At 45.2% G+C, this 72,089-nt stretch overlaps 1 protein-coding gene and 2 long non-coding RNA genes across 4 annotated transcripts; 1 reads left to right on the top strand and 2 right to left on the bottom strand.

The window, feature by feature from the left end:
* Positions 1-16,034: 16,034 nt before the first annotated feature.
* Positions 16,035-60,997, bottom strand: LOC135383445 (lactosylceramide 4-alpha-galactosyltransferase-like). Of its 2 annotated transcripts, XM_064612891.1 has the most exons (5): positions 60,937-60,997; positions 41,302-41,480; positions 25,743-25,987; positions 22,617-22,820; positions 16,035-16,753 (listed from the first exon to the last, which is right to left on the bottom strand). In XM_064612891.1, the coding sequence occupies exons 2-5, from the start codon at positions 41,372-41,374 to the stop codon at positions 16,316-16,318; spliced, it is 960 nt and encodes a 319-aa protein (XP_064468961.1). In that variant the 5' UTR covers positions 41,375-41,480; positions 60,937-60,997; the 3' UTR covers positions 16,035-16,315. The 2 variants fall into 2 exon arrangements, with proteins under 2 accessions (XP_064468961.1, XP_064468960.1); XM_064612890.1 differs by lacking the exon at positions 60,937-60,997 and having other exon boundaries at positions 41,302-41,641.
* LOC135383444 (uncharacterized) lies at positions 44,909-46,519 on the bottom strand. Its single transcript, XR_010419881.1, has 3 exons — positions 46,385-46,519; positions 45,961-46,076; positions 44,909-45,395 (listed from the first exon to the last, which is right to left on the bottom strand). It is a non-coding gene; the product is annotated as an uncharacterized LOC135383444 (long non-coding RNA).
* On the top strand, positions 46,387-47,967 carry LOC135383443 (uncharacterized). The gene is made up of 3 exons (XR_010419880.1): positions 46,387-46,908; positions 47,383-47,473; positions 47,898-47,967. It is a non-coding gene; the product is annotated as an uncharacterized LOC135383443 (long non-coding RNA).
* Positions 60,998-72,089: the final 11,092 nt, after the last annotated feature.

The raw sequence follows: 72,089 nt of genomic DNA, 5'->3' as shown, positions 1-72,089 counted from the left end.
AAATAGTCATGAAAATTCATAACGACAAAAAGCAAACATAAGACACTGCAAAAGCCAGAGGTTGACAGATCAGGTGTTAAACTCAGGATACATTGGCAAAATCACCAAAGTCTCAGTCATGTTTCTTTCCATGAAGGAATATATTTACACACGTTGCTTGGATTAAATTGGGTAGCGCTTGGATTAAAATGAGCGGGAAAACCTGTAGAGGAGCAAAAATATAAAAAAGAAATTCCACATATATCCCTATCGAGATTGGATAAAAATATTGAGTAATTATCGAGATTCGATAAAAATATTGACGGAGACAATATTACATCGATATTGGAAATTGTTAGTATATCGATATGTAGGTGGACATTCAACGAAAAATATCGATACCAGATCTACAGCTTTTGAGATACTTGTGCGACGTCATCAGCCTTCAAATAAATTGCACTTGTACGTTGCGCTTAGTTGAGCATAACCATGCCTTTTCGACCTTCTACCTCTAAGACATCTGTCTCTGAACCGACAAAACGTCAATATTTATATACATAGCTTATCTATATCAATATCGATAAAAATAGTGATATATACAGTCAACCCTCGATTTATGAACCTTCGATTTATGAATTTCCTCGTTTTATAAACACTAGCACGAGGAACCAAACTTTTTACATGCATTTTTCCCTAGGTTTTATGAACCTCGATATTCGAATAATGAACGGAATTTCTGGGAACCAACTAGGAGTTGCGCAGCGTTTTTGCCTTCAATTTATGAACAGATCATTCCGAGGTCAACAGAAACCTTCAAAGGGATTGTTTCGTGGTCTTATGAATGACGCCTGAACGGACAAAACATTTTCCAGGTATTGCACCCTCGGTTCTTAACCCCTCGAAATCCGAACAACAAACGGGTTTTTGCAGAAGTGTTCCTGACCTCAATTGACACAACGGAAGGCATGGTCCAAAGCAAAATTGAACAATTTAGTATTGAATAATAAACAGAGTGTGAATGCGCTAACGTCTGTTCTTTGTGAGATTGATACAGCAGAAGGCATGGTCCAAAGCAAAATTACACAATATATTACATTATAAACACAATCTCAACTCGGAAATGCTGTTCAATTTGCTCGATAGTACTCACTTAACGGAATTTTCGATTTATGAATCCCTCGATTTATGAATGATTTTTCGGGGAACCGAGGGTGTTCATAAATCGAGGGTTGACTGTATTCTGTTACACGACGCAGTAATTCAATTACCCTGACATTGACTGGTACCACTGTGGACTCTCTGAATTGGCCAAATTGAAGGACTATGATCATGCTTATTAGTGGAATATACTTACATATTGTACAAACGTGTTCTTTATTGCTTCGGAACCCTCCACACACGAACCCAGTATTCGCAGGGCGTGGACAGCACGGAGGTCTGTAAAAGCCCCAACAGGGAACACAACTTACTGTTTTCCAGTGTCCAGTTACAGTTCGTCCGTTAGACCAGTACGGGACAGGAAATCTATAACAGTGCGAGCACGCCAAGCGAGCAGCCAAGTGTTACTATAATACAATAGAATATGCCGAAATAATATAGAGCGGAAGCGAGCTGCGTCGAGATGACGGGGGACATTTGTAGGATACAAATAATATCTGTCCGTGTTAGCTATATACTTCCCGGGTTTACATGCAAGTGGCCATGCGCACTATATCCAACGCAGCAACGAACGCCACGTGCCGGTGAAAAAAAAGTGGCACGAAACTTGGATGTCTACCATGTAGACCATTGGAGTATGGCCATAATTGGAGGCAGAGGCGGAGACTTTTCATTTTCCCGGAGGGGGCAAGGGCGCACCGCGAAGTAAGTACTCTGGCGGCGTGGGGGAGGGGGGGATTTGTTCAATAAGAAAAAATAAGAAGGGAAAGGTAAGCCAGATGGATGTCGGCTTGTTATTCCAAAAAAAAAAGTGAAAGGCAAAGGAAATAAGAAAACAAAAAGAGGGAAGAAAAGGAAGAGAAACATGAAGAACACAAAACTAAAGCTGAAGAATCACACACTCTGGCGGGATCCTATGATGTATGCAGAACTGGTATAGAAATAAGAGGAAGGAAGAACAGAAAAAACAGAACAAAAGAAAAAAAAACAGAGACATGCGCACAACTGAAGGCATTACGCCTTTGAAAACTGCGTGCAGAACAAAAAGTATTGAATCCCCGGTGTTTGACCCGAAATGCGCGCAATATAATGAATATGATTAATGAAATGGAGCAGCGGGAGTTGAACCCGCTCCCAACGAATATGCGTTCCGAAGATCCTACCGTTACACCTCACTGGCAGCTGCTGGTACCTTTTCGACTGTTTCGTTTCATTGATCTGATTGCTTTGGGCGAAATTCAGGCTATGTGTTGTGTCACCTCTGTGTTTCTTCGCCTCACCTTCTACTGTGATAATGAGTATGGTGGGCGGATACATGTTTTACAAATTGCAAGATGCATATTTGGGTTGGTGCCTCTTCGCTCTTTTGACCCGGGCGCGCCGAGCCCCAAAGGTTGGTGTGAGTCTCTTAACGGGACTCCCCGGGGCAGGCGGCGCCCCCCCTAGTTCATGTTTCGGGGGGGGGCAAGCCCCCCCCCCCCCCACGCCGTCGGCGCCTATGATTGGAGGTAGGCATTTTTGTAAATGTCTTTCACTTACAGCTCGTCGATCATTCGCAAAACACCGGAAGTTCTTCGGGAAAACGCAGGAAGTGTTCCTTGAAAAATTCGGGTCCCCGTTGCTCCGACCTGAATTTACGGTTAGACGTACGAATGGCCAGGAAAACGGTAGCGAGTCCGCGAAGCACTCCGGCGAATGGGTGAGGTATGATTGTAGTAATAACGGGTGCATTCCACGCCAACTGATCCATCGATGCCGCTCGACAATTGCTGATTGTCACGAACAAAAATCTGAGTTCATTGTGGTGGTAGACATATACCAAATCCCAAATGTGAGCCTCAAACACCGCCGCGTTCCGCCGCTAGAGGGCTCTGAAGTTTGCGCTGCGAGCAAACACCCTACTCCCTGTGGAAGCGTGTCGTGAGCGTCCTACTGCACCGAATAAGCCAAAAACTTAAAAGTGTTTTCTAGTAGGATCATGACACCTACCTACCAAGTCTCAGTAGTTTAGGATTCAAAATTTAGGATTTAAGGAATTCTGGGAAACCCTTTAACATTTGCCGAACTTTGCCATTTTTCAAAAAATAACTGCAACCTGTAACAAAACCAAATTCTGCAGGTGTAGTGTACATCAGGACTAACTTCTAATAAAAAATTCTGAACTCTTTTCTCGGCGAGTTAGGTGTAGTAAAAACTCATAAAATCACGGAAACCCTTGAAAACCGCATATTTCAGTGAGAAAATTTTCAACAGCGATAACAAGCTAGGAAGGCGTGCTTTACACAGAACTGTAGAAGAACACCTCATTTATGCATGCAGAAAAAATTAGAAAAGTACTTTTTGTTAAACTGAATAAATTATTTGTTTCTGCGGCATACTTGCGACGTTGGCTTCGCAGCACCGTCACCGAGTTTGAGCGCACCTTGGTCCTGCTCACCTCGAAAAACGTGGTATAAAACTGAAATGTTTGCGACAGAAATGCTGCAAACTGTTAAGCCAATTACGTTAATATTAAAAATGTGATTTCCCGATTGACCTTTTCGACAGTCTCAATGCCGGGGCCGCAGAGGACCCAAGCTCCATTTTCCCATTTCGGCCGCTGCCGCCATATGACTATTAAGTCAAATGATGCAACTCATTAAAGAAACTCATGATAGGGGACCGAGAGATTATCGGTCTCTCGGTCCCCTACCATGAGTCTATAACAGCTTGCCTGCACCCTCTCCCTTCTCCCTGTTTAGTTAAAGAAAAGGCACCAGCAGTGGGATTCCAACCCACTGCATCAATTGAAGTATGCAAGTGAGTGTTATGAGGCTCGTGTTGTGTTTGTCCTTCTATATTTAATTACATCATCCACTACATCGTGACTGTAATGTTTTACTGCTGTCTATATAAGTCTCGACCTTGTAGAACTTGCAGTCCGTCTTGGGTTTCTGCTTGCTTCAGGTCTCTGAATTATGTTTTTATTTTTTATTTTTTTTTACCTTGGCTGACAATAATGGCGCTTGACCAATGAAAAATATAACTATTCTCCGCAGGAGAATTCTATATTTGCGGTTGTTTTCAACACCATCGTTTGAATTCGACTGATTTGGGTATGTGTAATCCGCTCTTCCTGGTTTGGTATACCGCTTCTTTGTTTATTGTGGTTGTCATTGACCGGTCCGCCATTGTGAACCTATTGAAACACATCGATGAAGCTTAGGCTGTGCTAGTACAGCAAATAATATCCACAGGGGTAAGTGTTGAAGCGCATTTCTTCAGTTGTCGTAGACTATTTTACTCTATAACCTTTACCCAGGAAACAACGAATTAGAGTTACATTGAATTATTGGGATTCTCTATCCTTCCGAGTTGTTCGCGATTGGTATTCGTGTGAAACTTGCGCTTTGTGATTACAGTGATCAATTTCTTGTTTCACAGATGGTGCTGCATTACAATACTATAAGGGAAAAAAAAACGTCGTCAGTCTCTGTCACCACGTATATGGCTTCATAATATCCGCTTCTTGGCATTTCATGGAACATATACAGGGTGTCCCACAAAGCGTGGCATTGTATTTTAATAAAAAAAACTACGCCACATAGAATCATGCGGTCAACGGCATTTGTTCTTACTAGGTTTTTGACACCTCCTGATGTGCAAGTCATGCAACCTAAGTCATGCAACCTAAGTCTAATTATGTAAATTTTTGCGAACTCAACTCGGAAATTTTCCAAGTAAAGGTCACTTCTTTACCCCACCATTGTGAAGAGGCGCGCCGAATTTACTCAAATTAATGATAATTGACAGGAATATTGAGGAGCTATCGTATCAGAAAAAATAGGCGAATATCGGGGCTCGCAGACGATAGGGCGCGACGAATTTTTCAGCGGAATCATTGTCAGTCTGACGAAAGGAGGTTGGAAACCCAGCCCCGCACACTGGCATGGTAGAGAGAGATAACACGGACATAGCTTATCGCGTCCGGCCTCGGCTGGGGCAATACCTTCCCTTTCCCAATTGCACTTTTTCTACTATCACTCTGGGGGCTGGTTTTCCAACCTTCTTTCGTCGGACTGACAGCATTGCGCTCAAAACGTCCTCGCGCTTTAAACTCGGGTGCCCCGAGAAGCGTGATGTTCGACTATTTCTCCCGACAGGATAGATTCTGAATATCACAGTCAATTATCATAAATTTGAGTAAATTCGGCACGCTCTTCACGTTGGTGGGGTAAAAAAGTGACCTTTACTTGGCAAATTTCCGAGTTCACTTCGCAAAAATTTACATAATTAAAATTATGTTACATGACATGCACATCAGGAGGTGACGAAAACCAAGCAAGACAAATGTCGTTGACCGCATGATTCTAGGTGGCGTAGATTTTTTTAATTAGAATTCAATGACACGTTTCCTGGGTCACCCTCTATACCGTGGGGCGGGTCTGAGCAAAAGCTTGCCTACAGCTGTCATTGAACCGCCTACCCTTGACGCCTTATGAGTTGTACACATGTGCAAATGAATATCTGAGTAACATAGCAGCAGTATGAGTGGTCTAAAATGAAAATGCGGCCACGATGCTGTTTCGCGATAGAGAAATAGCCTCACAGTGCCTGGCACAAGAACCAATCATTCTGTTGCTGCGGTCTCCTGCTGTCATGTTGCTCCAAAGCTGACGTCATTCTCACTAAAAACAATATTCGTTGACGAACTGTTATTGCTGCGTAACGAATGTACATACTTCGTTCTTGGCTTTACTGACATAACGCATTAAAACATTTTTTCAGTCTTGTTTCAGCGAGAATCTTTTTAATTGAAGTCAGAAATTTGCCTTGTCAATGTAACGTTTTTCTTGCTACATCAGATAGACCCTGGTTGAATTAGCCAAACCGACCGCAAAATACGTTACGTAGTACGGTGGTTATGTCCAGCAAAGTTGTCCGAAAATTGAAGTTTAATTGCGCATTTGTCAGCGACGCGCTGAGTCGGCCGCAAAACAGCGGTGTGAGGAGGGCATAACAGTCGCCACCCGACAGAGCAGTGCAGAAAAGGAGGAAAGGGAACAAGAGACGCCGCTATGTGCAGATAAGCGGGTGTCTGATTGCTAGATGCGAAGGCATAAACAAGGAAAGCAAATAAAGCGAGAAACTTAATTAGTATTTTTGACTTTTTCTTCCATGCTGTTGGAAGGCGCGAATCTTTAGCGTAAACGCCTGATCGTACGTGTGCGTAATACACTACTCTGTCGGGTTGGGAACCAAGCACGCCTCCTGCTTGCTTTGACATCCCCGCCCCTCTCGAACATCCCGTCGTCTCCCACAAACACCCGTTACGAAAAAGAGTACACAAATGTGAATAATAATTTATTTGTACAGAGCTTTGGTTTACCCGGTTCTCATGGCTTTTTGTGGCCTGCACTCTAAAATCAAGTCTTCACCGCACAACACACCGAGAACCAACCGTTATCATGCAGAATGATATGGTTCCGTTTCGTGATTTGGAGAAAACCGTGGGTGTACGCCTTTCTGGGACACTTATGCACAAATGTTAAATGTACCAAAAAGGCATACAGCTACCGTTTTCATCAAATGAGGGGACACACAACCATATCATTGGACATATTTACTGGCGAAAAGCGGTGTTATACGGTGAAGCTCTGTTTTTAGATATGGTGGGTGTTGTGAACATCGTGATAGTGCAGCGACATTAAAGTGTGTCGTCGTACGAGCCGCCCCAGCCAAAAATGTTCAAAGTGCTCGACTTCTCCACCAATGCATGCATAGTTGTGACCTGCGGACTATGTCCCGCGTCCTTTAATTTCCAATGGGCGAAGTGACCTACAGAAAGAAGTTATTTTCTCCTGCAAGTCAAGTGGTGATCGGTGTTCTTCTTTGTATACCTCTCCTTGATGCGTCCCCACAAATAAAAGTCTATCGGAGTCAAGTTCGGTGATCTGGCTGGCCATGAGCATGGCCGACAACGGCCTATCCATTTCTCACCGAAGAGTCGGTCCAAAAACTGGACTGCCTGACGGACAGAGTGAGATGGGACCCCATCATGCTGCTATACCACAAAGTCAGTCGTTCCGCAAGGGCAGATTATCAACAAAATTCGATATAAAACCTAGGATTTCATTGCAGTAGATATTGCCTGTTATGTTTCTATTGAAAAATGCTGGTCCTAGTACTTCTCCGTTATAGATCCCGGCCCACACATTAAATGTCCACTGGTATTGGTGCTTGGAGTCCCTTAACCAATTGTGATTTGATGTGCACCACTAGTGAGCGTTGTGCAAGTTAACTTCAGAATTCCGAGAGAAATGCGCTTCGTCTGTCCAAATGATGCAATCTGGAATATTTGGAATTTGGTCAGCCATGTTTATGGTCCAACTGCAGAAGTCCATTCGCTTGTTGTCGTAACCTGGAAGAAAACTTTGATGCAAACTGAAGTGGCAAGGGTGGTACTCCCCGCGATGAAGAATTCTCAGAGCACTGCTGGTTGAGACCCCTGTTTTTCTTTGGATGGATCGACTGCTTATGGTGGATCCTGCGCGACCTCTTCACGAACTCTAGTAGCTTGGCTAGAGCCCCGGGAAGTAGCTGGATGAAAACGTGATCGGCGTGTAGAGCTGAACGTTTCAGTCGAAGATAGTCGCTGGAATGCCCGTCCGATTGTAAGTGACGTGGGTACTCGCACGCCTGGGAACATCAGCACGCTGTACTTTTCGACTGCGGCTCGTTGTATAGTCGATGTCAGCAGCGAGCCAGAACCATTCTGGATTTTTCTCTGTTTGAAAACACAGAGCTGTCCACGCCTAGCGCTTTTGGGCGTACAGCAGTCAATTCAGCCGAACTGTCAAGTGCTCATACGGGGTAATGCACCTACGACTCTATACAGAAGGCAAGCCGAGAACGAGGGCGGTGACCTTCATGCGTGATATCCGTTGAGAGCAGCAAACTACATTATCGCTACCCTTCCCTTACTTTGCAGCTGCTCTGTCTATCAGGTGCAGAGTGTTTACCTCCCACGCTGTTTTGCGGTCGACTTAGTGCGTCGCTGAAATATGCGCAACTAAGCCTCAATTTTCGGACAACTTTTTACGACATAACCACCGTTCTACGAATCGTATTTTGTGGTAGGTTTGACTAATTCAAGCATGGTTTATCTGATTTACCAAGAACACACACACACGTAAAGATACGATGATGAGATTGGGCGACTTCAATTTGATTTTTTAATTTATTTCAATTAAAAGTCGTCGAAATTATGTTTAGTAAGTGGCAAATTGAATGGCCGCAAGGCAGCCGCTTACCCCATGTTTTTCTGTTCAGCCTTCTTATTATTATTATTTTTTACAAAGGTAACATGACACGTTACTCTGACGCACCCTCTGTATAGCACATATCTATTTAGTGCCCACATAGAACAAAATAGCGGATTGCTCAATGACAACCACGATCAAAAAAGGAGCGGTTTAACAAACATGTGTTTGTTTGTTTGTTTGTTTTCTGTTTCATATCCGCATCACCACCATGAGCAGATTACACATCCAAGTCGTCGAGTTCAAACTATGGTCTCTTGAAACTGCCGTAAATATAGAATATTTCTGCGCAGAACAATTAACACATTTTCATTGGTCAAACGCCCACGAAGGCGAAAAAAATATGAGACCTGAACGAAGCGGAAACTCATGACGGAATGCAAGGTGTGCAAGGTTGAGACCTATAGACAATGTATATAGTTGTATGGCGGCAAAGGCCGAAAGAAAAAACAGCCGTCATGCGAACTTGGGGCCTCTTGCAGCCTCGACATTGAGACTGTCGAAAAGATCAATGGGCAAATCACATTTTCCTTGTTGAATTAATTAGCTTATAACCGTCTCCAGCATTTCTGTCTCAATAATTTCAGTTTCATACTACGTTTTTCGAGGTGAGCACGGGCAACTTGCGCTCATGCTCAGTGCCCGCGCTGTGAAGCCTACGACGCAAGTGTGCCGTCGAAAAAAATAAATTTCTTCAATTTAACAAAAAGTACTTTTCTAATTGTTTTTCTCCGCGCATAAATGAAGTGTTTCGCAACAGTTGTGTGCGAAGCACGTCTTTCGAGCTTGTTGTCGCAGTTGAAACTGTCTTCAATGAAATATGCACTTTCCAAGGATTTTCGTAATTTTACGAATTTTTTACTACACCTAACTCGCTTAGAAAAAGTTAATAATTTTTTTCTTAGAAGATAGTCCTGATGGACTTTACATCTGCAAAATGGGGGGGGGGGTATATATATAAGTTTAATGAACAGGAGGTGACGTCCACGCAGGGAGAGGTCAGCCAGACCTTGTCGGCTTGGGCAAAATGGGGTTTGTTAGAAGCTGTAGTTATTTTTAGAAAAAATGTCAAATTTGGGCAAATGTTGAAGTGTTTCCCAGAATTCCCCAAATCTTAAGATAGACTACTAAGACTCGGTCAGTAGGAGGCATGGTCCTTCTAGAAAGCACATCTAAATTTGGAGGTTTTTCGGTGCAGTAGAACGCTCACGACACACTTCCACAGGGAGTATAGTTGTTGCTCGCAGCACAAGCTTCATAGCCCTCTAGCGTCGGAACACGGCAATGTTTGAGGCTAATATTTGGGATTTTGTTTATGTCTACCCGCACAATGAACTCTGATTTTTTTCGTGACAATCGGCGATGGTCGAGCGGCATCGCTGGATCACTTGGCGTGCAGTAATTTCAGGTATGGACCATACAACAGTAGAACACACTGCACATACAGTACTACAATGTGCAACACAATAAATGTATGTTTTTCTTATTTCTTTAGGACTCCCAAGCTGAGCGTCATCGCTTATGACGCGCACGAACATAGCTGGAATCCTGTAACCAGCAAGAAAAGTGCGATTATTATTAATTGGGAGTAGGATTACACGTGAGGAGAACATAACAGTTCTTTCGTAGGCGAACGCGTCATGAGATCGCTGGATGATTTCTAGGTTTATTGTGGGGACATTTCCGTACGCACGGCCCACCCTCTTCTTGTTTGAAATGCTCTATGGATTGTTGTTCCTACCGTGGGTTTGGAAAAACGTTGTATCATGCCGACTAGGTTCACGAGAAAGCAAACGGGCTGGCAGTAAATTGATGTTGGTGCAACGACAGGCGAAGAATCACGACATTTTATCCCACGTTTTTGAAGCTAACAAAAGAAACGCTGGAGAAACGCAAAGAACAAGATTTTATACCTCTGGGTCTTGCTCACCTAGACCCTCTTAACCGGAAGTGCAGCAACCATTTAGCCACAGCCAGTCTCCAACCAGTTTTGTTTCTCAGATATCATTACCTAAACTAATGGAACTAATCTCATCTTCCGAACGAATGCACGTGACCTTGCAGGATATCAAGTGTGAATTTCTGAGCAGGGCAAGGACTCTCATAGTAGATTACCTGTACAACTCAGTCGTATGTTAAATGAGGCTTTAGACCAGCTATCAGGCACAGTCACTTTCACTGGCCACTTTCTTACAGAACGGAAAAACAAAAGAAACTTTCAAACGGTATCCTTGTAACGAACAAATCGCGTTAGTCTTTCTCAGTCCCCGAAACGTTTCGCAAAAGCTGAAGCATAAATACTTAATTGCTCAAAATGGCAGCACTTAGTGGCCCAACAGAAATGCAAGATATGACGAAAAGTAGCCCTGAGACACAGGAAACAGACAGACAACCACAAAAAATTCGTGAATATGTTGCGGTTGCCTCTGTCGTTCCTTTGTCTGCGTATACTAATGGAAGATTCTATGCAACGTATTGACAAGCGGCCGTTCAACCTCGCGAAGATACTCGGACCGTGGTCGAACGCTGCCCACCAGGTGCAAGGCCTTCGTCTTCTTGCGGAGTACTTGTGCTCCTCCGGTCTGGTGACGGCTCTCTGAAAGCCCCCATCATCATCCCATCATCCTTTCCCAACGCGCAATAGGGCAGTGCACCGCCTCAGCGTCGGTGAATCGCCCACCTCATCATCATCCAATGTATGTGTGTGTGTCCTTTGTCTCAGGTTACAATTCGTCATATTTCACCAGTTAGCAGGCACTCTAAGACTTATCCATACAAGACGTTAGTAGCAACTCTCTGTATTTCGTTATATTTCTGACCTGGGCTTCCAAATGGTGAATCTGGCGGTGACACTATTCCCTACGCAATACTCTCTGGTCCTCGTTCAGATATTTGGGCACGGTTTATAATGTGACCATCTCTCTCATTACAGCGCTTTTGGTGTAAGGTAACCAGCGGTAAAGACGAGACAAAAGAGGCAGGAGGAGACAAACGCGCGCTTGGATATTATATATTATATCAGTGCTTTTGTTGCAACAATGATCAGCAGTACTCGTAATGACAAAAATATTTGATACCTAAGTCGCCCTATAGGTATAACGTTTACCTGTTCGGGGGTCAACGTCGTTGACAAGATACACGCTACCTCAAATATGCAGATTCCTGCCTTGGAAGGGCGGCACTTTCGTGGATGTCGAAGCGTTTCGTGCTGCTTGTGTTTTGCAATACATGCAATTTCTGTATGCGTGTGGATGTATGTTGCAGCAGCTGCTACACTTGACGCTTGAGTAAGCATAGCAACTCCTGTGCTAATCAAATATCGATCATGATGGATGGTGGGGTAAGCGCCATTGAAAAAAGTCTTGTCTTTCAAACACGTTAGGAAAATTTGATGTGGTAAGACACGAAAGGTTTATGTGTACTAAGAAAACTATGGAGAACGCTAGCTCCTGCGAACAGAGTGACGGCTACTCCAAATCACGTGCATGTAGAGGCAATCAAGGATTTAGTATACCTGGTGTTTCATGAAGGTCTCCCTGCTGAATAATTCGTAAACATGTGGCGCTATCGAAGAAGTTTCTTTTTGGTAAAGATCCTTGCGACATTGGCCATGAACTCAGCAGTGAGTGGCACATTTGCATACGCTCACTAATTAAATAAAATAAACACTTCTAAGTTTTACTTTTTAACTCTTAAATTTTTTTTCGGACACTTTCGGAACACCTGTTTTACGTATCGAGACCTTCAGCAAAAAATATCCAAGAACAAGCCCGCACCGACATTTAGTGATGTTTTCGAGTAATTAATTGGTTTCGGCTCACATATTTCTTGCACGGTGCAGTCTGCAAATGCGCTCTTCGGCTTAGCTGTCTGGCTCTCAGTTGAGTATTCATCCGCTTGGTTCACACACTGGGGTGACGGAAGATATAAGGATCAGCAGCATGAGACGCTTTGGTACCCCTTCTCTACCCGACTGATAAACAGCGCTGGTGGTGTTGTCGTTCCATAGGTGGGATAGCCTGCTTTTATCGTGATGACGAACGCACCGCAACCACGGTGTACTTGTCGGGTAGAGAGGGAGAAGGAATACCAAAGCGTCCCCGCGTCTGGTCCTTAGCTTCCGTCACCCCGTGTGTGGGCCACCAGGAAGAGGGGGGGGGGGGGTATATGTTTAATAGGAAGGAAAGAGAAGAGAGGAAATGTGAGCCAGGCTGATGCCGGCTTGCTATTCCACAAAAAATAAATGAAACCCGAAATAAACATTTAAAAAACACGGGATGAACACGCAGTGGGCAGTCGGATAGCTGAGCCAAAAAACACGTTCGTACGCTGCTCCGCACAAGAAATATGCAAACCGAGACTAATAAATTACTAAAAAATCGCAAAATGTCCAAGCGGGTTTCTTCCCGGAATATTCTTCGTTGAAGGTGCCGGTTCGTACGTCAAACAGAGGCCCCGAAAGAAGTTATGTATTTTATTTAATTACTTAGCGTATGCAAATGAGCCGCTCACTGCTCAGTTCTTCGCCGATCTCTTAAGGCTCTCTACCAAACAGAAAGTTCACCGATGGCGCCACCTGTTTACAAATTATTCAGCCGGAGCACCTTCGTGAAACACGCGGCATATGCGTGAGTGTGCGCCAGAAGAAAGGGAATTATAGCTATTAGTACAAATAGCAAGAACGACGCCCATGATGCGTAAGACTTTGCATTATACCATTGGTACCATTATACCATTGATACCATCTTTACGCATTTTCGAGTCAGTCTACTTACATTACGTGATTTAAAAGCCGATACGGGCAGCCGTCTGCTATATAATGATGCCGTGATGTTACACGTAAGGTTTGTCTGCCTAGTATGGTGAACAACAACAACATAGATGAATGGATGATGATGATGTGGGACTATGGTGAAACGCTGCACGAAGCTACCAAGAAGCGGTTCTACCGCTCTCCTGGCCAATCACTTCTGCCAGCAACCATTTGTGCAATTCTAAGCCTTCCCACCATGCCCCTCTCCATGCAGATAGCGCATTGATAAAAGTGGGCGCAAAATCTGTCGTTTTAGAATGTCATCAGTGATATCCGTTTCAATCCAATCAATCCAGTTTTTCCAAAATGGTGGCACCCAGTAAATAAAGGCGAGGTAAAAGTACTGGATGGCATGAGTCGTCCCCCCCCCCCCCCCTGAACATCCCAGTCGTCCCAGTTCCCCTCCGAGAAGTCCACCCAGCTAACACTCAAGGTGAATATTTCGATGGATATCCGCAGAATCGCGTGGTTCATGCGAGTGAACATGAAAATCCTGTAACAATTTGCCTCACAATGACACAACACGAAATCCCCGACACCCTGCACGACCTGTGTGTATGAAAGGGAGCGGGGGGGGGGGGAGGTGTTGTGCCCCCTCCGGCAGGTTCAGAACACCCCGCCTATGTGTTGGTGGCCGTTGGCGTTGCAGGAAATACAGTTAGGCCTGTCGTCATCCCCACGTGTTTTATGTTCGAGCTTCAGATCGTTAACATGCTCTCGAAGTAGGCGGCAAAAAGTTTAATCTGCATCATTCACTCGAAGTTCCTTCCACCGGCAACGGCACCACAATCGAGTCTGAACATGACAGGCTAAAACGTACCGATTCTGTAAAGCATATCAGCACTTATTTTTATACATTACTCTGGAACGAGACCAAGTCCTCCTGGCCGCTGTAAGAAAAAAAAAATAAATAAAAAATCTTCAGTAGTCGGATGACGCCCACGGGTGCCGGGCAGGAAGCTCATTTATGGCTCCTTAAAAAGATATGCAGGCGGAAGGTGGACGTTTGCCGCGTTGTGCGACCTTCAAACTTGTTGAGGGGCCAACTGCTGGCTCGCAATTCCTTCACTTCCACATCGGGCGACTACACTGCGAGATGGTAATGTGTGCTACTTAAGGCACTCATGGTGTGGCCAAAAGTTATTCTTCACGCCAAACGCTACACCACGTTATCCTCTCCAGCATTATATCGTAAGTTACCGCAGTTATGCTCCTACGTTTGACCCAATCGGAAAACCATTACGCGCAAAAACAGATAAATTAATGATGATGAATCGGGAAATTCGCCACATGAGGAACGGCTCACTACTCCAAGGCACAATGTGCGAAATGAGATGTGTCCTGATGGTAAGACGATTAACGACGCCGAATAGGGGTCGACAGTCAGTGGAGTCAGTGAGAGAACATCAACAGAACTCTTGACGAAAACACAATATACAAAAACACAAACACACAGCTGACAGGTACGCAGGCAGATCATAGAGTAGAGAGGAGACCGGTGTCCCGCAGAAAAACCTCGAAGTACTCCACAGCTTGACGATGGTCGATCTGGTTTGACCAAGGGCCGTGGATGGTTGTCAATGTGAATGGTGCGGCTGCGATCGATTGCAGGCGACACTGCAAAGCTGCTCTTTGGGAGTTGTAAAGATGGCAGTCGCCCAATTGAAAGTTATACCAGCATTTCCTCAGCAGTTCAGGCATTGCTATCGTTTTACTCGTGTTGCATAGCATTTTTTTTTATTCCTTAGTTTTATTCACAGAATACATGCTTTTTTTTGCAGGTGAGTTTACGGTCCTGCGGACATTCTCTCGAAGATAATATGGAGCTACTAGATGACTAGTTGCGTAAAATTCATTAATTCTGTGATAGGGGTTTCGGACAAAAGTGAGGTAGCAGAATGGGAGACAATTCTCGTTGAAAGCCATTCGCTATGGAACTGAGCCCAAACCAAAAGCGCGCGCGCCTTCCTTCACCGTAGGCGCCATATCTGGGCCAGAGAGCGCTGAGCCAATTAGCACCTGGCCAGGTAATCCGTACTTACTCCGTTCATCCCCATCGCTACAAATGACAAAGCGCCCCCTCATGTGAATGAGTGTTGTCCTTCTTGCGCTTCTTATTGGCGCGGTTCCTTTTTGTTTTTTTTTATTGCGTGTTAGCGCCGCGAAGCAACTGTGGCTATGAGCGGCGTACAGACGTGGACAGATGGAGTGAGGACAGCAGGAAGGAGTCGGGGACAGGGGGGTTAGTATGCGTCCTGGGCCGACTTCAGGGGGAACTGTGCCGACATTCGTCTGGAAAGTCTTCGGAAAACCCAGGAAAAACCTAGTCTACAGCACGACCTTGGTTACCACCAACGAGCGGACGCCTTAGCCCACTCGGCCATGGCGCTGGTATTGGCGCGGTTCCGATTGCGGCTGATTTGCATAGCGAAACTAGTCGATGGATAGTTCAACGTATTTCCACACTTCAGGATATCAGGAGTATACAATGGCTTCCAATAAGGATTGTCTCTCATTCTGCTATCGCACTTTTGCACGAAATCATCTAATGAAACAGTTAATTCATAAATTTCATGTACTCAGACATCTAGTATAGTTATATATTCTATTGGAGAGAATGTCCTCCTGGCCATACATAACACACCTGCAAAACCGGCACCGATGCTTCTCTGTTAGTTCGTATTGAAAAACTCTAACGAAGAAAAGCACCTGGTATTTACATTATTGTATTATTATTCTTTGTGCTATGCTAGCTGTGTATAAACGTGAAAGTACACGTATGTTTCATCGTGGAGTGATGCGTACTATTGTGACATTTTGGAACCACGACGCTGCACATTACTTAAATATTAATGAAACCAACGTTATCTAAAGCGTCACTTATCCAAAGTACCAAGTGTCAAGTATTAAAACCTCGAACAGGTGTTGGCAAACTGCGTTCTTGCAAGATACAGAACTACGCAAGTCGCGCTCCACATGAACGAGTAACAGTCATGAAGGGTGTTGCAGCACCAGCCTGTTTCGTAGAACTACTGCCCGCACAACAACAAAACCTTGACTCAAGTTAAAAATAACCTCGATATTTAATGGCTGTCCTGAACGATTTCGGACAATGCAATCTGGCCGCCTCTTCGTACGCGGATCCGTCGTTCTCTTTCACATGTGCCTCACTACTCCTGGAACCAAAGATGTGCATGACGTAACTCTGTTCCAGTGAATTCCAGGCCTGTGCACAGTGCTTCCGTTGGAAGAAATGGTTCCACTGTGTAAAGTTTAATGGAAGTAACAGTTCGGACGGTAACACAGTGACGTTCGCGCATGGCTGTCCGACGAGATCCCGGATGCTTGGCTTGTTGCAAAGTTTGAGTATGACGTGACGTAAAAGTCTTGGACCGTTCTCTCCCCATGTGTGTGGCTTGTAGTTCTCCGCAAAGCGTCGCATGCAGTGAAGGAGGAACGGGTGGCCTCGGTCAAAAAATAAAAAGGCATTGGAGACCATGTCCTGGAAGGAAGAAATAGAATGAGAAGGAGGGCGTCCTATTTCACAGTAATGCGAAACTGAAATTGGGGGCTCGTTTTCCACTTTCGGTTTTTGGTTGTCCGCCCACCCCTTGGAGCATCCGAGGAGCATGGAAGCAGCCTCCAACATATATTTTCTATCGCGTGATACGAACATACTACCTTAGGAACTTTTCTTTTTGAATCCGTGTTAGCTCCGCGGAACAACTGTGGCTATGAATGGCGTACAGACGCTGACAGATGGAGAGAGGATAGCACGAACCCCTGGCCGACTTTTAGAGGGAACTGTGCCGACATTCGTCTGGAAACTCTGCCGGAAAACCAAGGAAACCGCAGACAGCACAGACGGTGGTAGGATTCGAACCCACCACCTTCCAGCCTTCAGCAAGACTTTGGAGCAACCTCTAACGAGCGAGTGCTTTTATCCACTCTGCTTTTCCTGAGAAAATTAGTTCAGAAGAGTGCGCGCAGCGCTGTCTATCCACTTGAGCTTCTTCTGGCGTGTTGTGACGTCAGGTTATCGAGCACTTTTATTGGCTGCTGGTGCAAGGGGGGAGGGCCACTGTTCGGCTTCTCTATGTCAGACGCTGGACGAGCGGCGTTAATTAAAAGCGCGAAAAGAAAGAAACGAAGAAAAAAATTGAGCGACGATTAATGTAATTAATGCGGCGAAAATGCGTTAGCATTACAAATCAACTGCAGTGCGAGAGCAGTGGAGTGCAGCTGTAGCTTCCACAGTTTCGCCACGAAAACCACCGCCCCCCTTCACCACGTGATCATCAGTAACGAATCACGACAAAGTAGCCGGAAAACGGCGCCAAAAAGCGCGCGCTGGCTGATTGAACTGCGCATGTGCGCTGCGTGCCCTTTCCACACCCTCTCACTCGAATTATCTCCCCTCCCCCCCTGTTCCGAGCGCTTCGCCAGGCCATCTGCTAATATTATCGGGAAGCAGAAAATGAAAATTCAGAAGACGAAGGAATTCACATGTACAGATTTATTGACACCGTAAACATATAAACAAGAAGCAACATTTGAATGCAAGTAAATCTACACGATTATTACAGAATACTGCAGAATAAATGAAGAATAAATAGTGCCGAGCGACAGAAAGCGTGACTATCATATTATACAATCCTTAAGGGAATCTTTTCGGTTTGGAGAAAGTAGATATTATTACACACATATATAGCACGTGATGAATCGCAGAAGCCATCCGCTTCATCCCAGCACAACTGTCGAATTTTCTGGTGACAGGGGCCACATGCTCGCGGATCGCAGGGCCACGAACAGCTGTCGGTGTCTGAATGAAAAAAAAAAGGAACCTGTTAACGATATGGTAAACCCGAGCACAGGCAACGTTAATTGGCTGAATACGCTCTGTAAGACATGCTATCGTTACGCGCCTAATGTCGACTAATGACAAAATTCGAGGATCCCTGCGTACGCGATGCACGCTGTTTTCCTTTTCATGCACACCAGTGTACTAAACATCAGACACATTCACATAGCGGAACAAAACGCAACAAGTAACGCCACGCACAATCATCAACCAGATCATGATTGATAACCGGCAGAAAGTGATGTAATACGGGGCAAGGCGTACCTCCATGCACACAGTTAGGCGACAGTATTAAAAGTCTGATCACTGACATGCATCATACGTTTGTCTGCTTACCTTTCATTCAGGCGTTCGTCCATGGCTCGAACATCTTCGAAATCCACGAAACGAAATCACCGTCTGCTCACATACGTAGACGCCAGCTACACAACGGTCAGACGGGTCGACGCCTCGGAGAAACGAACGCGGGCGAATCCACCGGTTAAATGAGCCTCAGCCAATCATGATCGAGAAGGGTCACGTGGGGCACCGGAGCCAATGGAAAGTAAATAGCCGGAATTTGGCGGGAAATGCCAGCGGCGACACTATTGTCCAGGCGGCGAAACCCGCTTACTGTGCCTCCTCTGGCGAGAGCATTGCAGCGACGAAGGGTGGGTCCCTGCGCGGTGAACGAATATGATTCTCGTGCGGCCCAACGGTAAACCCAACCATAGCTTGCCATGAACCTCGTGCAGAAATACGGGTTTCCTCTGCAAACGCGTTCATTTCTTGTTAAAGTCACTGTGCTCGTTGGTGCGCATTCCTGAACATCTGGCCGAGTGCAAAGGCGGCACGCTTTGTCGCAAACCGCATACGTTGCTCATTTTGAGCCACGCGTCTGCATCTCCCGCAGCTATTGGCGGCACATCTGCGAACTCTATATACTATACTTGCGCGAATGTTCTGCAGCACGCCGCTTGTCCGCAGCAACCCCCGCTGCGGACACGACGTTTAGGACGACGATGTTCAGGACGACATCACGCGAGACGCGCCGTACAGACAGTCTGCACAGTGCGTCTCCCGTGATGTCGTCCATGGTGATGGGGGCATATTCTTTTGGGTAAAAGCGTCCGCTTGCTGGTGGTAGCTGAGGTCGTGCGGAAGATTAGGACGTGGTAGGATACGATCCTACCCCCGGCTGTGCTGTCTACGGTTTTCCCTGGGTTTTCCCACAGATTTAAGAGGTGAATGTCGGCACAGTTCCCCGCTGAAGTCGGCGCAGGACGCACACCAACCTCTCTGCCCCCCTCTCCTTCCTGCTGTCATCTCTCCATCTGTCCACGTCTGTACGCCGCTCATAGCCACAGTTGCTTCGTGGTGCTAACACGGACACATGAAGTTTTAACACATCGAAAGCACTCTACGAAAACTATACGATAAAGCAAGCTGTCAAAACAAAGATCATAAACGGTATGTCACTCAATTCAAAGGAATCAGATACTTCGCTTATGTTTTTTGGAACCGTTCTACGAGTATAGTAAAGACCTTCCAATTTGAGCCCAATCTGCTCAATCTATTTTAATCCTTCCAGCCCCTCTAAATCTCCCTACTGAAGTGGACCCTCGATAAAGAAACCTGTCCAAGCAGCATGACGCGTCGCGGTTACACCGAAAACCCCCAGAATTCGTTATAGATATACTAGTGAGCATTGGTAGACCGTTGATAACGTGATTTCAGAAATACCGTGTCTACTGCACCCAATGAACTGATAAGATTCTGAATCATGTACGCTGCCATTGGTTCCGGAAGGTATAGCTTCACGGTGACGTCAACGGTCTACTAACGCTCCCCGTAATCACATTTGAAAAACAGAAGGCGGGCGTCTTGCTATTGGGCAACAGACGTGACGTCGCAGACTGGCAGCCGAGAGAAGCAACTTTCTTGACCTGCGAGATTGAAAGCCCTCTTGCGCGTTGCAATCGTACATTTTGTGCAGTTTTACGTTTTGTGCAGTACGTTTGTGTTGTTTTCTGTCAGTGCATTTATGGTATGCTTGACTGCCAAGAGTTAACCTCTTTGAAGAATTTGACAACAACTGACTCCTCTACATGACGCTCCCCACTCGCCATTACCACCACACATTAGTGCGCGACATTCTTTCGTTCATTTCTCTTCTTTCCTTCTTTCATTTCCTTTTCTTTTTTTCCCCTCTTTTGGAATAGCAAGCCGACCTCCGTCTGGCTGACCTTTACTTTTCTTTTTTTTTTTTCTTAATAGACATATCCCCCTCCACCCTGCGCGACATTCTTCGAATACCAGCATCCAGCTACTGCCAAGCTGTTTTAGCTCACCGCAGCCCCATTCCGAAGCATAAAGAACCGACTCCACCCCCAGATCCACCATGTGCCCTTCAGGCTCCTCCTGTGCATGCCAATGTCCCTGGCTTGGCTTCGAAAAACTCACTTACGACAATTATTCTTCGGCAACTCAGTCTGGCCATTCTTCATCGCGCTCAAGGGTGGATTAAAACCTTTACCGACGGTTCATCGACACAGACGGGCTCTGCTTGTGCATATGTGATGCCGGAGCTGTCGATTGAAAGAAGTGCAAGACTATCGCACACGACATATGCGGCTGCGGCCGAGCTATGTTCCATTCGGATGGCGCTTTCTCTCATTGTGTCCCGTCAGCCCCCATACACTGGACCGCTTACAGTGACTCCAAAACAGCCCTGCAAGCTTTGCACTGTACCATGGGATGGAGCTCTCTCGCTCCACTGATGTGTGATGTCCTCAAGAAATGTTCAACTGCCGTCACCCAGGGTCATAACATAAATTTGCAGTGGATCCCATGCCGTTGTGGTGTCCTGGGAATGAAGCTGCCGACATAGTTGCGAGACGGGCGCATGTGGCACGCGGTGTACCGACGCGCACTGCGTACTTTACCCAAGCGAACGCGAAGAGGTCAATCTGTTCACTAACGGGACTTCTGTGCGGTGAAAACTGGCGAAGAAGATGTCCCTGCTACGTCATTCCTGCGCAACAACAACAACATAGATGGATAGATGATGATGACGTGGGATGTTTCCCTGCGTTGACTGCAGGGCACTCCAAAAAGGTTCCCACAAGGTGCGCAAGGTGGACCCCGATATCTGTTTTTATATGACGTCAGCGCTTCCTCGACCCATCACATCGCCCATCTACAGGCTACGCCTCAACGTACCATACAGCGGCCGACTATTGTTTAAGCTCAGCAGGGTTTCCTCCCCCAAATGCGTTCTGTCTGGTGTAGTTGAAGACGTGAATCTTATACTCCAAGACTGCGCGAGGTACAATGCACACCGTCGTACCATTGTGTCATCGGTGGCACGCCTGGATAATCGCCCATACTGCAGATTGGGTGCTGGCCTGAAAATCAGCTCATACCCGCCATGCGCGCCCTTGTGCAATTCCACGTCTCGGTGGACACTCTGTGACGCTCTTTGCTTGTTTGTGTTTTCGTGCATTGAGTTTTTCGCACTTTCGCACTTGATCGCGTTTACCCACTCGCGTCTAGGCATGTGTGCCTCGCAAAGCGTATAGATTTGTATAGTTTTCCATTCCTTTTTTTCCCACACCCTCTTTTCCCTTCATTTTGCATGTAATGAGCCCTAAATAACGTGTCCTGGAGTAGCCAGTCCCAAGTAGTTCGGGACTAATATCTCCATTTTTCTTTTACCAATCAATCAATCAATCGAGTGTAGGAGCAAATGCGTTATGGTGTAATGCTAGAGAGGATAACACGCTGTGCGGTTTGACGTAAAGAAATAAGGTCCACTGACCCCAATTGGAGGACAACTTTTTTTATTAAAGCCAATCTTGTTTGTTTCTTTTTCGTTGCGTAAATGTGTTGAATAAAAATAAGTGTTCATATGCTTTGCCGAATCGGTACGCTTCAACGTGTCGAGTTCACAATCAAACTCCAAGCCGATTGGAGTGCTGTTGCCCGTGGCTTCGAGAGACTTAAGCATAAATCACACTATTTTGCTCGCCGTGTTATTCCGAAAGCCTTTGATTTTAATTATCTGAAGCATTGAGATGAAGCCGATGGGGTTGGCTCCGCACGCAGAGCTGTACATGCGAGAAGGGGAGGAGTCACGTTAATGATCCTGAGATATAAACGCTTCTGCGTCCACGGTTCCCGTAGCGCCGTCTATCGTCCGAGCTGAATTTTCTGCTTAGACCATACGAATTCCCGGGGGCTAGCCCAATAATGTCATCGCAATAACAAATATTTTTTCTGCGTATCGTAGTTGGGTAAGTACGGACCCTCATAGAAGCTTAAAAGTCGAGCTGTGATGTCAGAGGGCCGACAGCCTCGGTCATTCTATTGGCTTTCTAAAGCAGGTGACCGAACTGGAAGAGGTACATCTTGCAGCGAAGTGGCCGCCCTCTCTGAAGTCGGCCCGTCGTTTCTTTAAGCTACTTGTTCTACTCAAATCTTTAACTGCGCAGAAAGTGAACAAAAAATAAAAAAAGAACCTTACCTCTTGCGAACGAGAGATGCAATTCCTGAGTCCATTCAGGGGCTTAAGGTTGACGATGTCGATGTCCATGTAGGCACCTCCAAACTTATAGACTAGGGCCAGTCGAAGAGCATCCGATAGATGAACCACGCTGTGCGAACTCTGGTTCAGAATTCCTGATGCATACCACAGTTCCAAGGGAGTGCCCTTGAAGATGACTTCTGGCTGGACATCAATATGAAACGGAAGTGTAAAGCTAAGAAAAAAGGTCACCAACGCCTACGAACACCGTGCCATACCGACTATGCCGTACTTTATAACCCAAAGACAACCTGTCAGCAGTTTCGGACGTAGGGGCCACATCAGTTATGCGTAAGCAGGCAACGTTCGAGCAAAGGATCAGTGTTCGAGGTAATCCGTTACAAGTAACTCGTTACCGTAACTAAGCACCTTTTCCCCGTTACTTTTAACTTAACTCGTTGCTTTTGAGCTCCAGTAACTTCTTGAGGAACTCGTTTCTTTTTGCGGTAACTTTGTCAAAGTAACTTGGGGTAAGTTCCTTTTCGATTCTGGTACACAAATAGCGCAGGTGCGTCCTCCCTAATGAGACGACAGCCCCGTGCGCGCAGTCATAAGTGCACGGCGCGAGTGACTCCGCTTTCATGTGGTTGCACGGTAAACACTACAACTTTAACGCCTCTTAGTAAGCGACGACCTTTTGAAAGACTGAAGCACCTTCATTTAATTGTGAACAAGCAGATCAAATTAATAATGATAAGGATTCAGACGTTGATCTATATTCATAGTTTCGGCAGGCTCCCACAGCTCCCCATATAGAGCCTATAGTCTCAGATAATTCAGGCAGCACTGGGCATATAACCAATGAAAATGAACTATGATGCCTACCCCTCGGCCAGTCAGGAGTCTCGCAGTTTGGTTTGCCTTTCGGCCGGTCCTCACTATCATCGGCTTTTACTTTTATTGGTTTTCTTGCCTGACGCTCGTTATTCCATATTCGAAAACAACTAAGGCAAATCGTGGACAAAATACACATTTACTTGGTACATCGTATTGACTCAAAGGTTTGCCACAGATATTCACACGGAAAACAGAGCCCAAAGCTTTGCATTCCTTGACTCTAATCAGACCAAGTTCGAACTCGCAAACACACACACCACACACACAGTATATACTCCTAGACGCGAGCGACGCTCACATGAATGCATGCGATTTCACAGTGAGCATCTTTTGTTGCTTGCAGGGCATCAAAGGTTACAGAGAAACGGGAAATGCTTGTGTCGCACCGACACCGAATCCTGTCTCCGTTGTCACTGCATTTGAAAATGCAACGGGGCGACGGCGCTCAAAATTGTTCCTCACGGGTCAGCTCATCACTGCATTCCAGTTCTGAACTGGAGAGACCGTTCGTAGTATAGTAGTGTCTCCAAATACGTCTGTGTCCGTGTCTACGTTTCCATTTTTTTCTTTCCATTTCTATTCTCTTTTATGTGTCGGGAAACATCACAACACGCACAGAGTCACTTTGACACACGAACACATCGAGAACACACCTGTCTTTGAACAATACGGTGCTATCAACCGACATTATCGAGACGCTCGCTCCCACTCTTGTCTTCTCTCCCGTAACTGCCCGCAAGACCGGCTGCCCGTGAAAGAATGCTATTTCGAAACTTTGCCAACCACCCAAGCAGCAAAATGTACTGAAAGTCGAGTGCAATAGGGGTGGACGGGCAGGTGGAAGGCCTTGAACAAACTCCTGGAACTAAAGAACATTGATAAGACACATACCGCCCACCCCTATTGCACTCGACTTTCAGTACATTGTGCTGCTTGGGCAATCGCAGAGCCCGCAATATCCTTCGGTTAATGGGTATCAACGATGATGCCTGACGCAGTAATACCACGTGGTTATGATGTGGAAAAAAATTTAGAGCCGCGAAGACGGGGAGCTGTGGGGGCCTGGTTTAGGGGTGCGATGAAACAGTACAGGTAAACGAAATAATTGTTGTCATTCGTTCATCTGTCTTCGTGAGTCATTGCACTCCTAAACCATGAAAACAGATCAATTCACATTCCTCGTTATACTTCAATTCTGCGGGACCTTATCCACTGCGAAGTTTGCAGATTCTGAATATTGTGCCCTCAGCTCGTAGATGCGATTAAATATTGTTTTTTTTTTACACAGTATGTTTATGCGATTAAATCTGTGGTGCTATCAGGACTCTTCCCACGAAGAATTTTCTGTACCATGCAAACCTGTTCCTGCCATAACCTTAACAAGGCTGCGGTATGTATAATAAATGAAATTCTGTTTTGACCGTACATTAAGAGACTCCTGTGACGTCCACCATAGCGACGAGCAGTGTATTTATAATGACAGAAGGCACTGTGTACTAAGACTAATACTTGGTGCGGTTCTACTAAATGTGCATAGAAGACAACTCGTGGAACCTAAACTTGCAATGTATGTTTTGTGCTCCGTTGAAGAACCTTATTACATGATCAAAACCATCAAATGAGGCACAAAGGTACGCTTCTTTCGTCACATGAAATACTGGTGTAGTGTTCGTAGAAGTAACACTATTTCCGCAAAACATCTTGCACCACCGATTGTGTCATCAAGATCTGGGTAAAGAACTAGAAAGTGTATATTAGGGAGCGAGTAACTTGAAGGGAACTCGTCACTTTTCCCAAAGTAGCTTAGGAACTTCAAGTTCAATTTCATTACCTGTAACTTCGTTACATTTTCTGCAGAGTAACTTAACTCGTAACAAGTTTCTTTTATCGAGTAACTTCCCCATCTCTGGAAGGAATGTTAGAAGGTCACGCGGCACGCGATGTCCTCTCGCCAGGGTGAGAGCCTCACAAACTGAAAGCCTTCAAACGTCACCTCTTCAACTGTCGCAGGCCTATGCACTGCGGATGATCTCCCTAATAAGGCTGCTTTACTGTGCTGACGTTCTGTTGCGACGTGCAGCTGCGACGTTCTGAGTTATGAACTCGTACACTACCTGCAGCCATAGAGCTTCGGCTTGTTTCTATTTATGTATTTTAGTGTCCTGCGGGGGTTATGTGGAGGTACCGCTTCTCTTCTAAGGAAGTGCGCTTACCTGATAACAGCCTTACCGTCATATTACGCAGCTGCACGTTACCGAGCCTTTCTATAACAGGAATGAAAGGATTGTCTCTTGAAAGTAATTTCTCGTGATACCAAAGCACGACGGTCCTCTCTGGATTATGCTTCGAGGTCGATTCAAGGGCGCAGGATATGCGACCGTTCAAGTGTCCTTGTCCACTCGATTCCACAAACATGATCATCTCCGACGAACAGTCTTCTTCAAAGAAGCCCTGCTCCCGAGCGTCTTGATAACCTGCAACAGTACACTCTAAATCAGGTAACGCATATGTAACGGTTAAGTACCGCCTGGCCAGGAGGTACATTTTAAAAAAATGTACCTCCGTACCTCTTAAAATGTACCTCTTAAAATTAAGAGGTACATGCGTCCTCACATGCGGTACATGTAACGGATAGCGAACAGCGATTTAGGCCTACCCGCCGGGGTGGTTCCCCTCCTCCACGATATATTAACAGCTCCAGGAAGCTACGCTGCACAATAAATATAACAAACAAATACCTTTATTCGAAAATTATATCCATTTCATGCGTGATGCTTGTCCATCGCGAGCTTGTATTGTCATGATGCACAAACGCCGAACACACGGGGCACAACGTATATGGATAAACGATGACCACTGCATCTCTCCTTCACCATTGCAGCTGCTCTGTGGTCACGCTTCTTTATCTCTTTCACACCTTTGGATTGCTGTTCTTCCTCAACTTCCGTTTCTTCCGCAGAACGTAACACCAACCACAGTAGACGATTGACTCACCCATTTACGACATCACCTGGACGTAGGAGAAAATACAATGCAAAAAAAAATTCAACAACCGAAATAGCTTGCCTGAAAAACATGCCTACTTGCTGGTGTAATCCAGGTGTAAAGTGCAATCTATAGGCTCCTCTAATTCACGCATCAACGTTGATGCATGAAGCACAAAGTTCGTTGTCTCCGTTGTCCCTCACTCGTTGTATCCAGCCGTGATCAGGACCACTGGGAATCAGAGCGAAGATGACCAAAATGCGTCGTGCAGACGAATAATTACTTCAGAGGTATAATACGCACCTTAAATGACTCCAATCTTGAAAGCGTCGAACGAATTTCTTCGAAGACCGAGCAGACTCGTCTTCTCTCCCGGAGGGTTCAAAACAAACTGATTTGCAGCGGTTCCAAGAAACGCTTTCTTCCCAAACGCGCGAACCCTCACGGTCACGGGTTCGAGTTATTGCACTTCTTGGCCAGAATGATAGTGCTCATCCATTATGGCACTGCTGAATAAGAGAATTTATTGACTGGTATTCGGAATCACACGAAATATTTTTCAGCGCATGGATATCGTGAGAAGGCGTTCGTACTCATGCGCCGGAAACACGTGGGACACATGAGGTAGCTGCATCGCGCTTAAAAGGAACCTAGCCGGTACGGATGGATCTCGGAGACCTTGTACCGTTTGAATTTCGCAGTGGTCGGGAACAGTACCTGCTGGTTGAGGACTGTACCTCATGTGTACCGCTTGGCTCAGGTGCGGGTCCTCTTTCATGCGGTACATATCGGGTGCCGGATTCAGAGTGTAGTAAAAGCAATAGCAGGAAAACAATGTACATTCTGAATCATTGCCACCATAAATTTATAGCGATAGCTCTAAGGTGGAGGTATAAATGTGTGTGTGGGGGGGGGGGGGGGATTCTGGAGTTGACTAAAGAGTGTCTGAAGCAATCAGTAAACTGAGTGTCCAGTAGAGTTAGAACCAGAACTCAGTGTCCAGCTGAGTGAGAACCAGTAAAAAGAATGTCTGAAGCAAAGTAAGAGTGTCTGAAGCAACCAGGCTCACGCTTGGATAAGCCAGCGCTAAAGTGCTCCCGCCGCGTCTCACGTTGTAATGTCGGTTGCATCTGCGGAGAGGAAAGAATCCATCGCTCTGTGCATGTGCTATGGCTACGGTGTCAGCTTGGCTAGAAAGCAAAATAGACAAACCACGTTGCTCGCTGAGTTGTGCTCGCCTCAGAACATCAGTTTATCTCTTGTTCAACAGGTGCCGCTTGCGTCGATTTCCGTCGTATGAATGTGTGTATGAGTGAGCAAAAATGTAAGAGTGAAAGGAGGGTGAGTGAGAGTGAGTGGCTGGTTTGTCGTCCCTTCAGATGACGCACCCCGAAAGTCGCTGGAGAGGCGTGTTAGCTTAGCTCAATTGGTAGAGCCCTGGACCGGCAATCCAGTAGATGTGGGTTCGATCCCTACAGCTGGCTAACCTTTTCAGTGACTTTCATCTTTCATCGTTGTGCCATTGTTGTGGTTGTGTGTTGTGCCGTTGTGCGATGTGTTGTCCGGTTGAGCGTTGAGCCGTCTTTCCGTGTGTTTCCTCATCTGCGTGTGAATGTTTGTTCTCCCATACTCTAGGAGTATGATTCTCAGAAGTCGACCCTTTCATAAGTCTTTTTGCGTAGTTCGGAGACAGCTGCGTGGGCACAAGATCTACGAAGCCATGTATTACATACAATCATACAAAGTACGCATAGTAGAACGGAAGAAAATCAACGAACCGGTGGAGAAATGTTAAAGGGACAGTCGCATGCAGCGATATGCAAACCAAAAAACCAAAAACCAAACTTTGGTGTAGGTGTATCATCCTGGAGATAATGTTCACAACAGTGAAACAGTGAAAATTTCACTTGAAACGACATTATAGTTTATACGCAATTTGAGTAAACATGCTCCAAGTACAGACGCTGGATGTGAACGGGTCCCTCACGGGTCTCGCTCAAAAACCGACAAAACGTCACACGGAATCTTCTTGAGTGCGCCAATCACAGCACGTGAAAGTCCGCTAGCGGAGTGCAGGAATGCTTGCCGGCATGGGAGCGAGGATCGGCTCTCGATCGTGCTGTTTACATATGTGTATTTTCCAAGATGGTTTGTGAGCTAGTGATATGGAACAGGTGTGATCAACTGTAATTACGCTGATGCCTGATATTTCCGGTCGTTCACATGTGACGAGTGCCGGCAAGCTGTTAGTAATAAAATGCTGATTGGCTCGCCATGGGTACCAACTTCCTACGCACGGAAACCACCCCGCTCACAAACCCGTTACGCATCTCCACCCTGCATCCGCCTTTTTTTTTTTTCTGGTTTGCTATAGTCGTGACGACGCCCACTTCTGTGTGGCCAAACCGGCGAGCCGATCCTTCCATTACTCCCCCCCCCCCCCGCACGGAAACAATGTGCACCATGGATTACAACTAAAACAGGTACAAACTACTTGCGTTGTTGTTCGCGTTTGCTGACCCGCTTTGTCGTAGAAATCTACAGCCAGAAGTGTTCACTAGACGTTGAATATTGTAGATTCCAAGCGGCTTATGCATAGCTCGACCATAACGTTTATTCTACACTCTAAGAAAAAAATGTTGAATTTCCTACCCAAGCTGGTAGAACGACAGTACTTCTACCATTTCGGGCCAATCCACGCGCGCCTTCTCCTCCGCGGGTATATAAGCGGCGGCGGCCCTTTCCCTTGCTCCTCTCTCTCACGTTTGCTCTTAAAAATAAATAAATGAAAATTAAAATAAAAGCAGCATTTCCTACACAACCTGGTAGAACGTCAGTTTCTACTCTGTACTTTGTTTCTACCCTCCTGTTATACCCAAAATGTAGAATTGGTTTGAGTAGAAATGTGGTTGCAACACAGCTCTACCGAGATGGGTAGAAAAGTTTTATTTTCTTAGAGTGTAGGCTAATAGATTGACACTGATTCATTGTAAAATGATGTTGCACAATGGATATTACTAGCATGGAATACTTTCCTTCTATATGATACAGGACTACATTCCTGACGACATGTGACTGTGATTTTGTTCTGCAGGTACGTGCCTAACCCGCCTCTGCATCCTCATCCACATACACTCTTAAAAATGAACTTCACCGCATAGCACGCTCCTAGCCAACCATCATCTCAAATGATATCGTTATCTGCTCTGATTTGATGGAAACGGGAGGCGTACGCCTTTTTTGTGACACTTATGCTGTTCATAATTGTCACAGAAAAGGCGTACGCCTCCCGTTTTCAACAAATCAGGGCAGATAACGATATCATTTGAGATGATGGTTGGCTCGGAGCGTGCTATGCGGTGAAGTTCATTTTTAAGAGTGTACATCGGTGAGCGACACCGAACAAAAAGTGCCGTCACATGCCTAATAAGTCATACTCAGTGCACATTCAACAGGATCAGCAAAGTTTTGCGTATTATTGCCACAAAAAAATGTCAAACACGTCAACTGTTGTTGCGATCAACGATCCCTTGGAATTTAACAACCTCGATAGTTCCCCTGCTGTGCTGCCACATGCCAGTTAATGTGATTGAAAATAGCTAGTCGAGACATATATAAAGCTGCTTTCCTGACAGGGGAAAGCGTATGGTTCAAACCACAAATTGCTATACTTCCATGGCAAATAATATGATGTTTTCATAATCAAGAGAAATAAGTTGCACAGAAAATAAAGCTGTGGAGACATGTGGCACATCTCTTTCAAAGTTATTCCAATTGAAGTGGCATACGGACCCGCTTTCAAGCTCCTGCTTGCGATAAAAAACAGTAGGAGATGGTAGTCAATTGGCCGCCCAAGCGTGCAATGGCCAATGATTGGCAGGGGATTGGATCACGCTTGCCAAGCCAACGGTAGTGCAATGTTGCGCCATGATGAGTACGAAGGCGGATCAAATATAAACGAGACTTTTGTTGTAGAGCGCGCGTTCTGGCGCACGCTGCCGCTTGTGCATGTGCTAGGTAGGTGGATCACTAGTCTCGTGAGGAGCCGGCCGGTCTCGTTACATTTCTTCAGTAGCCCGTCATACGATATCTGTGAAAGAGATACACCCGTCGATTGCGCAACGTATTTATTTATTCATTTATAATACGTTGAAGACACGAAACGGGTACAACATAACGGAGAACTTGGGCGATAATAACACTGTAAAAAATGAAAAAGTAATTACCCGTTTCGTGTCTTCAACGTATTTATTTATTCATTTATAATACGTTGAAGACACGAAACGGGTACAACATAACGGAGAACTTGGGCGATAATAACACTGTAAAAAATGAAAAAGTAATTACCATGTTCGGCATACAGCAAGAGAAACGTCAAATCTGCTACAAAAAAGGAAGTACAACACTAAAGTCATCAAGACATAAAGCAAAAACCAGCAAGCATGTACACACATAGATGCCGCGAACAACAGTGCGGAAAAACAAAAACAACCGAAAGAAGAGTCATGGGAGAGATAACAAATTGGTGATGGCCGCCTGAAACCGGGGATGATCAGTGAAAAGGGCTACATGGCGGGGAAGGTCATTCGAGAGTCTTGACAAACGGGGAATAAACGACTGGAAGCAGTAAAGGGTATTATACTTATGTAGCAAATCTTATTTTCATGATCATGACGTTCAGATACGTAGGACGGAGGCTGTAAAAGAGATGTACGCACGAAATCGTTGTGATAGATTTTGTGAAGCCTGTTAGGGGCGGAAAGCAGGCTGTTACAAACCAATTGTCAGTGCTAGGCGTGAATACTATTGCCCAGAGAGAAAAGAATATAAGCCAATCCCCTTCCCCAGAGCACGCGCGTCTTTGTCTTGTTCCTTTTCCTTTCCAACTAGTTTCGTTGTTTTCTACATTGAGATAAGGCTACCACCGATCGGCACGTGAACAGACTCTTCACAGCTGACTGCAATTATTTAGTCTTTGCGTCCATTTTTTATGATGGTTGTTTGACCATTTTGCATTTGAGATATATATTTTTATATATCTCAAATATATTATATTTTTGGCTGAGTCTTCGTCACACGCTACGCGCGCGGCAGCTACCCCCGTGCACTCAAAACACGAAAGCACGAAAATCAACTCGCCGTCTTGCACGACAGTTTTACGAGACAATCGTACAATGGCATAAAGGGGAGACGCAAGGTCAAAGGGTCCAGTCAACAGCTGTCCCACGCGTAACTGTTTCTCCCTAACGAGGTCATCCAAGGAAACCGGGACGGTGGCGCCCTGCCGTAGGAAGCCCGTAAATATATTCAAGATGGCTACCGTGAAACCGTAGCCTTAAAAAGACACCAGTTTTGCTCCACGGTCCTCAAGTGGAAATCAGCAACACACACATTACAGAAGGATGACAGTGTAGTATTAATCGCTGTATAGTTACCAGCTCTATAGTTTTTAAGAGGCTTTCTACGACTGCGCATTCGAGGCAAAGTAACGCGAATAGAGAAAGACAGAAATTTATGATCACTAGGGCCATCGAACACAGAAAGTGGGGAAATAAGGCTGGGCGCAGAACATAGGACAAGGTCAAGGATACTAGATGAAGTGATAGATACCCTTGGTTGGGACCTTAACCAACTGTCGAAGGGTAAAAGTGAGACATGTGTTTACAAAATCACGCTCAGTAGACTGTAACCTCATTTAACAACACATGATAGCCGGAAAGTTGAAATCTCCAAGCAGTAATACGGGAGATGACGGAAAACGCTCAATTAGGCTAAACAATACACTATGCAATTCACAAACAAAGAAGCTAAGATCAGGTGGGCGATAGCAAACTCCTAGGAGTAACGTAAAACGGGCGCAGGAGACAGTGGCCCAGCAGGTTTTGAGGTTTGAATTAACAGTAACAGAAGATAGGGGGATACAGCCTGTGACAGCCAACAACACTCCACCACCTCTGCGATTAGTACGATCACAGCGAAGATAAGAAAAACCAGCAGGTAGCTCACTATCCAAAATTTCCGGACGTAGCCAAGTCTCAGTAAGGGCCACAATGTCAGCACCACAATCTTCGATCAAAGAACACAAACGACCTGTTTTATTGATAACACTATAACACTGTATTATTATAAAGCTTGTGAGGGTGTAAAACCAACTGAATTTCTGCACGGATTGACGGCAGAGTTCGGGGTCAAACACTGTCAAGGCCGCGTGTGTTTGCCTGGGATAAAGAATTTGTGGAAGGCCGTGACAAGGTTGAAAACGAAAGCCCCTGTCAAAGCCAAGACTCGGTTGTCAGCTGGCAAGGTGCTTGCAACTGCTTTTTGGGACGAGCGCGGCATTTTGAACATTGGTTTCTCTCACGATCGTCGCACCGTCAACGCTGTATATTACTGTGAACTTTGAGTGAGATTAAACTTGCTTATCGCAGCAAAACACAACAACAACTTTATTTTGGGATGGAGAGTGGGGAGGTTCATCGCCAGAGGCGATACTCTACCCCATTGATCAACCAACACGTAAAGTGATGCTCTTACATGACAACGCCAGACCCCACACTGCAGCCGTCACATGTGCAAAATTAATGGAAATGGGCTGGACGCCACTGGAACACCCTCCCTATAGCCCTCACTTATAGCCTTGTGACTTTCACCCGTTTGGGCCACTCAAAGAACCTCTATAGCAGGCCAACGATTCGACGACGACGACGCAGTGTAGGAGTTAGTGCGCAACTGGCTGCTGATATAACCCACTTCTTTTTATAATGAGGGGGGGGGGGATACGTTTATTGAAAAAAAAAAGGGAGGAAAGGGAGGAGGAGGGGATCAAAAAGCTACCGCCCCGCTGGGAAAAATGCATTTCTACATCAGGAGACAATACAGAAACATAATGCACACTTGGTTTTACAAATAAAAAATAAAATAAAATGAAGATTTCGTTTATATTTGATCCACCCTCGAATATATCGAGGCTTGGTACCTCATTAGCCAACGTGGTTGGTACAGGCGTGACCAGCGAGTTGTTCGACACATTCGAGAAACTGTAAATCCATGTCCGTGTTCTGCCTTTTCTATTCATGACTCACTTGTTATGATTAACTCATACGCAAGGAACATCCAAACTACCTCCTGTTTACACTTAAATGTCCGATCGTTTAAGAATAAACAAGATGATATCGACGCATTCCTGTCGTTAGTTTTGAAGTTCAATATTGTTATATTCACTGAAACCTGGTTCTCGTCAGATGATGAATACTATAAAGTACAGGGGTACTCTTCATATGTACAAAACAGCCGAGACAAACGAGGTGTCGGCGTACAAATCCTTGTGAGAAATGATGTCTTTGACATAAGTGTTGTTCAGGAACTAACTCACTCCTCATAGGATTGTGAGCTGCTATCGGTTAAAACAAATCAACATTTGTATGCTGTGTTGTACCGTCCCCCATGTGGAAGTGTATCGAACTTCATGGCAACTTTAGAGCCGCTGTTGCCATATCGCTGTGAAAATAGGCTGATTGCTACGATCGGGGGAGACTTCAATATTGACTTGCTTACCAACCCATACAGCTCCTCGAGACTGAACGATCTGTTATTGAGTTATGGATTTGTTAATGTCATTCGTTCAGCCACACGAGTAACTCGAGATACATCAACATTACTTGACCTCATAATAACAAATTCAAGCTTATCTGCCGCTACATCCGGCACAATAATAGCGGATCTTAGCGATCATTTCCCTGTGTTCTTGCTAACCCAAACATCTACCTCGAGGAGAAAGGCCAACACGACTTGTTGCAAAACCTTGCTTTGAAAGCGAAACTGGCTGTTCTCAAGGTTCATGAAAAACCGTACAAACTGGTTAACGTATAAACATTATCGTAATAAACTAAATAGCGAGCTTCGGTCAAGCAAGCAGGCCTATATCAATGCTGAGTTAAAATGTCATAATAGAACGATTTTATGGAGAAACCTAAACTCTCCGTTAGAAAGGAAGACTGGCCATGGTTCCCTGTCTTCAATCACCATCAATGACATCGAGCTAAAGGGGGACCAGCTCGCTGCAGCTTTTAATGAACATTTTGTAAGCATGACTGACTCAGACGTCTGCAATACGCAACCTGTGTTCTTTGATGAGTCACAAGTTCATTCACTGTTTCTTAACCCAACCGATGTGGAAGAAGTGCGTTCTGTCATCTTGGGTATGAAAAATAGTAAGGCCTTAGATGCCTTTGGACTGGACATACGGAGCATCAAACACGTGTCCCATGTAATTGCTACTTTATTATCACACATCTGTAATCTCAGCATCTCGCAAGGCACATTTTCGTCAAATATGAAACTAGCCAGAGTTACTCCCATCTTCAAAAAAGGTGATAGTTATACACTTTGGAGCCCTTTCCAGCCGTATGTCCAGTTTTGGAGATAATTGTTTATAAAAGGCTACTTATTTTTCTGGAAAGACACAACATTCTGTCAGCCAGACAATACGGTTTTGGGCAAAACAAGTCAACGGATTTCGCGTTACTCAGGCAGAAGGAATTCATTCTAAACAATTACGAACCAGGAACATCACGATAGGGGTCTACATTGATTTTTCAAAGGCGTTCGACATGATCAACCACGACTTGCTTCTGGCCAAATTAAATCATTACGGCGTTCGCGGACACACTCTGTCTTTCTTCAGCTCCTACTTATCTAGCCGTTGTCAGTACGTAGCGCTAAATCACATGAACAAATCAAGTACTCTCCACATCAGGGCAGGTGTACCACGGGGCAGTATTCTAGGCCCTCTGCTATTCTTGTTGTACATTAATGACCTCACAAAAGTCCACCCCGACATCATTCTCTATGCCGATGATGCGACACTTTTGACCAGTGCTAAGACATACAGTAGGGCTGCTGAGGAGTCAGATGTTGCCTTACAGAGTGTGACCCTTTGGGCTTTGTGTAATCGGTTAAAAATCAATGTTGACTAGACAGTTGCTATGGTATTTGCTCCACGTGGCTCCCACGTCACTCCAAATTATGACCTGTTCATTGGAAATTCAAAAATTAAATATGCTGAAAGCATCAAAATACTTGGAGTTATATTTCATAACAAACTATACTGTGGCACAAACACACCACATTTATCGGATCACAGATCAGCCGCACTCTTGGGCTACTACGCCGGTACAAATATTTCTTCCCCATCTCCACTAAACGGTTACTTTATCAAGCGCTGATACAGTGTCGACTTAACTATTGCGCATTTGTATGGGGATCTGCTGCCAGGTCCACTCTCCAGCCCCTTTCGCTTCAAAAGCGGGCCATCCGCATTATTGAGGGAGTGCCTTACGATGCTTCCACCAAACTCCTCTTTGACAAATATCACATTATTTCAATATTTTTATTATACTCGTTCCGCCTTGCACTTTCATATAAACAATCTTGGAAATATCCAAATGAAGTATCAAACTTGGCACATGTTCAAGACGATGCAAAATGTCCCTCGATCCTTTCCTTGTAACTTCCTCACGAACGGGGTACGGCCTGCAAAGGCTGCAGGTAACAGTGCCGCGTCTCCTAAACCACTTGCATAGAGAGAACATACATGTTCGTTTGACATCTTTCCGGGAACTCAAAATGTTTATGTCAAAGGTTAAATGGTCACTGTTTTGGTCCTGTTGTACGGACCTTTCTTTTGTGATTATAGTCCGATGTGTTTTACTTCTGTGTACACGTGATGCAAGTTGTAGTTATTTCTTGATCTCATTGATTATATACAAAGTATGTAAGCTGATGTATTCTTGCAATTGCTGCTGCTGTACAGGGAGCCGAGGTACCCCTTAACCCGTCTGTGCTTTTAGCCTCGGTTCCCGTTCACCCAAAGGAAAATAAATAAATAAATAAAATAAAATTTGCCGTGTGGCCGTACGTGTTCCGCATTTCGTGCAGGTCATGAGACGTAGAAACTAAAATATCCCTATTACGGATAATTGCGGCACCTTCCAGCTGAGACATGCCACATCTGAGCCGCAGCATCGCATGTGTGGCTTCCACCTGCCGTGGCAGAATGGTTACAGTGATCGCTTTCGCCACCAACACTGGGAGGTGACGCGGGTTCGAATCCCGCACCGGCTGTCCTGTCTCAGGATCTTCCTCGGTTTTCCAGCAGACCTTCCAGACTAATGTACGCACAGCTTCCCCTGAAGTCGGCCCAGGGCGCATACTAACCCCCATGTCCCCAACTTCTTGCTGTCCTCTGTCCCTCTGCCAAAGTCTGTACGCAGCTCATAACCACAGTTGTTTCGCAGCGCTAACCCAGAATGTAAAAAAAAAGTATGTAGCTATATGCAAACATATAAAAATTGCCGAACAAAACATGTTCAGAGTGCACGCCTGTCTTTTTGGGTATTATTCCCTGGTAAGAGGACCCAAATTAGACAAATTATGTTGCATTTTAGAGTAACTTTATTTGATTTCTGAATGGAATATTTATTCACTTGCTTACTAAATGTTCACAACATGAACTACACGCCACCACGGCACCGTTTGTAGAAGATGAGACAGAGAGACTGTTAGATGACGATGTTTTACTGCGGATGAGAAGAACAGAAAAATGGTACCCAGAAAGCTCACGCGGTACATCGTACTTCCATATCGTCTTCTTCATGCTGCGCTAGTGTAACTTGGCACAAGCTTGGCACAAGCTTGGCACAATGCAGGCTGACGAATGCTTGGCAAGTCATTCGCCAGTGCACAGATCCGTGCGAAGAAACAAGATTGTTGGCTCAGCACTTGCCCTGCAAGGTCAGGTCCCTCAGCCAAGCAAATTCCAAGCGTGGCCCAATCTTAGAATGTCGCTTGGGTCGTTTTGTCTGCCATGCATGTCTCTCCCTGGTTAACGAAATCAATCAATTTGATACCTCGATTTCAGTGGTTATCACTGATTATATTCACCTGCCACCTGAAAATATTCCTGGCACACGGAGCTTTCCAGAAAAGCGTGTCCATAAAGTATTTTCGGCTCATAGGGGAACTTAGCGGAATGCCCAATATATTTAGCGGTTTCTGGCGGAATATTTGAGCAACTCTGGCGGACTGCAGCCTAGAATGTTGCCACAGTGCAGAGATTATCATCCGGCATCCTTGACACACACGCACAAAATGTGCCGTGTACAGCAATCGAGGAACATTTTTCAAGCTTCGGAAAGCAGCACAGAAACAGACGGAAACACTAGCCGTACTCGTCTGCCCGGGCACCGTCCGGGATCTCTCAAACAACCAATCAGCGGGGATTCTCTAGAACGTAACTGGTAGCTGTTGTTGCCAGGAGACTTGTGTTGAGATTGCACGCTTACATTTCAGCACGATGCAAAATGATGTGCTCAGGCTGGAACACAGACTAAAAGGAAAAACAGTGGGTTCGAGTCCTGCAGCAGGCTAACCTCTTCAGTGATTTCCTTCTTTCTACATTACATTTCAAGCTACGGGTAATCGAATGGTGATATTTCCCATAGTGAGTTGCTGCGCGCTACTATCTCCTTAAGGAAAGAGCCTCAGGCACAACAGTAGCAGATAAATACGCTTGTTATTCAGGTGGTCCTTCAGTCACACTGTGTGGATAAGGGAAGTTTTTTTTTCTTTTTCTGATTCCGTGTTAGCGCCGCTAAGCAGCTGTGGCTATGAGCGGCGTACAGGTGTGGCCAGATGGAGAGAGGACAGCCAGGAAGGAGTGGCGGACGGAGGGGGGGGGGTCAGTATGCGTCATGGGCCGACTTGAAAATAATGTCACATTAATTCTGCTACACGCAACACGTTCCCTGTAAACATGCAACTGTTCGTTGTATCCCATTCAAGTAGTATCCCATAAATAAATAGTTGTATCCAATAAATAAATAGATAAAGGATGCACGTGTGAACGCCTGCACCAACATTTCTGCGACGGAAAGAAGACGAAAGCCGCAAGAGTCGCTAATGCGAGCGAGTCCGTTTGGATCAAACGTAGAAATGATGCGGAAACAGGGCAGGACGCTGTACACAGACAACCGCTTTGTATGCTTTCTGAGCTGCACATAGCGAGTTAACAGACACATTTCCGTCTATACCAGGTGCGTGCCACATATGATCGCAGAGTCACGTACTTCACCGTGCAAATGCAACCCTGCAACCTGCCTGCTTTGGAAGTTTTTAAGTCTCGAATCGTGTTCGAAGCCGCAGGGAGAATTGTGCCGCTATATTGTCCAACCACCTGTAACTCCCGTTCCTTTACACTTAATTATTATGGGGACAAAAAAGTGACCTTAAGTGAGCAAATTTCGGAATTCGTAAAAAAAAAAAAAAAACAAGAAACAATGATCATAAAGCTGCAACAAAAACGAAACGAAACGCATGTCATAAAAGAACCCTCGCATAATGTGTGTGGCGAAGGGAGCCGCATACCCCGTGGCACCTCCCTAACTCCAGCGCTACCCATGGCACTGCAATCCAGAAAGTGACTATCATTCACCCATCCACAGCGTATGCGCAGACGTGCGGTTTCTTTCCTGTCCGCAGACGAAACCGTAATGTCACAGGTGAACCAGACAGCTACCGCTGCTGGTGCAACAGCGCGAAAGATTCGCGTTCATTCTGCCATATTTTTTTTAAATTTTGCTCCCCTTCTCGAGGTCGTGGTCGTCAATGGTCGTTTTTGCGTCTAGAGTATTTACAACATCGTTGACGGGGCTCCGCATGTCAAATTAGAAAAATAACAAATGTGTCATCGGATATTTCACCGCTACTGTGCCATAATGAAGTTACGCCAGTGCACACGATGCACGCATTTAAATATCATTAAGTATGATAATAATAATAATGGCAATAATAATACAAATCAATGGGAGTCGGTTTACACGTAGGGAGAGTCAGCGGACGCGTTTCTCGTGTTAGGTCAGGCGGCAGTGTTTTACCAATACGGAACAGGCCTCCTGACGTTAGATCCACCCTCAACAACACCACTCAGTCCCAGGGACCTGCCCAGCACCCCTCACACCCACTCAAATCGTGCTCCCCCCCCCTTTCATTGCCGGGGGAATTTCTTGCCGAAGCCCCTTTCATTGCTCCCTCTTGTCGAACCCCCCATGATTTCCTTTTAACTCTCCGAAATGTACTGGATCTTCCTGTCTTCTCTTCTTGTTCGTCTATGGTGAACTAGTTAACCTAGTAACTTGTAGTTCACCATAGTTGGCCTAACCATTATGCACACACGTCGTCTTCTTTTCCGTTTTGAAGTTATAGGTCTTGTGCCTTCACCTGTCTCTTAAGTTCATCCAGGACATATTTATAAAATTTTAGAGTTTCACAGAGTGAACTAGTCAATGTGTCAGTAGCCTCATATTCAAAACACAAGAAACTGCGCAATCAAAAAGATTGACGTTTACGGGGGACTGTGTTTTGCAGAATCAAATCGTATTCACACGGTGTGGCAAAACAAAAAGAACACGAGGGAGAGAAAAGACGAACAAAAAGATACTCGTGTGTTACTGATATCAGGTTGTCCCAGGAAACGTGTAATGGAATTATAATTAAAAAGCTACGCTACCTAGGATCATGCGGTTAAGCGCATTCGTTTTTGGTATGTTTTTGACACCTCCTGATGTGAATTTCATGTATCGTAAGTTTAATTATGTAAATATTAGCGAACTGAACTCGGAAATTTGCCAAGTAAATGTCATGTAAATGTCAAGCAAAAACCCTATCAATATGAAGAGCGTGCCGAATTCACTCAAATTCATGATAATTGACAGTGATATTCGCGAGCTATCCCATCGGAAAAAAATAGCCGAACATCACGCTTTTCGGAGCACCGGACCATAACGCGCTACGACTTTTTGAGCGCAATCGCTGTCAGTCCCATCCTGCCCAAAGATTGATAGTAGAAAAAGTGACAGTTCCTGAAATTTGGAGAGGGAAAGCATTTGATCCCAGCGAAAGCCGGACGCGATAAGCCATGCCTGTGTTTTCTCTTTCTGCGGTGCCGGTGTGGGCTGGGTTTCCAACCACCTGTCGTCGGACTGACGACGATTGCGCTGAAAAATTCGTCGCGCGCAATCCTCTGGGAGCTCCATAGAGCATGATGTTCGGCTATTTTTTCGATGGAATAGCTCCTGAATATCCCTGTCAATTATCATTAATTTGAGTAAATTAGACACATTATATATTGGTGGGGTAGAAAAGCGACCTTTACTTGGCAAATTTTCGACTTCAGTTCGCAAAAATTTACATAATTAAATTTAGGTTACACGACATTCACAGCAGGTGGTGGCAAAAACCTAATAAGAACAAATGCCGTTGACCGCATGATTCTAGGTGGTGTATTTTTGTATATATATATATATATATAATTCAATGACACGTTTTCTGTGACACCCTGTAGAACTGTGCAAGTGTACGCCTGCACGCTTAATCAAACTTTGGAAAGTGTTGAGAATGCACCATGAGGTTGCCGACATTGGCTGGCATATTAGTCTCAGCACATATCATAACCCCTCCTGGGTTAAGTGGTAACTGACAGCTACGGAGTTTTTTTTTTTTTTTTATAACAACACCAGGTGCGATACACCGAGGGCTATGATTACTATTTTTATGTACCTGCCTTCAGATGGTTGTCTATTGCAGTCTTCGACTGCCTGTATGCAGTACAGTGCTGATTGAACGACGACATGGTGCTACACCCCCTACATTCCGCCTCACTCCCCAACATTAAAGTCCTGGGAAAATCTCTGTCCAGTCCAATCTGCGTTTCTCTCGGCCAATTTACCAAATTGATGAAACCGCTTACCGATTGTGAAGTACAGCAAAAACACCAGAAGCGCCGTTAGTCCTACGAGGTACGGCCGCAGTCTGCTAGCCATGATACGTTGAGCAAATCCCTTCGCCTCGTCTCTGAAGGGTTCTGATACAGGCCGGGCAGAATCGCAGCTACCAGATCAGATGTCAGTGTGGCGGTGACTCAAACCCCTAAGGAGAGTTACCAACATGCGCGAACTAGGCAAGCGGATGTTGTTCAGGTAGGCAAAATGTGTTGCACAGGAAAAGCTGTGTTGATGTACGCCCATATTGCATGCATATGGCAGACGGTGTGCGCTGGCGTAAACACGTTTTTGCAAAACGTACGTGCAACGTGATACGGTGTTTTGCCACGTGTTGTCCTAGCGCTGTCTGGTTTTTAAATGCGATAGAATTTCTTTAACCCACGTTTGGGCCTCGGAAGTGAAGCCGTCCGTGGAGAGGGACACTTTCGCTTTTGCGATGCGTTATCTTCCCCTCGTTTGTTTCTTTATTGCACGCCTCGGCTGATAAGAAACGTTTCGGCGGGCGGGCAAGGTAGATTTAGCTAGCGAAGGCGAAAAAAAAAAAAAGAAATCTGACAAGGCAACACTGTCATCTCCGTCACTCCAGCGATCCTGGGTGTTGGTAGTACAGGTACCATCGTAAACAAAAAATATTTACGACGCGCGCACGTGTCTTGTATGTACTAATAGTTTATTCATAATTTAGGTATAGGAAAAGCTATTCGTTGCCCCACTAGTACACATACAGGGTGTCCCAGAAAACGTGTCATTGAATTATAATAAAAAAACTACACCACCTAGAGTCATGCGGTCAATGGCATTTGTTCTTACTGGGTTTTTGCCACCTCCTCATGTGGGTGTCGTGTAACGTAAGTTTAATTATGTAAATTTTTGCCAGCTTAAGTCGGAAATTTGCCTAGTAAAGGTTACTTTTTCACCCCACCAATGTGAAGAGCGTGTCTAATTTAGTCAAGTTAATGATAATTGACAGGGATATTCAGGAGCTATTCCATCGGAAAAAATAGCCGAACATCATGCTCTACGGAGGTCGCACAGAATAGCGCACGATGAATTTTCCAGCGCAATCTTTGTCAGTCCGACGAAAGGAGGTTGGACAGCCAGCCCTCCCCCGACATCGCAGAAAGAGATAAAACAGACACGGCTTATCACGTCCGACTTTCGCTGGGATAATGCTCTCCCTCTCCCAATTTTAGGAACTGTTACTTTGTCTGCTATCTCTATGTGGGCTGGCTTCGGAACCTCCTTTCGTCGCACTGAGAGCGATTGCGCTCAAAAAGTCATCCCGCGCTATGGTCCGGTGCTCCGAAAAGCATGATATTCGGCTATTTCTTCCGATGTGATAGCTCGTGAATACCACTGTGAATTATCATGAATTTCAGTAAATTCGGCACGCTCTTCATATTGGTGGGGTAAAAAAATGACCTTTACTTGGCAAATTTCCGAGTTCAGTTCGCAAATATTTACATAATTAAACTTTGAGTACATGACATTCACATTAGGAGTTGGCAAAAACCTAATAAGAACAAATGCTGTTGACCGCATGATTCTAGGCGGCGTAGTTTTTTCATTATAATTCAATGACACGTTTTCTGGGACACCCTGTATATGAAATCATCTACCACCTATTCGCCTCGAGATCGAACAGCGTCGCCACCATGCGGTTGCTCCATGAACTGCCTTTAGTGGGGATGCGCCGCTTGAGCCGGTGCTTTCGCTGCGGTCATCGTGCTCGAGAACGTGCTTGGAAGGATCAATTTATGGAGATTTGAGCTTTTCAAATCGCTTCAAAATGTGTGAAAATGACTTGGTGGAAAACTTTTTAGATTCTCTAGTTCTCTGCACCAGCGTGCTTAGCAGGGAAGAAAACTACAGAACGTGCATATGTTCCAGTATGCGGATTCCAGTCGGCCTTTGTTATATTATATTTGTTACTGCGGTTCTGTGTGTCAAACAAAATGTACCTACTGCTAAGGTCAATGTTGTAACAGCTTTTCATCATAAACATAATATAGATGATTTTCCTGATGTCACATCAGGAAATCTTGATGTGACATCAAGAATCATCAAGAGACATCAGAATTTGTTGCTGATATTCATTTTCAATACCGTGCATTGTAATGCGGAGTTCGGAGTTACTTTCTGGATTAAACAGGAAGCGACGTTCACACCTCGAAGCTGTAGACCAAGATTAACATGTGTGAACAGATGAGTGCAACCACTCATCTGTTCCTGGCCACTCATCACCACTGTTCCTGGCCCCGCGAAAAAAAGAAAAAGAAAGACCGGCCATGATAGAGCGAGTGCTAGCGAATCAGCTGTGCACCAACTGTGTCATGTTTTTTGCAACGGACCCATTATGACCACTCATTTAAGAAATACAGACGGCTAACCACTACGTGTACGTTTACCTCTATAGGTGAGAAATGGTCATTAAGTGAAACCTCTTGTGTATTTGTGGTTATCACGTACCCTTCGTGAAAACCTATGAGAACTGCACCTATTTTGAACTGATATTCCATTAAACCTGATATGATTTTTTTTTCTGGTCTCGTCTGATAATGCTGCCCTGGGTGATTAGTATGCTTCGGTTAGGAAAAGGGGAAGGAAATACAACGCAAACGAAGTACGCGAATGCAAACACACCATGGCTAATTATGCGCTGCTTATTATTCATACTTACTATAATTAATTGGTTTCGGTTTACGTATTTTTGTCGCGGCTGGTCGCGGCGAAGCGCAAAAAGACGCTCTTTCACTCCCTTATCCATCAATGAGTTACGTCCTTACACCAATGAATTACACCAATGAATTACGTCCTTTTGCGCTTCGCCGCGACCAGCCGCGACAAAAATACGTAAACCGAAACCAATTAATTACTGCAACAAATGACCCACTTCGGTGGCAGATTTTTCTCTGAAAGGTGTCCACTGAAGGTCCCAAAAGGGGTAGTACCCATTTTAATACCGACAGCGCCCTGCTTTAGAAGTTACGCTTTTTTACGAAACTCATTTGCATTTTTATTTAAATAATGAGCGCCTCCTGCTCATTCACGCGGTGCGCATCTTGTAGGCGGTATTGGACAGATACTTGTAAAAAAGAAAGTTATTCGATTGGTGCACCTGTTCGCGAATTATTTAGCCCGGGGATTTAACTGAAACACCCTGTATGCCTTAGCCCTTATAAGCCCTTATTTCTTTAAAGTGGCTGGTATCATGTTATGGACCTTTGTTTTGACTGCTTCCTTTACTGTACCGTTTTCGTAGAGCGCTTGCGGCCTGTTGAGACTCCCTAGTGACTGCACAGTGCGTTTCGTTATGCCGTCATTACCGAAACGACACCACGCAGTTACAGTGTAAATGACGTGATCACGACTAATGTCGATGTGCACGACGGCATCGTTAACGGTTCGATGTGGACTCTCAAATTAATCGAGAACGATGAAGTAGGTCGCGTCGTCCATTTATGGCTCCGGTTTGTTGGTGAAGTAACGGATCACACGGCTAAAATCAAGGTCCGCGGTAACATCTCATTACGGCCCGAGTCTCATTACGGCCGAAGTCTCATTACGGCCGAAAGTCTCATTACGGCCGAAAATCCTTTAATCCCCAAGTGTCTCGTTACGGCCAAAGTCTCAATACGGCCGAAGGTAGTCTCATTACGGCCGAAGATGTCTCATAACGGCCAAAAAGAAAAAAGAAGCATCCACCATACTAGCTCTGTATATACTGTGTTTTATGCTTCCCAAAATGTGTCCGAGGCGGTGTGCCCCCACGGCTTGTGTCACACACAATGGTTCATGCACACAATATTGCGACAGTGTTTCATGCATCCCTCGTGAAAAATGTTTTTATTGTCATATGTGTCACACGATATTTGTATGTGTTACGCCATTTTCTCTCAGTATTCAAGCAACATCCTACTCGTTGGTTCTGTGAGCAAACTGTATGTGTGTGTGTTCTGAAAAGTACTCCACAAGGGAGCCCACTGGGAGCTCCAGGAGTCACATGACCTATGACCATGATCTTCTCCCCCACTAGCTGCCTTCTACAATTTACGTCCACCTGAAATTTACAAAAAAGTACATAAGCCACTGAACAAAATGACATATGCTCTTGTTTGATGATGACTATAAGACATATGCTGTCAAGCAGACTTTTTTTTTCATATATTCAAAACATATTCAAGAATTATGGACAACAATGACAATTACGTCATAATAATGCAGCTGCATAGCCAGGAAACTATTTCAGGAGGTGTTTTATGAGGCTTGACATGGGGTGGAGGAGTCCCCCTCGTCAGTGCTTTATCCAGACCCCCCCTAACTTTTTTGCCTGTGCACCCCCTACAGGGGGTGCCCTTGCGATTTCAGCTCCAGATACATCTGTAATGATATGTTAAGCTGTAATGACGTAACTATTCCAACAATTTTTTCCAACACCCTTCTCGTGCTTGGGATTCTGGATAAACCACTACCCCTTGTTCATTTTCGTGGGGCACTACATTAGAGCTTATGCCACTGCACTGATGTCACAATGTTAAAAGTGTGTGTCACTCTGGGCATTCGGAATTCCTCTAAGCGACAATATGTAAATTCAGAATATCCGAAGGGTAAACATCAGATGTTACCTGCAGGCTTCATGCTGAAACGCGTGTACGCAAAACACTTCCGCCGTGGTGGGCGACGCCGTTAGTGTAATCATACACGCAAGACAATTGCGGGCACATGGAGTAGTGGCAGCAACCTGAAAACGATACATTTTCTTGTTACATATCAGTAATCAAAAATATACATTCCCACATGTTTCGTTTTGTCGTTTGTAGGAAGCGCTAGTAAGGGAACAGCACTTCGTTGGTCACATGCAAGCCACAATGCGAAAGGTGCCGATATTTCGATTACGCGATCAAAAATTAAAAGTCTACAACCATGCACACTTCCCCATGCAATTACTTCCCCAGCATCGTGAGACATGACACCCATGACATGACACCATGTATTCACGTATAGTGTAATGTGAAATGATATGCAGGAATGAAAAAGATGCCAACATACCTGTAATCCAGTGTCCCATAAGCTTGATTCGATTTTCTGGCAGCTACCAAGAAGAGCAAATGCACGATTCACAAGTTTCGTTTCGCCATTTTCAAGCAATCCCACGTGACCTCCTTTGGATCAGTGAAAAGTGAAAATTACTCGCGTCATGAACATATATGTTCATCTCAGCGCAAATCACGTTTCGCATGCTATAGAAGGAGGGGGGATCAATACTCTTCCTTTCGTGTTTTGATATCTTGTTGTTTTGCTACTCTCACTTCGGAGTTCGGATGGTGTCTAGCAACGTTGGGTACCTCGTTTCTTGTGTGTGTGAGCGAGTGGTTGCTGTTTACGATGTGTTCATATATCGCTTTGTAGTGCTGTAATGTGCAAATTAGCGGACTTTATAGCGGCTCTCTATTTTCCGTCGTTGTCTTTCGAGCAGCGCCTGTTGTTCCGGTAAAAATCGAGTTGAATGAATCGCCACAGCCCCAACGTATATCGCGCAGTGTTGACCAAGACCAAGTCAAGCAGGAATTCTGGTGAGTAATGCTTTCGTAGATTGCCTGTCTTAGTAGTGTGCTGTCCACACATAGTTGGATTCTCATAAGAGTAATTTAAATTAATCAAAACAGCTGAAGTGCCTGTAATATATGTAACTCGGTATCCGTTCGTAGGTTTGCGCCGTTTCTAGTTGGTTGCGCGTTTAGGAACAACAAATTTATTCGAAGACGATAAGATACCGATAATGCATCACCGTACAGCAGCATTTACTCGTATCATTGTGAGCCGTATTTCATTTGTTAAAATTTGTCGTCGTATTTCTTCAAAAATAAAAGCGCAAGTCGGCGTACTTGAATTGATCTCCAAGAACTGCTTACGTCGAACGTCTGCAAATGTTGTACTTATGTGCCTTCGCGCACCATAGTAGGCACAAAGCATATCTGATTAGAATAAATACTTCAAGAGGAAGTCATTCAAATACATTGTTATTTATAGCTGGTTTTCCATTCCAGGCATGGTATGTGGCTGCACGAAGGATTCCGGAAAAGAAAAACAACAACATGGCTAATAGGATGTTGCTGCCCAGGGAGTCCTGGCGAAGAGGTGAGCTGTTAAGATCATCATAAGGTTCTGTTGTGAAGTGAGAAATTTTGTAGTAGTGCACGAATGTTAATTCGTGCACTACTTTTATAAAAAAGAAACCAGAAATGGAAAGTTATGCATGCATCATTTCATGAATTGTAATGTATTACTATTTGATATTCACATGTTTCCATTAAGGGAATGAACTACTGAACCTATATTCATATCATGGTCATGCTCTGTGTTTACCGGGAAGTCACATTTTTAAGGCTTGTCATTCTTTTGTCTAAATGAATATTTATGTTAACCTTGTATGAAATAGCAGACACGTATCAACACGTGTGCAGCTTGTGCACATTAAAATGAGCCATGTAGAGACAAATGCTTGTTGTTGTTTTTTTTTTAATATTCTAGCCTATTCATGGTTGCTCATCGCTTCTTGCAGGTTTACTCATTCCAGAAGCAAGAATTGTATCATTGTAAGGCGAATGGAAATAAACTGACATCGACTGAGATAGGTGCTCTGTCATGGCCAATGACTGTCGGATGGCTCCAAAAGCGTCACAACAAAGCCAATATTCATCTAGCTCTCTACAAGTAGCTAACTCCACATAGTAGCCTGCTTCACAGCCTACACTAGCTTGTGGGAGTACACATTACACAATATGTTGCATTGTGCTGTGGTATGATAACATACCGTTTGTCTCGCAATATGTGTATATAAATATGATAAGGGCCCTAAGGGCACAGTGCATGGCTTATACCCTGCTGAATATATATCCATACCTGGCTGCGACATTGCATATCAATGCAGGTTACAATACACATTTTGACATTTGGCCGTTATGAGACATCTTCGGCCGTAATGAGACTGCCTTCGGCCGTATTGAGACTTTGGCCGTAATGAGACACTTGGGGATTAAAGGATTATCGGCCGTATTGAGACTTTCGGCCGTATTGAGACATCGGCCGTAATGAGACTTCGGCCGTAATGAGATACAATCAGGTCCCCAAGGTCGCGCTGCGGTTGAAGGTTGCAGCATTAATTTTATGTGGAAGGCGCTTGGTACGCAATGAACGAAAGAAGACGAAGACTGGTGGCTCTTGCTGTTCTCATTGACGATAGTGAATGCTGCCATGAAAAGAAGCGGTTAAGGAAGATATGGACGAAAGAATGGGCGTTGAGGAAAGAGCACGGTCTGCAAAATAGCCTTCCACGGGAGCTACGAGACGAGGACCCATGTTTTGCGAATGGATGCGGCCACTTTTGAATATATTCTGCTCCGCATAGCAAAGCGCATCAGGAGAGTAGAGACGAATATGCGGGACAGTATACTAGCCGGCATTGCTCATCGGCAAGTTTCCACAAAATCGGGTGTTGCTCCACCAGGTGTATTATATCAAAAATAAAAAAGCTTGTCACATTGGCAACAGAGGGTGGTTTTATTTTTATTTTTTTATCCTTCTGGGAAGCTCTGCGCGTCAGTCGTCAGATCCTGTGCCCTGCGAACAAACTATCCGTGTCGTTCTTTGTGACGGACGGAGCTTCTGAGCGCAGTGATGTTGCACAACGCTCTTTCATATCTCGCCAAAAATAAAATATAAACTTGCGCTCTTCATAGATTCTGCTTGTAATGACCTTGAGTCAAGTCGGAGTAGCAACCAACACTACTTTATTCCCAAGCGGAACACACGTCCGATCAGTTCCAGAACCAGCACACAAGAATGAGAGCTCGCGCTGCTGTGCTCGCATTGTACAGCCAAGCGCGGTATCTTTGAAGATACACAACACTGCTGTACAATAAGCCCCCGCACGCAACTGAATGGTTGGATGATTGCGTGATTATGCTGATCCCTCCTTCTCCTCCTTCAGTCGCTGCGGAGTGAGAAAAGGCGCTCGTGTGAACACACGGTTACGCGATTACGCGACACGAAGAGAAGTTTCTCGAGTCGGTCAAAGATGGCGAAAACAAGCGCTCCTGGCATTATCGTAACTCTGAGCATGGTCGTAGCGAACGTTCAGATTTTGCGGGCATGCAGATTGGACGTCCAGGGTGACACAATTCTTAGGAAGGTGCACGTGCTCGGGTTGACGGAAACCTGGACTGATGATCCGTGTCAGGTAGGCGGATGCGGGTGCATGTCGTACCGCTTTGGCCAAGCGAGGAGAGCGGCTGGTGTCGCACTTACGCCAAGCAAGGGAAAAGTGCGGTCACTCCATGGCATTTGCCCATCGAAATGAATCAAGAAGCGGGAGACATGTGCGGAGCCGAGAGCACCATCAGTGTTCGTACAATTGTCACTGTCTACCTCTCGCCGAACGTTGCACAAGGCGACATTAAACGGTGACCTTCTGACGCCATCCGCTCAAACGTTGCCTGCCTGCGTACTGCTGATGAGGCCCAAGAAGGCCGAAACAGCTGTCCAGTACTGGCATGGTGACGTTTGACTTACAAACATATGCTATACGTGCAGCCAAAGAGCTCCTGCTAATTTTTCCCCCTTATATTATATATATATATATATATATATATATATATCTTGAAAAGTTGGAGTTGGATCGGACGGCTGCGTAATTATAGTTCAAATAAATGGGAGACAGAAGACGAAAGTAGGGGAAGTAACAAAAAAGGGGTTTATTAAAACTTAAAAATCATAAAAGTTAGGGAGGATGTCTACGTTACGGCGGAAGCTCCGCCTTCTTCGGGACAAAAGAGCTAAATGTGCTAAATCACATTTAGCTCTTTTGTCCCGAAGAAGGCGGAGCTTCCGCCGTAACGTAGACATCCTCCCTAACTTTTATGATTTTTAAGTTTTAATAAACCCCTTTTTTGTTACTTCCCCTACTTTCGTCTTCTGTCTCCCATTTATTTCAACTATAATTACGTAGCCGTCCGATCCAACTCCAACTTTGTGCTAAATGTGCTAAATCACATTTAGCTCTTTTGTCCCGAAGAAGGCGGAGCTTCCGCCGTAACGTAGACATCCTCCCTAACTTTTATGATTTTTAAGTTTTAATAAACCCCTTTTTTGTTACTTCCCCTACTTTCGTCTTCTGTCTCCCATTTATTTCAACTATATATATATATATATATGTTTGTAAGTCAAACGTCGCCATGCCAGTACTGGCCAGTACGCCACGCAGTATATACGTGCTATACTGTCCACTCAAACGTTGCCCCAAGAAGGCCGAAACAGCTGTCCAGTACTGGCATGGCGACGTTTGACTTACAAACATATATATATAATATATAAGAGGGAAAAAATTAGCAGGAGCTCTTTGGCTGCACGTATAGCATATGTTTGTAAGTCAAACGTCGCCATGCCAGTACTGGACAGCTGTTTCGGCCTTCTTGCATATATACTGCTGTACGTGCAGCCAAAGAGCTCCTGCTAATTCCCCCCCTTATATTATACATATATTATAATAATTTAACACTGCTGCACTGTGTGGTCCCCAAGAGAGACTGTCAGTACTAATTAGAATTATTTCCTTGCTAATGTTCTTCATACACAGAACCAGTATACATCTGGCAGAAGTGAACAACGAACGAGCCCCGCAACGAGTCAACATTTACACGGCTTCACAGTGCACTAGAGTGTGTGAATGAAGATGGGTTGCCAGATCCAGTATGCGTGAATATCTTCTATTTACTTGCTCATTTTTTTTAGTTGCTCATGTATAGTGCTGAACAATACATACACGCTATGCTTCAGGATCAGATCTTTCAAGAGCAGCGTAGGTACACGCATGCTGTCGTCACATCTGACAACCACCACCACGGCGGGACAGCAGCTGAGGAGGTGAGTACAATAACTTGTATATTTTAACTCGAATCACAAAAGTACTTGCACTGTAATCACATATGCCAAGTGGCTCGAAGTTTTAAAATTTTCAAACGTAACTTTTTTTCAGTGATGTTTAATGTCTGATGGGCATATATAAGTAATGTTGGCAGTCATGCTGATGTACGTTAGCTGTCAATATATATTGACGGGTTAAGCAAAATTAGTGTTTCAATGTACACATATAGTTGACATTGTGGAGGTGTAGAAGGTAACATTTTCCTTGAGCTTGAGGAAGGACGAGGACGGAACAGCAACAAGACAGGACGAGGCTCAGACCAGCAATGACAATTTTTTATTGAACCAAGAACTAGGCGGGAAGAAGTAGGTCACAAAGCGAAGGGGCCAATGTCACAGAAGGCTGACTAATACAACGGTAAGTGTGCGCGATAGTAGAAGTTTCCAAAAGAAGACGAGAAGCCTCATCATTGATAACATAACAGGGACAAATGGCCGAGCCTTCTGTGACATTGGCCACTTCGCTTTGTGACCTACTTCTTCCCGCCCAGTTCTTGGTTCAATAAAATATGTCATTTAAGGTCTGAGCCTCGTCCTGTCTTGTTGCTGTTCCGTCCTCGTCCTTCCTCAAGCACAAGGAAAATGTTACCTTCTATATCTGCACACCAGCACGCTTGCCTCGTTCTGTTATGTTCAACATTGTGGAGGCTTTGATTCTCTTATGTGTTTCACATAGCAAAGAATTGTTCTTTGTTTTCCTCTGTGTGCTTAGCTGCCTGTTTGCATTGTCCTACGGATAATAGGTCCAAAGTGGAATGCCAGTACTGCGAAGCTCGGGTACTCTTAGTTCTGCATCTAACGAGAGGCAGGAAGCTGAAAGGGCTCCTGCTTGTGCTTCCGCTGAGCCAAAGGTAAGCATGTGAGCCCATGACGAGAATTGTGTTCATTTCTAACCGTGCGAACGACATCTCAATATAATGATTATCTGAACATAAGTATGCCATTCCAAAAGACAAAACGTGGTTGGTTGGTATATAGGATCCTTCACAAAGGCCCTCCTGGTTAATAATGACTGTCACTACGGAGGAACTTTGCATCCGTGTGGCGGTTCACAAGATGTAAACCTGAACTCAACTTATATCGAACCTACAACAACTCCTGCACAAATTCCTGTTGAATGGCGCATGACCAGAACTTGTGCTGCATGCCGTTAAAAACAATAAGCATTAGGGATTAAGTGCTACAAAGCACCTAAATACAAAAACCATATGAAGTACAATGAGTGAAGCACAACAGTACCAGTGCAATGAAAGCTACGCAAAATGGAACTGGCAAGAAAGGTTGAGGTGATGACATACTGCAGACTCTAAAACGTAGCTCTACAAAGTAGTGTAAAACACATCTGAATGAAGCGCATTCTTACTGCCCGCAACCTTTATTTTTATCTCACTAAATACACCCTTTCGGAAAGTCTGACAAACGTATATGTGCATGCCACAGGTGGAACAAGCGGATATGCTTCCTCATTCTAAGTGATATTGTCCTGTTGCATTAATGAGCATATGGAAATGAGCAACTCGGCAGCCAGTTCTTGTCTGACTGAATTCCTCCGCAAGTGTACAAGCATGTGCTCATTTGAACTCCTTGCATTTCAGGCGGACCTTGGTGACGGAGTTACAATTCCAGCAGATAAGCTGGCTTATGCTATGCAATGTAATTCAGATTCACTATTTGTAAGAGAGCTCGCTCGAGCCATCTGGACACCAGAACAATTACAGGGTCGTAGCGTCACTGGAAAACCCTGCCAGCGTTACCTAAAGGAGGGGAAACAGGGAAAACGTGCCCTCACTCCACGCAAGCTTGTCGCCATAAAACGTAAGTGTGCACTGGTATTGGGAGAATACTTGACAAATACAGTATGTCAGTTGCGGAAGGGGTACTTTTAGGAACGTATCCAATGCAACAAATCCAAAGCAAAATGTAAGAAAGCAAGTTACCACTAATGTAATATCAGTTTCTGCAGATTATCAGTGCATGCAGCCACATACAATACAGCCCTTTATAATGTCAGGCATGCTACAGCCTTGAAATATGACAAGATGAAACAGCATGATGTATATGTGCCAACAGTGCCAGACAAAGATGAACAACCACAATGTTGTTAATGTAAACAGCTAATAAATGTGCACTTCTGACTGTTGAATAACTGTCAGTTAAACACCATACTTGGAAAATATTCCTTCATATCTGCATGCATTTGGGTAACTGTGACATGTTTGTCACGTTTGCCAATGGTGACAACGCGCCTATGTCTCAGGTGGATGGCCCGTGCAATACTCTTAGACTGATTGCTACACGACCAGTGGCTACACCATTTCTTGAACAGGCATGGCAGCGAAAGCATGTCAGAGAGGGAAACTTGACTAGTACTAGTACTAGTGAGCGCGTGCGCCCACTCAAGCTTGCCACCATGCCGCCTAGAGATACGCTTTGGAAGGTCTCGGGCATATGCCGAAAATAAGCCTATTAGTGCTCGTACGCAAGCGTTCTAATCAGGAAAATCTGGCCTTCGGTGTGCGTCCTGACCTGAAAAATGTAATACGTAGTCCTATGCCAAATGTCACGTTTCCCCATGGGAATTTCAAGCATCTACTGCATCAATATAATTATCTTCTGAAAAATCAGTTCACTACTGTATTTGATGTTGGCTATTTTGTAGGTCAATCCAAGTGTACAGCTGTTCCTGCCTTCAGTCAACTAATTGCTTTAATTAATTTCAGGTTCCTTTCAAGAGTATGCTGCCAGGAGATCCTGTGTAAAAGGAAGAACAGTGGAACAAAGAACAGACAAAATTAATAGTTACCTTGGCGATCTTCTAAAAAGGATGTGAAAAGTAAAGTATGTTGCCTTTTTTATATCTTGTGTTGTGGTTCATTCACATTTGGTGGAGCATGTGCATGATGCAGATATAGAACCCCATTCCCCACACTCTATGGTCATGTATGGAATCCGTTGGGGTTATGGAAGTGTATGTCCCTAGCCATACACTTCCATAAGCCCAACGGATTCCATTAGTCTATGGCATGGTATGGAATCCGTACAAGTGCCAACGTACGGAGTCCATAGAAGACCGTACAGGTACCACACGTACGGACTCTATACCAGGCCGTAGGCCAACGGAGGCCGTTCAGTTCTACCGTACAACTTTGAACAGAAGGTTGTATGTAAATTCAGACTTGTACGTAACGGGTAACGGGTAATTGCGTTACTAGTAATCAATTACTTTTTTGAGTAATTTGTAACGTAATCGATTACTTTTGGGGCCCAGTAATTTTTTGAGTAATTCAATTACAATTTTCAGTAATCAATTAGCAAGTAACCGATTACTTGGAAACTAAAGAATCCACATCGTTCGGGACGACGCACACGCATATATGGGATGATTGACCGCCGCGAGAAGACAAAACCAACTGCCCTCTGCAAGTTCGGTGCAAGGCAGCTGTCTTATCTCTAGGACTGCTCCCGCAACAATTACTTACCCGAGGACCCCGAGGTCAATTGCCACAGTGTTCCGCACGTGTAGTGTATTTTTGAGTCCACTCTCCTCTCCCCATTCATGTGTACTATCTATCCGTAACCCGGCCTGTATGCAGTAAGTTAGATTGTAGGTTGTACCGTGAACCTGATGAGTCATTTGTGGGAGTTCCAGTTGGGACTCTTTTCACAGAACTCTCAAAACTCTCAACCTCTCGACACATTTTTCACAGAACTCTCGACCCCGATAACATAATGCCACTCTTGTGACCATGAGCCCCTGTCAGTCTTGTGCGGAATACTGTCGATATCACAACGATGTCGACGATCTGCAATGACTTGTCGCCGTTGCCTCAGCTATCCGGCATGTTCAGAGCGCTGGAGCGAAAGGACAGAAACAACATCTTGTTCAAATGCCTGATGTGCCTCCCTCAAGAAAAATTCACTGCTCTTATGAAATAAATTCTGCTTCAATGCTGACTTCGTTTTTGCTTCGTTTCGCTTCGTTTTTGCTCAGTTTCCTTTTTTTTTTTTTTGGGGGGGGTATCTTTTCTTCTATCTCTTTTTTTATATCGTGTTCTCAGATATCGAAAGTAATTGGCAAAGTAACGCGTTACTTTTCAAGGCGTTACTTCATTACTTTTTCCGGCAAGTAATTTGTAACGGTAAAAAAATACTTTTTCGTACAAGGTAACGGTAACGGTAATCAATTACTTTTTTTAGTAACGTGTACAAGTCTGTAATATATTATTATTATTATTCAAGTCAAGTACAGTCAGTGGCAAACATCGCTTCTGTGCCTAACCTTTTTTGTTTACCCCGACAGGTGAGGCAAACTGAATTATTTCCTGTCATTAGTTCTGCCACTGACTGCATATTGTGACTTCATATAGTGAATTGCATAGCGCCCTGTGAATCGCAATGTCGCAGTCAGATTGTATATCATGTAATAGATCTCTGCCGAGAGATGGGAGATTTTTGCAATGTTGTGAATGCAATTATGCTTATCATCTGGGACAGCAATGTTCAGGAGTGGCAGATGGAGTGGCAGAGCTTTTAAATCAATGAGCAATGAAAAAAGAGAAAGTTGGAGATACCGCACGTCGAAGTTCACAGTCCTCACAAACAGCAGACATTACGGAAATAAGTAAAAAGCTCGACGAGTTACTCCCATTAAAATCTGCTGTTGAGAACTTCAAACAAATTTCGGCGAAGATAAATGAATTGATGTCAATTAAGGACGCCGTTCATAAAATGTCCTGCATTTTTGACACTGTGCAGTCTATTGACAAGTCGATAGAACATTTCTTGTCTAAATATGATGAAATACATGCCACTGTTACTGAACACAGCAATGAAGTGAAAGGCCTGAAGGATGGGGTAGTCAGTTTGGAATTTAAAATGAGTGAGCAAGCTAAAGATCTTCATGAGGTAAAGACTGCGCTAAGTGAGGGTGAGCAGCACAGTCGGAACTTAAACATGGCAATCCATGGTGTTGGCTTTTCACAGAATGAGGACCTATACTTAATTTTGCAAAAGCTTGCTCAGGAGCTGGAAATAACTGATTTTGTCAAGGAGGATGTGCTGGCGGTGCACAGGCTCCCTTCTAAGATGAATGTAACTCCGAATATAATAGTTAAATTCAAGTCCATTGATGTAAAGAATATTTGGATGGTTGCACGGTCAAAAAACCGACGGCTCGAATGGTCAGGATCCAGAATCTTTTTCAATGAGAATTTGACACTGCAGAACCTGAGAACTGTTTTGGAAAACAAAGAAGTGGTGTAAATGGTGGTGGGCTTGTCGTTGCGGAATCGCCTGTATGACTCTCATCGTACGTTTGATGTGAATATTTTACATTTGAATATCAGAAGTTTACGTAAATATTGGAACGAGTTAACAGTGTTTTTGGATCAATGTTATGACGTCATTGACGTGTCAGCGATCACAGAAGCCAATGTGTGTGATGATGAAGTTGGTTTATACCAGCTAAATGGTTTTCATGGTTCCTTTCATGTTAGAAGTAATAGAAGGGGCCATACTGAGCCTGAAGTCCTCTGTGAATTTGAGATGACTTTACGCCTTCAATCACGAGAAACTTCATGACTATTCGCTGTTCGATGTGCGCGCTCACCTCGTTGTCGGCCATATTGTCCAGCACGTGTCTTCTGTTCTGCACAAACTTTGGACCACCACGTGGTGAACGCGGAGGCCTGTCGCGTGTGAAAATGACGAAAAAGAAGTAGCGCGAGCCATTTGAACACTCAGGAGACAGAAAGTCCCGGTTTGACTTGAACACCACTCGTACTAGACTGTGACTCTACGGGACAATTTTTTCTCCCATGCCAGTAGAATAATCGTTTCCGGGACCGTTATTTCGGGAACAATTTTTGTCCAGAACCCAGCATAAGAGATTATACACGGTCGTTGTGGTACTGACATCGCTTCTTATTGAAATATGGGCTGTGGAACGTGTAGTAGCACAAGCCCCAGCCATGCATTGCACTGACGGTCCAAGTTTCGGTATACAAAGCATAACGTAATTAAGAACAAAACGTTGATGATGATGATTGCAGTTTTTATGGCACACGAGCAACTAAGGCTATAGTGCGCAAAAACAGTGATGTGTGTTGCAAGGTAAAACTAACTGTTCAATAAAAAACAAATTATCTCACAATTTCAGGTGTAATCCACAGTAAAAGGAAAGTCATTCACTTATAACACATTTAAATAGGCGATATCTCTAAAACAGTTGAAAGTTCTCATGTAGGGTAAAAGTAGTTCATCCCCAAGCAATAGAGCAGGGTGAAAAGGCACTTGATATTGATAAAATTCGTTAAAATAACGATGACGGTTATTTTCGCGCAATGGACATGTGATTAGAATGTGCAATACAGAGAGTTGCTCCCCGCAGCATCCGCATTGGGGATGCTGCTCTCGACGGAGTAATAAACCATGTGTGATGTACGTATGTCCGAGCCTTCACCGAGCTAAAATGGCTTCATGAAAGCGGTTTCCCAAATTGTTTGTGTGATTCCCTATGATATCCTTAGTTAGACGGAGTTTGTTGCAGTGCTGTGCGTTCCAGTGTTGCTGCCATTTATTATTTATTGTTATTCTCAGCACCGCCTCAAGGTCCTGAATAGGAACATCGAAAGGAGTCATGTCAAAAGAAATTGCAGCTGTGGCAGCTGCATTGGCACGTTTGTTCCCGGGTATGCCCACATGACTGGGTACCCAGCAAAAGTTTAAACGGCAGGACACCTGTGAAACATCGTTAGAGTACATCCGTGTACTGGTGCCTTACAAAAATGTGTGATGGCAAATAACGATCAACGCTTGGAGCGCAATAAATACACTCACCCTCTCGATTGCTTCCCATTGTTCTCTATGGGCACACACAGCGCTTTAGGGCACACCAACATGGCGGCTGCATTTCGTACTTCTCTCCCGCGCTCCCCTCTCCCATCTGCCGTCCAGCGTTCATGGCAGTTCGGTTTGTGTGCTGGCGTTCGTGTTGCCAGATGCCGTGGACGACATCACGTGAGACGCCTTGTGACACACTGAGCCACTATTGCAGCATGGCCGAGTGGGTAGGTGCGTCCGCTCGTTGGTGGTAGCAAAGCTCATGAGCAAGATTATGAGGTGGTGTACTCGAATCCTACCACCGACGGTCTATGGTTTACTCTGGTTTTTGGAGCAGAATTTTCAAACGAATATTGGCATAGTTCACAGTGAAATCAGGCCAGGGTCCACACCAACCCCCTGTGCCCAACTCTTCCTGCTCTCCTCTTTCCATCTGTGCATACCTCTATGTCGCACATACCCATGGTGTGGCGCAAACACGTAATCACAAAGGACACATTCCGGAGCTGTTCAGAATATTTTATTAAGATAATTGCCTAACTACCGAAGTAAGTAACTGACCTAATTACACTTTGCTGTTCACTAACGAAACTTTGCAAATCGGACTCGCTTTACGAGAACAAGAAATCCATGTTCAGGATCAGCAACGTGATGCCAGCCACCCCAAATGAATCAGGCGCATGGCTTATCATTTTTCGGAACGGTTATCGTAAGAACCTTCTGGTCTACTAAATTTCTGCTAATCCTTTAAAATCTCTCCAATGAACTGGTGCTGCGATAAAGAAACGAACGAGGGAAGATAGCGCATCGCGAGAATCAAAGGACGGCTCTCCACTAACGCTACGCTCCACCGAGGCTCAAACGTGGGTTAAAAAATGCTATTGCATTTAAACAGTGGTCCTAACACAGACGCATTTCACGGGCGCGAAAAGCGTCACGTTGGAGTGAAATCGGCCTTATGTAGAGGAATATCATGATTCCGAGGTGTTCACGTCGTGAGGTAATCGTGAGACAGATGCCGTTGTCTGCAAGTTCTGCAGCATAACAGTAAAGCTGGATTCACACATGCGTTTTTCGGACGCGTTTCGCGTTCGCGGCGCCGCGAAACGCGAGCCTCGGCGCGTTTACAACCACTTTTCGAGAACCGCTCCGTGCTGCAGGTGCGAAAGAACGCTTTTCGCTCCGTCCAATATAGTAGCACTCCAAAGCAGGAGCGGACGTCACGCTAGCTTCTTGTGGCTTCCTGTCCACGATAGCTTAATTCATAGCCGTCGCCGGGTACAAGATAAGATGACGGGCGGCAGGTTCAACCTTGAAAAACTTCTCGACTGTGCACGAGAACGTCAATACCTATTCAACAAGAGACACCACGACTTCAAGAACGCTCAGTTGAAAGAGGGGATATGGGGCAAAATTGGGAAGATCTGCGGCATCAGCGGTAAGTACGAGGAAAATCGGTTTTCCGTTTTCGTGGCGATCGATAGCACATGTAGTCCAATTTCAGAGAAGCAGTGCGCCGGTAAATTTAAAAACGCAAAAGACAAGTATAAAAAACGTTGCTGGCGCTCAACGAGACCTCGAGGAGTGGCACAGGCACAAAATATGTAAACAAAAATAACATGGCCCCACTTGAACCAAATTCACGACATCCTCGGACCGTACGTGGAGGACGCGCCGTGAATACTAGAACGCCCTTTTCGGCATTGTACTTGATCCTTTGCAGTCAATTGTGGTGATAAATATTTCTTTTGAGAATAATAACAAAAATGGAAGTGACAGCAGAAAGTCAATCCTCGGGGTAAGTGCAAAATATTTATTCACATAACCGTGTATTCACACGAGCGTGTTTTCTGACGGCGCAGCGACTGAAGGAGGAGTAGGAGGTATAAACATACTCACGCAATCATCCAACCATTCGGTCGCGGGCGGAGCTTATCGCGCAGCAGAATCTATGAAGCGCGCACGTTTTATTGTATTTTTGGCGAGATATCAAAGAGACTTGTGCAACATCACTGCGCTCAGCAGCTCCGTCCGTCAGAAAGAACCACACGGATAGTTTGTTCGCGCGGCACAGAATCTGACTACTGACGCGCAGAAGGAAGACGGAGCGAAAAAGAAAAGCCACCCTCTGTTGCCAATGTCACAAGCTCTATTATGTTTGATCTAATACACCAGGTAGAGCAACACCCGATCTTGTGGAAACTTGCCGATGAGCAAAACCGAAATGTACCGAGGAAACATGCCATGTGGGAAAAGATCGCTCTTGAAATGGAAAAGAGACACCCGGATGTCGAAGGAACGGTAGATGTGTACATCAAAACACTTCTTGGGTCCGCATATTCACGGCGCAGTCGTTGTATCAGTTGCTGTTAATTAATAATAACGAGTTGGCAGGATTCGCGTTCCAAACCAAAAGGTATCGGATCAGGACACTAGCAGTTTCGTTTAAAAACGAGAAATGTGTCAGCAGTATGCCGCACGCCGGGTAAGACAAAGGGGGGCAAAATTTATTCCCCAAGCCGGCCACTCTGGGGTCAGGCATATTCATAGTTGTCTGGCATCACAGCGTCACAGCATCACCATAAATTAACCATGTAATGGTATAATATTTTAGGGCTGTCATTACACAAGCCTACATGGTAGCACCCCGGGGTCATCATCACGTCATGCAGTGCATTCGCGGGGGCCACTGTGTGCATACATTGTATTCTGACAAGCATCAACGAGAACGATCAGTTGTAATAAAGGGAGCCAGTTTTCCGCGGTTTCACTATTCTTACGTGTTTTCCATTCATCGCGGCCACACAGTTTTGGTAACTCTCTCTTAGGAACCGTCTCTGCTTTACACCACACTCAACACCGTCAGACTGCTGCGGAGTCACGGTAAAAAACGACGACGCACATATTTCGCAGTACTCTCTCCTACACTCTTTCCCGCTCACTCTTATTTACGAACGTTTTATGCATTTAGAGGCATGTTTAAGCGCACATAATTCGAAAGAACATGTTGCAGACGGGTTACGCAAAGACTGGCTAGTATACTGTCCCGCATATTGACCTCTATACTCTCCTTCTGCGCTTTGCTATGCGGAGCAGAATGTGTTTAAAAGTGGCCGTATCGATTCTGAAAGCCTTGCGGTAGACAAATGGGTCCTCGTGTCGTAGCTCTCGTAGAAGGCTATTTTGCAGACCGTACTCTTTCCTCAGTACCCATTCATTCGTCCATAGCTTCTTTAACCGCTTCTTTTCGTGGCAGCATTCACTATCGTCAATGAGAAAAGCAAGAGCCACCAATTTTCGCTTTCTTTCGTCCATTCTGTACCAAGCGCCGTGCACATAAAATTAATGCTGCAACGTTCAGCCGCAGCGCGAACATTATCCCCGGCTTCCCCAACATCTGCGCTGACAGCACATTGGAACACTATCTGTGTAGGCATTCCAAAAGGGCGTAGCCTCAGCGCCTTATCATTTACCCCTCTCGCTCCTTCAGTCGCTGCGCCATCAGAAAACACCCTCGTGTGAATACACGGTAAGGCACAGTTAACAGCTACCGTAGGCTCTTCATGAGCCCAAGTAAGAGTGCACATATAGTAACAAAACAGATACACAAGAAGTGTCAGGTCACAAATAATGTTGTGTACATTCTTACCAAAAAAGTACAACCGAATCAAAACGAGCAATAGCTTTATGGCCACCATGCAGCTCAACATAAAAAGCAGTAGTAGAAATTGTGACAGATGCAAAGCTCTCGTACTCGTGCTCGATTACGTCGTTAACTTTTGTACTATTCAAAGTCTACGTGTTTGCGTATGAGTGATAGCCATACCAACTGTTTTGCCATAGTTGAGTGTCATTCCCCACCATGAAACTATCCCTTGGAGCCCCGGGTTTAATCTTTAAACTGTCTTTTTCTTTCTTTCGCTTTTTTTTTTTGAGAGGGGGGGGGGGGGGTGATTGCCCAACCGCCTCTCCTCCAGGATTCATCTAGTCACGCATCTATTGTTTCATACAACAGGCATAAACGTTGTGCATGCCCTGGACTTTTCGAAAGTTATGTATTCCTATATTACCATAATGTATTATGTATCATAACACACACTTTCAAAAAGTATTTGTATTAGTATTATAATACGCGTTTTTGTGGGGTATTGTGCATTAGAATTATAATACGGAAAAATAGTATTACTGCCCACCCCTGTGTGTACGTAATCATTAAAACACCTACGCTGAAAATATCTGTCATATACAGTACGGAATAGTAAGAAAGTGAGAACCTACAATGAACTTTGGCATCAAACAGGAACGACAACATGTGCTCAGAGTAGAGCTCATTGCACATGCATTCTGAATATCTCATATTTCATGGTGTCTACCAGCCTAAAAAACTGGGAATTGTCAGGGAATTTCGATCCGACTGGTTATGTCTGGGGATTGTCAGGGAAGTCGCCAAAAAGAAGCCGAAGCCAAGGAAAATCGCAGACAAGTGCGATCATGACACGCAGAAAATTACGCAGCAACGTTAAATTACCGCAAGTAACAGCTCGCCAATATGACACGCTCAGAGGCAAAACAATAGGGCAACCTCATTATTAAGTAACTTGCTGTGTGCCAGACATGCAGTTTAAAAGACGATAGTCTCGGCACCCACGCCAATGGTGCATTCCACACGGAGAGGCCCACATTCGGGGCACCCATAACATCGGCTCAGAGTGCACCTCCGCTGTCGGGATGGACTCTCACCTGCCTTGGCAGTCGGTTTCCTTCGAGCATCGGAGCCACTCGCTCGTACTCGACATGTAGTCCTATTGATTAGTATTAAATGTGTTATGTTGCTATAACCCACTCAGATACACTTCATAACTTTTAACAACGAAGCCGAATAGCCGAATTTGTCCTGTGACGAATTCAACCTCTCCCTAGTATTTTCAACATCAACACCAACACGCCACCAACAACGAAACATCAAAATAAAAAAGTCACAAATGGGACCAGTATTTGCTCTTCCTACCACTGGAGACAAATTGGTTCCCTGAGATAGAAGGACAACAGCAACAACAATAAATAATGACGATCAGATGGAGTGTTTCACCGCGGTGCTGCGGTACCCTACCCCATTGTACGTGGAACATTATGTGAAAATGATGAAGGAAGGATGAAAATACAAGAAAGAACTAAAGCGTCTGGAGCAATCCAGTGGACGACAGGAAGTTCATGAACAGGTGAAGGACCCGACGATGGAGCACAGGATCTTCATATGGGCCAATGAGTGCAGCTAAATTGAGCAGCCTCTTGCTGATACGGGCAAGCTCGTCACACAGTATCCGCCTTTGCGGGCCAGGCAGTAGAGTGCACATTCCATAAGAAGCTGCTGGGTGGTCGCCACGACACCGCAGGTGGAACAGAGGCTTGTGTGACAGCATCCAATCATGCACTTGAATTGCGGGGTGAAAGCCACATTGAGACGGAGTCTACGCAGGAGGGAGGTAAAATGGCGTAATAGATGGGCAGGGAAAGAAAACGACAAATTTGGACATGAGAGAACTGATGTTCTGAGGCTGGAACAACATAGAAGGGACAATCACATACAAGGCCTCAAGTTGCCTAAGAAATTAACGATGGAAGATGAATGTCACTGAAAAGGTCAGCCAGCTGTAGGACTCGAACCCACATCTTCTGGATTGCCGGTCCAGGGCTCTACCAATTGGCAATCCAGAAGATGTGGGTTCGAGTCCTACAGCTGGCTAACCTTCTCATCTTCCATCGACAAATTTGGGTCTACCGCATACATGAGAGATTGAACCGTGATGTCCCAGCGCCATTGCTGCAGAGCCAGGGGTTGAAACCACGTAGTTAGTAGGTTCCTTCTGTCACCTCTCGACAGCACAATGGGCACGGCTGTCGGGGACTCATGGGCAGCCGTTGCTACTCTGGCTTCCTCCATCGCTGACAATTTGCGTTGCGCCATATTTCTACTGATTTCTACGGCAGATATACGACGTCGTTGTTGTCAAAACAGATAGTAAGGAGAAACATGTATTTGTATTCTGTTTGTTTGAATTCACTAAACGATCACAAAACGAAGGAGCACACGCAAAGTTCCCATTTCTTTAGGTCAGTGAATACACTTGAAATAGTAAAAACCTGATAAAGTAAGGGAATTCCAATGGTACAGTTTGGTATAGACACCTTGATTTTTGCTGGTGCTGCTTGCGCTGCTGTAAATGCTTTTGATGTACAAAAAGCTGTCAGATGGAAGCAAATTAGGCGCAAATTTAAACTCTTGTTGGGCTGAGCATGTATCTGATGTTTTCACTCCATCTGTTGCAGTCTTTTTGCTGACCTTGACTTCCTGGAAGATGATATGTAAATAAATGAGTGCATTCACAATTGTGTTATTCACACATGTGGTGTGTGGATAACATACAGTGATAGCTGTCGGATCCACGTGAGACATTACGGTAGCATCTGCGGAGACGAAAGAATCCGCACGTCTGCACATGCGCTGTGGATGAATAGGTCTCTACCCGAGAAACGTCATCATGACGTTGGTAGACAGACTAAAACCGAAACAAATCGGAAGGGGAGGGCTGGGTTCCACGAATGGGCACTTGTTCGCTGCCTCCTATTGAAAGAAAAGTAGGACCGGAGGACACGTCCCTTTCAGAGACCATCGTAATCCTCTCAAGACCGTGGCTTTGGGGTGCGACCTTGTTCGCCCCTTGCTTTGAGCGTAGTTCAACTCTACCAAATTGGTGGGGCTGTCGAACACTATGACTTCATTTGTTTACAAACAGGGAGGTGTATAGCTTTTCTGGATTGCAGCGCCATGGATTGCGCTGGGGTTAGGGAAGAGCCATGGGATGCGGGTCTTTTCGCCGCGCACATTATGCGCGCATTCTTTTGTCACATGGTTCCGTTTCTTTTTCACCTCAGCTTTATTATCACCGTTTCTGCGAATGCAGTTCCGAAATTTGCTCAGTTAAGGTCACTTTTTTATGTCACCATAAGAATTGTTTGTATAGGAACGGGAGTTACAGGAGGTTTGGACAATACAGCCCGGGGTGCAATGTCTCCTCGCGTCTTCCAAAAGATTGCAGACTCAAAAGCTTCCAAAGCTGGCCGGTAGCACTGTTGTACTTACACGGTGAAGAACGCGACCATATAGGGCAAACACAGGGTATAGACGGAAGTGTGTGCTTCAACTCGCACTGTGCAGCTTACAAAGTATACAAAGCGGTTGTCTGTGTAGCATCCTATCTTCTTTCCGCATCATGTATACGTTTGATCCATACCAACTCTCTGGCATTCAGACATTCATACCATGCGTCCTTTATTTATTTATTCATTTTAAAGACAACAAACTCCTTGAATGGAATACAATAACCAACGGCCTGTACAGGCAACGTGTTTCGTGTAGCAGAATTAATGTGGCATTCTTTTCCATTCTGCCCACGACGCATACTAACCCCCTGTCCCCCACTCCTTTCTGCCCACATCTGTGCGGCGCTCGTAGCCACAGCTGCTCTGTCTCTCCACAGATGCAACAGACATTACAGCGTGAGACAGTGGCGCCCTCCGTGAGGCTCGGGCGGAAGCACTTTAGCGCAAGCTTCTCCCAACGTGAACCTGGGGCGCGGGTAGAAGCGCACTACTGGGTGGTTCAGACACCCTTCCACCGACCCCAGAATCCCCTCCTATATGCCTCCATTTTACAGCTATCGCTTTAAAAAAAAAGGGGGGGGGAAGTCAGCGGTCCATTGGCGGGAAGCCAGGGGAGTCACGAGTCGTCGAAGTAAGAAACGAAGATCTCCTCTCAGCAGCGCAGTACGCGTCCGTCTCCGAGACGAGAGAGCTGCTTCAGCGGCGCTGTCGGCCTATTCATTACCTTCGACACCACAATGGGCTGGCACCCACTGGAAGACCACCTGTGCCTGCTTGGTACACAAGGTGGTAAACCATTAACATATCCATCACCAACGGGGCGGATGAGCCTCGGATGCCAGAATTTTCAATTGCTTGCAGCGCAGATGTAGAGTCAGTGAACAGGACCCATTCCCGCGGGGTAAAATCAACAATATGCTGCAGAAAGAAAACTATGGCATAGAGTTCCACAGCTGTGGATGAGGTTTGATGCGAAAGGCAACCTCCTTCTACTACGCCTTCAGACAGGATGACGAATGCCGAGGCGGACTCGCCTTTTCGATATGGGTCATCGGTATATGCTGCGGCATAGGTATAAAACTTCGCGTCTACCAGAGCATAAAAAGGGGCTCGAAGGACTTGAGGAGGAACCTGATCTCTTCGTTCCAGGAGGTCCGGAAGACGTACGAAGGAGGGTGGCGCTGGCAGAGACCACGGAGCGTTCGGTGGTGTGACGTCCTTAGCTATGAAGCCAGTTAGTGTCTGGCGTGTCCTCTGCGCTACTCAATGGAAATGACTTTCACTACGGTATCGAATTTTCGTGAGGAGTGGGTGGCAGGGAATGTGCGCACGCAAATGTAGGAAGTGCCAAGCCGTTTCACGCTCACAGAGAACCTCGCCTGGGAGTTCACCAGCTTCATCCAGTAATTGCCGTGTTTCAGCCATTCTGGGAACCCCAAGGCAGCGACAAAGGATTCGGGCAAACAGGGTCCGAAGGTTATTTAATGACTTTGTGGAAGTCCTGTGCAAGATTGGAAAGCTGTAAAGCACAGTCACGAAAGCCGCGTGAACGGCTACAAGGGAGCTACCACAGACCCATCCTAAGCCAGAAAGATGTTGAATCGCAGGAAGCCATCGCTGCACTTTGGTTTCAAGGTGCTTAACTGGCAAGCCCAGCGCTGGTTCGAGCCCATGACCACACCAAGGAAGCGATGGAATTACGTACAGGCTCGAGCTGCTTTGCACGAACCCAAAGGGCGAAATTTGTCAACGCCTTGCGGGTGAAATGGAGCTCGACGCACTTTTCGGGCGAAAGGTCCATCCCAAGTCGCGTGAGGTACAGATGGACATTATTTAAGGATAGCTCCCACTGACGCTGAATGGGTGGGCGTGACTTGCCGACTGTCCAAAGGGCAACGTCATCGGCATGCACAGAGAATCGTACCTTGCGAAGAATTATCGGTTTTACGCCCACCATTACCACATTAAAGAGTGTAGGACTCAGGATGCTTCCGCGGGGTACACCTTGATGAACAGGATGCTTAGGACTTTGGCCGTGGGATGTGCGGACAGCGACAGTTCTGTCCGTAAGAAAATGTTGGAGCCAGCTGAAGAGTCGACCAGATACGCCAAGAAAGCGCAAGGCGTGCAGCATACAAATGTGCGAGACTGTATCACTGGCGCGCTTGATGCCTAGGAAAACTGATACAACGATTCGCCGATGTGTATGCACGAACATGTTGGACTGTAGAAACGAGGTCGAGAACTGGATCCATGGAGCTTTGGAGGCGACGAAAGCCTGCCATTTCGTGAGAGAACGCACCTTGCTTTTCGAGCCGCCAGCCGAGATGATGCATAACCATTCTCTTCATCAGTTTTCCCACACAGCTGGTCAGGCTCACCGGGCGAAGAGGGCAGGATGTTTGGGGGTTTGCCTGGTTTTAGGATAGGAACAACTAATGGCTTCTCCCACCTATATGGTAGGGATCCCTGTTGCCAAGACGTGCCAAAGATGAAGGAGAGCTTGGAGTGACCGCCTGTCAAGGTTTCGCGGTGCGGCATAGGTGATTTTATTTGGTTCAGGGGACGAGCCCACATTCACAAATTTCAACGCTGTCGACTCGCTATTTAGAACACGAAGCGCAGTTCTCACTAATAAGTTCATAAGGCCAATGTCAGGAAGTGACACTCTTCCACGCGAAGCAGGGAGAGACAGCAAGATCAGTGCAATTGGCCTGCGACGTTTCCTCCAGAAGAACGAGAGCATCGCGGAGTGGAGCCTCGCTATTATCTGGTGTGGTGCGATTAACACGTGGCTCAGGTGTAACACACGCCCACAGAAAACAGTTCGCACTAAGTAGGCGCGCACAGGGTACGAGAGGTCGAAGGGTCCCGCTTCTTGACACTTGGACTGGAACTCCTGCAAAGCCTGCTGCAGGATGCCGTTCATGGGGCCGTTCCGGTCGAATAAAACGAAAAGAATCTTGAGAGAGGAGGCAATTAGTCTTAATGTTAATAATACGGTCGCATTTTTCGCGAAGCATTCCCCTTCGTTTTGTTCGCGGTGTACTCACTGAGCGAGGGATATATTTCACCGAAATGCCCGTGCACCGAGATCGAACTGGACAATCACAATTAGACAAGTGTAGGCATCATGTTAACCACCGATTACATTCTCAGCACAGGAGGCGACGTGTTCGATCACCTTGCTCTACCGCTTGATGGGTGTTTGTGTGTGTTTCTCTCTTCTTAGCTCCCCCCACTGGGGTTTTAACGCTTTTAATCATGATACCACCTCCTTCTTGTAAACACAACAACATAGGCGTTGCATAGGCGTCTACATCACGGGGGTGGAGGCGCCGTTCACGACCATCATCGACAAAACTCACGCATATAATCAATCTGCGTTTGCAGTATGTATCCCAGCGCTGTAATTAGTAGACTGGTCTAGTTGCACCTTATCAGCTGTAATTGATTCTTTAGGGTACTGCAGAAACCGATGATCCCGAAGCGTGACATTACTGTGCGATGCCCCAGCAGTGCGTGTACTTGCCAAACGGTGCAGTTTTGTGACTGATGCTGCATTTTTACTTGGTATTCTGTTTCAGCCCAAGTCTGTTGAAATATCTGTCGCAATGACATGCCGCACTGCATGCTCTGTGTGAGCAGCTGACGACTTGTCAAACTTCTAATAAATATGCCGCATGAATAACTGTTGTTTCTTCCTGCGTTCGAACTGTGGTGACACAACATAGCACTTGTTGCTTCACTCTACAATTACATAATTTTCTTTATGAATTAAGCTGAAGAGATAAAGTAAGCGGTTCAAGCACGGCTATAAGGGATAGTGAGCACATTAGAGGAGCATGCAAAATACTTGGAACAAATATTTTTTGCACCATCATATGAGCATACTACCTACAGGAACCGTCACGCCAAATATTTCCTTTGGGAAGTGCGAATTTACTGAGAAAATTGCTTTCCAAGAGAGCGCGAAGCGATGACGACCTCACCTAGCGGCTCCTCGTGTCTCGTGACGTCAGGTTGGCAGAGGTCTCTTCATTGGCCACCAATAATCATCTGCCAGCGAGAGCGACCAGCTCAGGGGGAATGTGCGTCCTGAGCCGACGCACCTCTGCCCACCTCTGGGAGGCCGACAACGGCGAGCCATATCACCAGCACCACCGCCAACACCAGCTCAGGGGTGCCATCCGATGTATTGCTCCATAGACGTAAGCGTGCTGAGCGAACGTAATGCATTCTGGACAGGTCCTGGTCACACATCACAGCAAATGTCGAAACGCACGTGACCTTAAAGGTGGCAGCGCCCGTGATCAGCGGCAAAAAACGTTTATAAACAAAGCGTTTACTGTTTCTGTGCACCGTTTTTGAAGTCTCCCGACCCCGGTAATTATTTTATTCGATAATCTCGCATTAGACGCACAGTTTTGTACATGAGGCCTCGTACTGTTGACCACTTCCAAAGGTACGATGACGACTCGGCATTACGATACACTGAGGCTATGCGATCTACTTAAACTAAGGAGAAATGGGCTACCATGTCGCGGAAGAAGCACCGCATAGTTTACGCTGGTAAAATACGTTTATCTCTTGGCTTTATGCCGACGGGAATATCTCGTCAAGGGCTAGGACGACATCTAAACAAAGTCACATGACCTCAAAATGACGTTTCCTATGACGTGTGACCGGGATAAAATGGCGGCTTTGCGAAAAGCACCCGCTTGACGGTAGTTACAAAGATGGCGGATATATGTCACCACTGTGGCGAACAGTCGAGACGCGCGATGGGCGGCGCAAAAAGCGACTTGCACAAAGAAGGATATTAAAAAGAAGTCACTCGCTTCAGTATTGGCGAGGCACATGACGTTGCAGACCCGCAGCTGTGGGGAGCGGGTTTTTTGACCAGCGAGATTGAAAGCTCTCACGCGTTCCAGGATTACGCGCTGAACTCTTAGTTTTTGTGCGAATGTGTGTCCCAGGGCTTGTTATCCTAATTTCTAGTTCTCCAGACATATTTGTTCTCAAGTCTTTCCATGCTCCTTCGACGCTTCGACGTGGAGAAGAAAACAGCAGATTTAGACGCTGTTGTCTAATGCATAACTGGAGCGAAGTGTAACACACTACACACCACGTTACTCAGTATTTTGCAGTCCAGGAGTAAAAGACACTTCGGGACTTTTCGACGCAAATAAAAAGTAAATATCCATATGGAGTTTCATGTTCGTTTATTCACTGAGTGCTTTGCCCGCCTTTCAACCGCGTTTGCAGAGATCGCACGTGTCTCTGCTGCGTACGAGATTTGAAACGTTTACTTTGCGAACTTGCGTTGAATTAAGCTGAAAAGAGTATGTCAGATGCCATTCGCACTTTTCGAGAAGTAAGTGGTGTTTCATCATCTACACCAGAGTGAGAGGTTCTTCCAGCAAATCCAGGTCGAAGTGGGGATACAGCAGTATGGAAAGAAGACGAACGTTCATGGCTTTAGTTCCAAGAGAAAAATGAATCTGAATGCAAGAGGCAATGCTGTTACTACATCAAGTAAGCAGCATAAACAAATCTGTATCTTATTTATTTTCAATTTAGGATGGTGTGCCACAAGATATGGAGATATGGAATTGTCTAGCTTGAATAAAAAGCCGGGATCCAAGCAAAGTACATGCTGCACAGGAAAAAAAAAAAAGGGTGACATTAAAATCAAGAAGATCAGCGGAGACACGCAACGCAATGAATCTTTCTTGCGTGGAGAAACAACACTCTCTGCAGAAATCAAACCTACAAAGCACAACAGATGCCTGCCTGAAGACCTTCATGGCCCATTTTGGAGATGACATGAAGCCATGTGAAGCCATCTTGTTTCACGATTATATGCTTCTGTCGCAAGAGAACGGCACTGAAATGGTTGCAAAGAGACTTGTCAATCCTACACAGAGGACTGTCTAATATTGCTATGACCTGTGACAGACAGCGAATTTTGGGAAGATCTTATCGCAGTGGACAGAATTAGACAGAAGGTTAATTCATCTATACTTGGAACAAGGTATGTCATACGCGAGAAGGCGGCATTTAGAAACCTGATAAGTTATTTAGAAATATTATCAAATCCAAATATTCATCTGAAATGCGATAAAATAACTGACAAGATGTGCTTTATGATCACGTAAGGCTTGAAGAGGTATGAAAATATTTTCCCATTTACAGCGTAATATTGCCCCTGATGACGATCATTTTCAACTTCAGGCATTTACATGGACATGAGACAAGATGGTGAGCTTTTGGCAGTACTCATTGTCACACCAATACTGTTTTGATCACGTGAACACAAGTAACACAAGTCTCTTTTTTGCACCGTAACAATTTTGCCTTCCCTTGAGTAGATCGCAAAACGAGAAGAACTTCCCGATTATATTAAGCGACCTAGGCCATCTTCCCTCCCGCCATGAATGTTTCTGTCTGTTGATTTTACTGACTGAATTAATGCGCTAAAAGTAAATTTACCGACAAGCTGAACTGAAAACGCGGGCGCCAAAGTGTAGCTACATTCGCAAATAAGTTCTTTCTGGTGCAGCTTTAACCGAAAAGTTCACGGTGCGGTGGTCTATAGCGAAAGCGAGATTCATTGTGTGTGATAGAATCCCGAATTACGAATTTTTCTTTCAATTTTAGTTAGGAAAGTAAAACAACCTTTAAAGTTGAGCGTCACCTTTGAAATTTATTTCGCTCTGAGGACGGGTTCAAATTTATTCCGATGGTTGCTATATTCTGTCACTTGAGT

Source organism: Ornithodoros turicata, chromosome 2, assembly GCF_037126465.1.
Source record: "Ornithodoros turicata isolate Travis chromosome 2, ASM3712646v1, whole genome shotgun sequence".
Classification (NCBI taxonomy): domain Eukaryota; kingdom Metazoa; phylum Arthropoda; class Arachnida; order Ixodida; family Argasidae; genus Ornithodoros; species Ornithodoros turicata.
This window is presented reverse-complemented; position numbering and strand designations above follow the sequence as displayed.

Coding starts and splice junctions, on each gene's coding strand:
- LOC135383445 (XM_064612891.1), bottom strand. CDS start 41,374: ATGGCTAGCAGACTGCGGCCGTACCTCGTAGGACTAACGGCGCTTCTG. Junction 25,988..41,301: donor TTTGCTGTACTTCACAATCG/GTAAGCGGTTTC, acceptor GTACTGTTGCAG/GTTATCAAGACGCTCGGGAG. Junction 16,754..22,616: donor GCATCTCTCGTTCGCAAGAG/GTAAGGTTCTTT, acceptor TCTTCCTTCCAG/GACATGGTCTCCAATGCCTT.